Genomic DNA, 69223 nt, shown 5'->3' with positions numbered 1-69223 from the left:
CCCCACAAACTTGGACACACACTCCATCTCACCATCTCTAGTCACCACCCAATCTCTACCCTCACCAACCATAAAATCCCTCTATCTGACCCAAATTCCTCACCCTGCCACACACTTTTCCCCACAAATCTGTGATGTTGCTCCACAGAGACCTCTGATCTTTTGACCTCATCCAATTTTCTCAACCCCTCATGCCTCATTTAGCCTCCATCCCCAAACTACCTTCCCTTGATGACCAAATTGATTCCCTCAACACCTCCCTCTCTACTGAACTCAACTCACCTTCTCTAATCCCTTTGTCAAACTTGTACCTCTAACCCACAGCCCTGGATCACCTCCATAGTCTGCTTCCTTCACTCCACTGCACAAGCTGCAGAGCACTGCTAGAGGAAATCTAGATAACAGGCTGATCTCATCCACTTTAAGTTCATCTTCGCAAGTTTTAACTCTGCCCTCTCCTCTGCCTGGCAAAATTATTTCTCCAGTTTTACTGATACCCATGCCCATTGCTTTTGCTAGTTGTTCCAGGTGTTTAACTCTCTCTTCAAACCGCCTACCTCCCTGACTCCCCCATATATTGCCCCTAATGACCTGGGCACCTATTTTATTAAGAAAATTGAAACTATCAGGTATGATCTTCTTAAAATCTCTCCAGCTCCTCTCCAATCCCTCCCTCCACCTGCCCCTTCTTCAACTCTCCCATCTTTCCCAGCAGTATCTCAAGAAGAGATCTCCTGCCTTCTATCAAAATTTATTCATTCTTTCAATCATATTTATTAAACACTTACTATGTGCGGATCACTGTACTAAGCCCTTGGGAGAGGACAAGAGAGCAATATAACAGGCACATTCCCTGCCCACAATGAGGTCACAGGCTGGAGTGGGGGAGACAGACATCAATACAAATAAATAAAATTACAGATATATTCGTAAGGGCTGTGGGGCTGGGGGGAAGGGCAATGCAGAAGGGAGAAGGAGATGAGGAATATTCATTCATTCATTCAATAGTATTTATTGAGCGCTTACTATGTGCAGAGCACTGTACTAAGCGCTTGGAATGAACAAGTCGGCAACAGATAGAGACAGTCCCTGCCGTTTGACGGGCTTACGGTCTAATCGGGGGAGACGGACAGACAAGAACAATGGCTATAAATAGAGTCAAGGGGAAGAACATCTCATAAAAACAATGACAACTAAATGATAAAATAATAATAATGATAATGATAATGATAATAATAATGATAAAAACAATGGCAACTAAATAGAATCAAGGCAATGTACATTTCATTAACAAAATAAATAGGGTAATGAAAATATATACAGTTGAGCAGATGAGTACAGTGCTGAGGGGATGGCAAGGGAGAGGGGGAGGAGCAGAGGGAAATGGGGGGAAAAGAGAGGTGCGGAGAGGTGAAGGGGGGGTGGTAGAGGGAGTAGAGGGAGAAGGGGAGCTCAGTCTGGGAAGGCCTCTTGGAGGAGGTGAGCTTAGACTGGGAAGGCCTCTTGGAGGAGATGTGACTTCAGTAAGGCTTTGAAAAGGGGTAGAGTAGTTGTCTGTCAGAATTGAAGAGGGAGGGCATTCCAGGCCAGAGGCAGGACATGGGTCAGGGATCAGTGGTGAGACAGGTGAGATCGGGGCACAGTGAAAAGGTTAGCACCAGAGGAGCGAAGAATGGGAGCTGGGTTGTAGAAGGAGAGACGTGAGGTGAGGTAGGAGGGGGCAAGGTGATGGAGTGCTTTAAAGCCAATGGTGAGTTTTAGTTTGATATGGCGGTGGATGGGCAACCAATGGAGATTTGGGGGGAGGGGAGTGACATGTCCTGAACATTTCTGTAGAATGATGATCGAGGCAGCGGCATGAAGTATAGACTGGAATGGGGAGAGACTGGAGGTTGAGAGGTCAGCAAGGTGGCTGATGCTGTAATCTAGGCAGGGTAAGATGCGTTATTGTATTAACGTGGTGGCAGTTTGGATGGAGAGGACAGGGCAGATTTTAGTGATGTTGTGAAGGTGGGCCTGGCAGGAATTGGTGGCAGATTGAATATGTGGGTTGAACGAGAGAGAGGAGTCAAGGATAATACTAAGATTATGGGCTTGTGAGATAGGAAGCATAGTGATGCTCCCTACAGTGATGGGAAAGTCATGGAGACGACAGGGTTTGGTGGGAAGGGAAGATAAGGAGCTCTGTTTTGGACATGTTAAATTTGAGGTGCCAGAAAGACCACCTCCTCCACCCGTGCTTCTGACTCCATACCTTGGCACATTACCAAAGCATTCACCCTTCTCACTTCTTCCCTCCCTGACCGCCATCTTCAACTATTCGCTCTCCAGTGGCTTCTTCCCCACTGCTTTAAAACATACACGTCTCCCCTATCCTAAAGAAACCCTCTCTTGACTCCAGGGCTCCCTCTAGTTATCGCCTCATTTCCCTCTTACTATTTCTCTCCAAACTCCATGAGCGAGTTTTCTACACTGACTGCCTCAAGTTCTTCTTCTCCAATTCTCTCCTTGACCCCCTCCAATCTGGTTTCCATCCCCCTCACTCCACAGAAGCCACCCTTTCAGAGGTCACAAATGATCTCCTTGCCAAATCAAGTGGTCTCTACTCCATTCTAATCCTTAAACATTCAGCTGCCTTAGATATTGTCGACCATCCCCTTCTCCTGAAAACATTATTCAACTTTGGCTTTACTTTGTCACAGTCCTCTCCTGGTTCTCCTCCTATCTCTCTGGCCACTCATTCTCAGTCTCTTTCGTGGTCTTCTCCTCCGTTTCCCATCCTCTAACCATGGGAGACCCTCAAGGCTCAGTTCTGGGTCTCCTTCTATTCTTTATTTACACCCACTCCTTTGTAGAATTCATTTACTCTCATGGCTTCAACTACCTCCTCTATGGGGATGACTCCCAAATCTACATCTCCAGCCCTGTTCTCACTCCTTCTCTGCAGTTTCACATTTCCTCCTGCCTTCAAGACATCTCTACTTGGATGTCCCGCCAACATCTCACATTTAACATGTCCAAAACAGAACTCCTTATCTTCCCAGAAGCCAGAAGCAGCGTGGCTTAGCGGAAAGAGCACGGGCTTGGGTCAGAGGATATAGGTTCTAATCCCAGCTCCACCGCTTGTCTGCTGTTTGACTTTGGGCAAGTCACTTAACTTCTCTGTGCTTAAGTTACCTCATCTGGAAAATGGGGATTAAGACTCTGAGTCCCACGTGGCACCTCTTCATTACTTCATTACCTCTTCATTACTTCATTACTTCATTACCTCTTCATTACTTCATTACTCCAGCACTTGCTCGGCACATAGTAAACATTTAACAAGCACCATTATTATTATTATTATTATTCCCACCCAAACCCTATCCTTTCCATGATTTTCCCATCACTATAGAGAGCATCACCATCCTTCCTTTCTCACAAGCCCATAAATTTGGGGTTATCCTTGACTTTTCTCTTTAACTCAACCTACCTATTCAATTGATCACTCTTCAATCGATCACTAAATCCTGTTGGTTCAACCTTCACAACATTGCTAAAATCTGCCCTTTCCTCTCTATCCAAACTGCTGCAACATTAATCCAAGCACTTATTAATATCCTAGTCCACCTTGATTATGGTATCAGTCTCCTTGCTGATCTCCCTGCCTCCTGTCTCTCCCCACTCCAGTCCATATTTCACTCTGCTGCCCAGATCATTTTTCTACAAAAACATTCAGTCCATGTTTCCCCACTCCTAAGGAACCTCCAGTGGTTGCCAAACCATCTCCACATCAAAAAAAAACTCCTTACCATTGGCTTTAAAGCACTCAATCACCTTGCACCCTCCTACCTCACCTCAATGCTCTCCTATTACAACTCAGCCCACACACTTTGCTCCTCGAACTCCATCTACTCACTGAACCTCAATCTCATCTATCTTGCCACCAATCTCTTGCCCACAACCTGCCTCTGGCCTGAAACTTTCCTCTTCATATCTAATAAGCGCTTAACAAATACCAACATTGTTATTATTATTAATGGAAAATTACTCTCTCCTCCTTCAAAACGTTATTGCGTGCACATCTCCTCCAAAAGGCCCTCCTGATTAAGCCCTCATTTCCTCTTTTCCCACTCCCTTCTGTGTCACCCTGATTTGCTCCCTTTATTCACCCCTCCCTTGCCCCCAGAGCACTTATGTACATGCCCATAATTTATTTATATTAATGTCTCTCTCCCCCTCTAGACTGTGAGCTCTCTATGGTCAGGGACTGTGTCTACCAACACTATTGTATTGTACTCTCCCAAGTTCTTAGCACAGTGCTCTGCACACAATAATTGCTCAATAAATATGATTTATTGATTCTCCCTTCCACTTAGACTATAAGGCCAGGGTAAGACAGGAAACATGGACTGAATGTTTTTGTAGAAAAATGATCTGGGCAGCAGAGTGAAGTATGGACTGGAGTGGGGAGAGACAGGAGGCAGGGAGATCAGCAAGGAGACTGATACAGTAATCAAGGTGGACTAGGATATTAATAAATGCTTGGATTAATGCTGTAGCAGTTTGGATAGAGAGGAAAGGGCAGATTTCAGAACTGGGTCATCGGTATCTTTCTCAGCACAGGGCTTGGCACATAATAAGTTTGGAAAGCAGCATGACCTATTGGATAGAGCCTAGGTCTAGGAGTCAGAAGGACCTGGTCTCCACCACTTGTCTTCTGTGTGGCTTTGGACAAATCACTTAACTTCTCTGTGCCTCAGTTATCTCATCTGTAAATTGGGGATTAAGACCATATCTCCTCCTCTAGGCTGTTAGCTCATCATGGATAGGGAATGTATCCACCAACTTTGTTCATTCATTTATTCAACCATATTTACTGAGCGCTTACTCTGTGCAGAGCACTGTACTAAGTGCTTGGGAGAGTACAATAAAACAATAAACAGACACATCCTCTGCCCACAATGCGTTCACCGTCTAGAGGCTGGGGAGACAGACATCAATACAAATAAATAAATTATAGATATGTACATGAGTGCTGTGGGGCTGGGAGGGGGGAAAAAGGGAGCAAATCAGGGCGCTTCAGAAGAGAGTGGGAGAAGGGGAAAGAAGGGGTTTAGTCTGGGAAGGCCTCTTGGAGCAGACGTGCCTTCAAGAAGGCTTTGAGGAGGGGGGGAGAAGGGAAACCCTATCCTCCCCCTGATTTTCCCATCACTGTAGACAGCACCACCATCTTTCCTGTCTCACAAGCCATAACCTTGGTGTTGTCCTTGACACATCTCTCTCATGCAACCCACATATTCAATCCATGACTAAATCCTGTCAGTTCCAAGTTCACATCATTGCTAAAATCTGCCCTTTCCTCTCCATTCAATTAGCTATAACATTAATCCAAGCACTTATCCTATCCCAACACAGTAAGTACTTAATAAGTATAATTGATTGATTGATTGTGAGATCCATGTGGGACTTGGGCTGTGTCCATTGGATTAGATTGCATCGACCCAGCACTTAGTACAGTGCCTGGCACATAGACAGCGCTTAAATACCATAAAAACGTGCTTAATCAATACCATCATTGAGCACTGACCTGTCTCTCTCAGTCTCTCTCCAGGACTGTCTCTCTCTGCATCTCGAGGCTGTTTCCCCTGTTGGATAGCTGTTCCTAGGTATATCCCACAGTTTGTTTGCTTTCACTAAGTGTCAAGTTCAAATCGAAGCCAAAGTACACATGTCCTAGTACTAGGGAAGAGGGCTGGGGAGGGGAGAGGATGTACAGTGTGGGGTGAGAGAGGGCAACTGGATGTGTTTATGTGCACTGGAAGACATGTGGACAAGTTGTGTGTGTGTGTGTGAGAGAGAGAGAGTGTATGATCGCAGTATGCAGGCCATTGTGTTTGAATGCACAGTGGGAGCTTGTGTGCGTGTGTGGGAATAATGTGGGTTGTGTGTATGTAAGAGGGAGCTTTCTGGGGAAAGAGGGGATGAGTGTGGATGTGAGGGGGATGGGAGCCAGCAGGAAGAAATCCTGGTTGTTTAGCTCTGATGAAGGGCCGTATTGCCCAGAGGCCGGGGGAGAAATGGATTGACCTTTAGAGGCATAGGAGAAGGGGGAGATGGGCGGAGCTTTGCTATCTGCTTTCAGAGTGTTACCCTCTTCCTTGGGACTCGGGGGTCTCCCCCTCCTTTCTCCTCCCTCTGTCTTGCTCCTTGCCCCCTCTGACCAGGATGCCCAGGGAGGCCGGAGCCGGGAAGCAGTTCCTCGGTGCAGCCTCCACCGCTTCCACAGGGAGGGGCCAGTGAGAAGGGCCAGCGGCAGGAGCTGGGGAGGGGGAGGAGAGGAAAAGTGGAGGGGGGGATGGGATGGGAGGGTCTCACCCTTACCCTCTCCCCCGCCGCCCTCCCAGAGAGTGAATTCCTGAGTCTGGCCTGGCTTCAATAAGAGCAGTTTGGAGAGGATTTGGGGAGGCATTTGGGAAAGCAGGCACATACACATGCACACCCCGCCATGGGGGTGAGGGTTGTCCCCTTGGGTCATGTTCTGCGGGATGGAGGGCACAGGATGGAGACTGGTACTGTTCTCTTCAGCTGCTGCACTGATTCCCCAAGGTAGCTGCATTGCAATGCTGAGCGCTGGGCTGAGTGGGGCCCGAGTAACGCTTTGTGGTGATCTCTCTCACCTACAACTGACCCTGAGGATCTAGAGAGATCATCTTGCCCAGGCCTCTCCCTCCAGATAGTTGCCCATTAACCCCCGTGGTTAAAGATCTCCTGAATCAGAGTTTTTCTCTCCTTCGCTCAATCACCTGGTCTCGTGTTTCATTTCCATGTTGGTGTTAAAGCCCATCCTCATATCAAACCTAAATTTCTCCTACTGCACTTTTGGTCCATTCCATCTGGTTCAGGACCCTGGTGACTCAGAGACCAGTTGTTTGGCAAGCGTTTACTACGGTTCTCTGTACACAGTAAGCATTCAGTAAATATCACTGTTATTATTATCATCATAATTATATTTGTTAAGCGCTTACAGTGTCGAGCAGTGTTCTGAGCACTGGGGTAGATACAAGTTAATCAGGCCAGAATAAGTCCCTGTTCCACAAGGGCTCACAGTCTAAATCAGAGGGAAGGGGATTTAATCCCCATTTTACAGATGAGATAACCAAGGTACAGAGTCTTTAAGTGACTTTCCCAAGGTCATTCAGCAGACAAGTGTCAGCTGGGATTAGAATCCAGTCCTTCTGACTCCCAGGCCTGAGCTCTCTGCACTAGGCAACACTGCTACTTTCTTCCTAGGAAACTCCTTCTCCCTCTTAGGAGCTCCCCCCCATTTTGTATCCTGTAGATCACCGCTCTCCCCAAAAAGCCCTTTTGAAATCTCACCTCCTTCAGGAGGTCTTCCCTGGTTGGTGTCGATTCTCTCTACCTCACATTCCCCAACTGCCAGTTCAGCTTTTCCACATCACCCAAGCACTGGGGCACTCACTCCTCTGTCCCCTCAAAATCCCCCAGCTCAGTTATGTATGTGTCTTTATAGTCTTTTACCTCCTACCTGTAGTTTCTTTTAACATCTGTTTCTCTCCTCACAGGCTGTAAGCTCCTTAAGAGCAGGGAACGTCTCTACCTGGAAGCAGCATGTCCATGGTGAACATGGGCCTGGGAGTCAGAAGGTCATGGATTCTAATCCTGACTCTGCCACTTGTCTGCTGTGTGATCCTGGGCAAGTGACTTCACTTCTCTGGGCCTCAATTAATTCATTTATAAAATGGGGATAAAGATTGTGAACCCCAAGTGGGACAGGAACTGTATCCAACCCGATTTGCTTATAACCATCCCAGCTCTTAGTACAGTGCCCGGCTTAACAAATACCACTATTATCATTACTCTCCCAGGAGCTCATTACTATGCTCTACACTAAATGGGCACTCAATAAGTGTTATGATTGATTGAAATTTCCTTCCCTTTACTCATTTCTATCTCTCTGGACTGGCCCTTCCCACTGAAGGGTCCTATGTTATAGTTACACTGCAATGGTCAGAACTGAACCCTAGACCTTGGGAAGGAGCTGACCAGTGCAGGGAGCAATGGAAATATCCTCAAGCCACACTCCTGCCCTGACCACCTCCCGTTTCTCATCTCCCACCTCCCTGGATTATTTTGGCCTATTAGAAAGTGACAGTTCCTGAGCATCAACCAATCCTCTGTAGCCTCAAGGTCAGCAAAGCAACTTCCAGCCCCGACGAATGACCCTAATCCACCCCTGACAGATCTCAGAGATCTCCCAGCAAGGTGTTTCACTAATGATAGTTTATTTATATTAATGTCCGTCTCCCCCTCTAGACTCTAGGCTCATTTCAGGCAGAGAATGTGTCTGTTTACTGTTACATTGTACTCTCCCAAGCGCTTAATAGAGTGCTCTATACACAGTAAGCTCTCAGTAAGTACACTCGAATGAATGAATGAATGAATGAATGAATGAATCTCTTCCGATAACCCGTGAAGCGTGATCAGAAAGAAAGCTCTTCCTGGAGTCTAACTCGCATCACTCCTGCTTTAACTCCTCTCTTTTCGGGCCCGTTCCTCGGTAGGGAGGGGCAGCCCATCTGGACCCCACTTCATTCGTTCATTCAATAAAACTTATTGAGCACCTACGGCATGCAGAGCACTGTACTAAGCGATTGGGGAGTACTATAAAACAATAAACAGACACATTCCCTGCCCACAAGGAGTTTACAGTCATGGGCGGAGACAGACATTAATATAAATAAATTATGGTTATGTACCGATTTGCTATGGGTCTGGGAGGGAGAAAGAACAAAGGGAGCGAGTCAGGGTGGAGCAGAACGCTTCTTCTCTCCCTGGGAATCCTCTCCTTCAGGCCCCTTACTTTGCCTGGAGCAGAAGAGTCGAGGAGAGGGAGAGCAGAGGAATCAGAAGTCATCTTGCCCGGCTCCTTGGTCCCAAGGCAGAGGGGAAACTGAGAGAGGGGAGGCTGAGAGAGGGGTGGAGGGGGGGAGATTACAGGCGGTGGGAGAGGGGAGGGCAGGGGAAGTGGGGAGGGGCGGGCGCCTGATCCCGGGATGGAATGGGCAGAGTTGAGCGCCGCGCCCCACCACTTCTCCCCGAGTGACGAGGCCGGCGCATGGGGGGAAGTGGGCAGTGGAAGGAGGTGCTGGAAGGAGGGGAGCGAGGAATGTTGGCGGACCCCGGCTCGTTTGGGGGGATGGCACAGAGGAGGAGGAGGGCGGGGGTCTTTCCTTGCCCGGGAGGCGGCCCAGAGAGTCCCCCGCCCTCCCTGCCAACGTGGAGGGCCCCGGCTCCGCCCCCCGCCCCCCTCCCCCGCCCTCACCCGGGGACGTGTCCCAAGCTCGGGCCGGGCCCAAATTTGGGAGGGAGTCCAGGAGGGGCGGAGGGGGGTTCCGCCAGAGAGCTAAGAGCCAGGACGCCTGGTTCCGACCTCGAGTTCTACCTCGGTTTACCCTCCCGGGGAATGGGGAGACCCCAGGAGGGAGTCCTTTGTGGGCAGGGATTGCCTGTCTTTATTGCTGTATTGTATTTTCCAAGCTCTTACTACAGTGCTCTGCACACAGTAAACGCTCAATAAATACGATTGAATGAATGAATGAATGAGTCAGGGAGCCGAAACATCCGAACTCAGATCTAGATGACTGATCCTTGCCTCAGTTTCTTCCGCTGGGACCCCTATTTCTATTAATGTCTGTCTCCCCCTCTAGACTGTCGGCTCGTGCGGGCAGGGAATGTGTCTGTTATGGTGCCTGTTTACTTGTTTTATTGTCTGTTGACTTGTTTTCTTATCTGTCTCCCCCCTTCTAGATTGTGAGCCCGTTGTTGGGTAGGGATTGTCTCTGTTGCTGAATTGTTCTTTCCAAGCGCTTAGCTCAGTGCTTTGCACACAGTAAACGCTCAATAAATAAAATTGAATGAATGGTGTTATATTATCCTCTCTCAAGCGCTTAGTAAGCGCTCAATAAATCCGATTGACTGGCCGACTAGCTCCAAGGACTGGTTTAGGAGTCCTGGGACCCCGCCCCACCTCGGGGGCTCCGTCCCTCCCTGGAGGCCCCTCCCCTCCCTGGAGGCTCCGCCCATCCCCTGGAGGCCCCGCCCCTGCGGCTGCGGCCGGGAACCAGACGGACATTCCCGGGATGAGTCAGAATCTGGGAACGTTGCAGCTGGAGCCCCGGTGAGGGTAACCCCGGGCCCCAGACCCCAGTGCCCCTGGAGATGCCGGGCCTCTGGACGGCGTGCCGGGGGAGAGGACGGGAGGAGAGGGAAACGGAGAGGCCAAGGAGAGCCAATCTTCCAATTCCTTCTTGGTTCCTCTTACCAGTTCCATATCAGCAGGATGGTTGGAAGTTAGACTTCAAGAAGGACTTCCCCCGCAACTGGGTGGAACAGTGAGGCCAAGATAGATGTCCCTTCCTTCTCACCACTATTTGCTTGGGCAAGTCACTTCTCTCCTCTGGGCCTCAGTTTCCTCATCTGTAAAGTGGGGATTGAGACTGTGAGCCCCACATGGGACAGAAACTGTGTCCAACCCGATTTGCTTGTGCCCTCCCCGGTGCTTAGTACGACGCCTGGCACATAGTAAGCGCTTAGCAAATGCCATCATCATCAACATCGCTGTCATGCTAGAGGCAGGGGGATGGCTGGAGTGTCCCATCAACGTGGAGAACTGAGATCTAATGTATTTCTTAATGACTGTCCCTCCCCCGACCCACCCCCATCCAGTATCCAATAACAAGCCCTCCTCTCGTCTCCTCTCCTCCACTCTGGGCGAGCTTGTAGGCCCATTTCCCAGAGGATGAGACTGAGACCCCGTGGGGACCCCCAGGATGGAGGCAGCCTTGATTAGGAGGATGGGAGGAGGGGCAAGGGTCTCCAAGCACTATCTGCCCAGGCCACTCTGGCAAAGTCAGGAAAACCAGTTTGGATGGCGGGACTCCCAGATTGCCTGGGTTCCCCCGAGCTGCCTCCCTCCTCCTCCCTGTCCCCTCCCCCCTTTCCTGTCCCCTCTTCCCTCCGCCTTTCTCCCGTCTTCTCCCCCGCTTCCAACACGTGGCAGCCACAGCCACTTCCAGGGGGAGAGGATAGAGAGGTGCTGGGGGTGAAGTCTGCTGACTGGACTGAACCAGGCTGAGCTGAACTGGAGCAGATCAGGCTGGAATAGACAGGCCTGGGCCGGAGTAGACAGGACTGGGTTGGGATGGAGTGGACTGGAATGGATTGGGTCGGGCCGGACTGGACTGGGATGGACTGGATTGGATTGGATCGGACTGGAGTGGACTGGGATGGACTGGAGTGGATTGGGTTAGGATGGACCAGGCTGGGTTGCGTATCAGACTGAGTGGGCTGGAGCAGACCAGGCTGGACCAGGCTGATGCGGACTGGATTTTGCTGGGCCAGGCCGGGCTAGACTGGAGAGGACCAGGCCAGCCTGGGCTGGACCAGGCTGGACCGGTCCGATAAAGCATTCCAACCCGGGTTCCGTCTGGCCGGTGGCTTCCGCACCTCCAGCTCATTCTGCTCTCCCTCTCCTGGTGTTGCCGCCCGATTCCAGCCCCAAACCAGCTGCTTCCAATCAAGGCCCGACTCCTGCCAAAAGCCGTCTGATGTGGCCACTTCCCCCGCCCCGGCCCCCAGACCTCCTTCTCCCCCTTCCGACCCGTGGGCGGGGGCGGCGCAGTGTTGGGGAGGGGAGGGAGATTCCCCAAGGCGAGAGTTTGGGGCTCGCTGAGGGGTCTGAGCCCACGTGTCATGCCTCTGCTTAGCTGCCTGTCCACCCGCTCCTTACAATACGTTCCCCTTCCCACCACCTCCCACCTCCATCGCCACTGGGAGGAGGAACCCAAGGGAGCCGAGATCCAGCTCTGCCACCGCACCAGGAAAGCTGAACCGGGCCGCGTGGCTTCTAGTTCCCCCTTTCTGCCCCACTCACCCCTGCCCCTCTGTCCGGCTCCTTGAGGGCAAGCCCAGACTCCTGAGCTGGGTCCACTCTGGCCTCAGTTTTCCCAGCTGCTCCCCTCCTCATGTAAAGAACTCCAAAGCTGAGCCTTCCAAAAAAGTAAACCGGGAGACATGCTGGGTATTTTTTCCCAGTGCTTAGTACAGTGTAAACATATGGTAAATTCTTAATATTACTACTATAACTGTTACTACTTCTACTAATACTAAATGCCCAACCAAAAGGCTCCCTAACCCCAATCAATCAATGGTATTGATTGCCTACTGAATAGTTCATCCAAGCATGTGTTTCCCCCTGCCCATCCTGCCCTTAGAGACCCCCTAGGCCCCTCCTCCACTGCCTAACCCCTCTGACTGCCAGGAAGCCCTTTTTTGAGTCAAATCCTAATCCTTCCTGTTGTAACCTCAACCCAGCTCCTCCTGGTTCCATCTTGGGCTGGCCAATCATGCCCGCCCTGCCTCTTCTCCACCCTAGTAATGATCTTAGCTCGGATGGAACTGCCAGCTCAGTCTGTCAACTGTATTTATTGTTTACTGTGTTCAGAGTACTGAACTAAGCACTGGGGAGAGTATGGTATAACAATATAACAGACACATTCCCTGCCCACAATGAATTTACAGTCTGGGGTGTGGCGGGGGAACAGATGTTAATATAGATAAATAAAATTACAGATATGTACATAAGTGCTACGAGGCTGGGTCGGGGAATGAATAAAGGGAGCAAGTCAAGGCTGCACTGATGGGAGAGGGAGAAGAGGAAACGAGGGTTTAGTTGGGGAAGACCTCTTGGAGATGTGCCTGCAAAAGGGTTTTGAAGATAGGGAGAGTAACTGTCTGTCAGATATGAAGAGGGACAGTGGTTCCAAGTTATAGGCGGGATGGGGGTGAGAGATTGGTGGTGAGATAGATGAGATTGAGGTACAGTGAGAAGGTAGGCATTAGAGGAGCAAAGCGTGTGGGCTGTGTTGTAGCTCCCCTATGATCTGCAAACTCTTGCATCTAGGATGAATCTCTCCGAGACACTGGGTGGCAGAGTCCTGGGCTGGGAATCTGGGGTCTGGGGCTGAGAGCACACCCTGGCCTCAATCTCATCTTATCTCTGACACCTCGGCCACATCCTGCCTCTGGCCCAGAACTCCCTCCCGCTTCGTATCCAACAGTTCACCACTCTCTGAACCTTTAAAGGCTTATTAAAATCACATCTCTTCCAAGAGGCCTTCCCTGATAAAGCTTTCTTTTCCCTGACCTTCCTTCTGCATCGCCCTTGTACATGGATTTGTACCTTTTGTTCTAGACTGTAAGCTCGCTGTGGGCAGGAAACATGTCTACCAGCTCTGTTACATTATACTCTCCTAAGAGCTTACTTAATACATTGCTCTGCACACAGTAAGCACTCAGTAAATACAATTAATTGACTGAAACCACTGCGAGCCTCCAGTTTGATGGGGGCAGTCATGACGGATGGCTGCCACACAGACAGGACAGGAGAGTCAGGAGGACACCCATGGGAAGAGCCCAGAGTAGGATATCAGGAGACCCAGTTTGCAATCCTGGCTCAACCACTGGCCGGCTGTGTGACCTTTGAAGGGGCCCCTAAACTTCACGGGGGCTCAGTTTCCTAATCTGTAAAATGGTTGGGTGCTTTCCCTCCTTTTTAAATTGTGAGTTCCAGGAGGGCCACAGACTAAGTCCTATCAGATTAACTGTACTTACCCCCATTTTTAGCACAGTGCTTCATACATAGAATGCACTTTGTCCCCAGTAAATGCTTAACGGTTCCCAGAGTAGTAGTCATAGTAGTAATAGTATTTATTAAATAATTTGGTATTTGTTAAGCACTTATTATGTGCCAAGCACTGTTCTAAGCACTGAGTAGATACAAGGTAATCAGATTGTCCCATGTGGGACTTACAGTTTTAACCTCCATTTTCCAGATGAGGTAACTGAGGCACAGAAAAGTTAAGTGACTTGCCCAAAGTCGCACAGCTGATAAGTGACAGAGTCAGGATTAGAACCCACCACCTCTGTCTCCCAAGCCCATGCTGTTTCCACTGACGTGGCAGAGCACTGTACTAAGCACTGGCAAAGATGATTGGAGTAGTGGGCCTTGACCCAGGCAGGGCTGGAGGGGAGGGAGGCTTGGTGGCAGGAGCATTCATTCATTAATAATAATGAATAATTATGGTACTTGCTGAGCATTTACTATGTACCAAGCACTATTCTAAGTGCTGGGGTAGATATAAATTGATCCAGTTGGATGCAGTCCCTGTCATTCATTCATTTATTCATTCAATTGTATTTACTGAGCACTTACTGTGTGCAGAGCACTGTACTAAGTACTTGGAAGGTATAATACAGCAATAAAGAGCGACCATCCGTTCCCACAATGGGCTCGTAGTCTAGAGGGGACCAGACAGACATCAATTCAAGTAAACAGGCATCAGTATAAACATGGGGCTCAGACTCTTAACCCCCATTTTACAGATGAGGGAACTGAGGCCCAGAGAAGTGAGTTGCCCAAGACCTCACAGCAGACAAGTGGTACAGTCAGGATTGGAACCCCGGTCCTTCTGACTCCCAGGTCCCCTCTATCCACTAAGCCATGCTGCTTCTCTAGTAGTCATAGTAGTAATAGTATTTATTAAAACGTTTACTCTGGGCAGAGCACTGTACTAAGCACTGGCAAAGACTATTGGAGGAGGGGGCCTTGAGCCAGGCAGTGCTGGAGGGGAGGGAGGCTTGGTGGCAGGAACATTCATTCAGTCAGTTGTATTCATTGAGCACTTACTCTGTGCAAAGCACTGTACTATGCACTTGGGAGAGTACAATATAACAATAAATAGGCACATTCCATGCCCACAGTGAGCTTACAGACTAGAGCAGGGAAAACTAAAATGGGCCAGGTGGAGCCTGGGACTCTGACACAGTGGGCTGAGCTAGGGGGCAGACATGCCGAGGGAGCTGAGGACCAAGAGGTCAGGAACTGATTGGGGAGTGATGTAATAATGATACTAATAATGATGGTATTTCTTAAGCACTTACTATGTGCCAAGCCTTGTTCTAAGTACTGGGGTCGATACGAAGTCATCAGGTCAGATACGGTCCAGGTCCCACATGGGGCTCACGGTCTTAATCCTCCTTTTACAAATGAAGAAATTGAGGCCCAGAGAAGTGAAGAGACTTGCCCAAGCTCACACAGAAGACAGATGGCAGAGCCAGGGTGAGGATCTGACTTCCAAACCCAGTCTTTTGCCATTAGGCCATGCTGTTTCTTGTTGTGACAGGGGAGGGGAGAGGATCTGAAGGGGGGAAGGGAGGAGTTGGGGAGAGGGGTAAAGGGGCAGGGAAGCGGCCACTCTGAGTGGAAGGTACAGGGAGGAGAAGGCCTGGGCAGTAGGCCATGAGTAGCCACTGGGGAGAACCTGCTATAAGACAAGCAGGTACCTAAATGGGGACCAGTGGAGGGAATCAAAGTCTCTGTCCAGAGAAGGGAAGACTGAGTGGGGCAGGCTGAATATCTGTCTTTGGGGAGCTAAAGGTTTGGTTGGGAAGGGCCAATAGACTGCCCTTATATCCACAATCAATCACTCAATCAGTGGAGCTTATTGAGTCTGTACCGTGTGCAGAGCACTGTACTAAGCATTTGGGAGAGTACAACTGAGTTGGTAGGCACATTACTTGCCCAACATGGAGCTTATAAATTAGAAGGGGAGACAGACATTATAACACATTACAGATGGATATGTACATATGCCGTGGGGCTGGGGAGGGGTGAAATCAAAGTGCTTAAGGGCTATAGGTGATAAAGGAGGGAGGGCAACAAGAGGAAGAGATTAAAACTGCAGCAAGAGAGAGTAAGGTCTGACTTAAGGAGGACTTCCTGCCCTGTCCACACTGGAATGGGGTCAAGGTGGTGAGTATGATCCCTTGAGCACCTGTTACAATAATAATAATAATAATAGTGGTATTTGTTAAGTGCTTACTATGTGCCAGACACTATACTAAGCATGGTGGATACAAGCAAATCGGGTTGGACACAGTCCTTGTCCTATGTGAGGCTCACAGTCTCAATCCCCATTTTACAGATGAGGTAACTGAAGCACAGAGAAGTCAAGTGACTTGTCCAAGGTCACCCAGCAGACAAGCAGCGGAGCTGGGATTAGAACCCAGGTCCTCCTGACTCCCAGCCCCATGTTCTATCCACTATGCCACACTGCTTCTCAAAAACAGCACTGCATAGTGGATATACACCCCCCGCCGAAATTTATTTATTTATATTAATGTGTTTCCCCACCGCCTAGAGTGCAAGCTGGTTGTGGACAAGGAACATGTCTACCAACTCTGTTGTATTGTACTTTCTCAGGTGCTTAGTACAGTGCTCAGTACACAGTAAGTGCTCAATACAGTTGATTGATTGATTGATTCGATGCCTCTCTGAGGAAGACTGACCAGACAAGGCACACTCAACCAGACCCGTAGATTTCCCTGTTAGCCTCCAACACCCTTCTGGCTCCAAATCTCTTAGCCCACCGAGAAAGCTGGTGGGGGTTATGTTTCTAGCCATGCTGACCAGATCACAGAGGAGAGGATGGTCCCTGGACAGGAGCTGTGGGTCCCAATTGGTCACCTCTGCTGCCCTCAGCCCACTCCAACATACCTGGGGCCAACCCCACCTCCAACGACTTTAACTTTCAATACCATAGACAAATTATTAGACACTCCCTTGCCAGGAGACAGGGGGCTGGACCAGATGACCTCTTGACTCCCCTCTCCACTCCTCCAGCTCCAGACCTGTGTCTTGGAAACTCTCCAAGGGAGGGAAGCTGTGGGGTTGGAGCTGGAAGAGGAGCCAGGAGTCCTGGATCCTGGCAGCCAGAGGAGGGGATGGCTGATTCTTTGTCCAGGAAGCCAAGTCTAAATGCTGTCCTTGTGGCCAGCCAGTTGACCCCAAGGGCTTCACTTGTTTGCATTTCCTAAACTCGGGCAATCCTTAGAGGGACCAAAGAAGCTTCCCACTGTTCCGGGGAGACTGGCCAGGGACTCCTGCTCCTACGGGATTGGACTGTGAGTGACCCTGGGCTGAGCCACTGCGGGCAGAGAGGGTGGCAGAGGGAGTGGGAGAAGGACGAAAGGGACAGGAGAGAATGAGGGAGGGCAGGAGGCCAGATGGGGAGACAAGGGGAGGGAAGAGTGCTCTGCACACAGTAAGTGCTCTAGAAATACGCATTGAATGAATGAAAGGGCAAAAGAAGAACAAGAAGGACTAAAAAGACAGAGACCAAGGGGCAGAGACACAGAGATAAAAGTACAAAGATGAAGATGTAGGGAAATAGTGGCAGAGACAGAGAGGCAGAGACATAGAGACAGCAAGCCAGAGAGGCAGGGGAAGAGATAAAGGGAGGACAGAGACCCAGAGACAGATACTAAAACAGGGTTCCAGAGACACTGAGACAGAGATCCAGGGAAAGAGAGATGAGGACAGAGATATAGGGACAGAGAAGCTACAGAGAAGCAGTGTTGCCTTTTGGACACAACATGGACCTGGGAGTCAGAAGGACTTGTGTTCTAATGTACTCACATTAGCACTGTACTCCGCCACTTGTCTGCTGTGTGAACTTCATTTCTCTGTGCCTCAGTTACCTCATCTGGAAAATGGGGATTAAGATTGTGAACCCAGCTTGGCTCAGAGGAAAGAGCACGGGCCTGGGAGTCAGAGGTCATAGGTTCTAATTCCGGCTCTGCCACTTGTCAGCTGTGTGAGCCTCAGTTCCCTCATCTGTAAAATGGGAATTAAAACTGTGGGACAACCTGATCACCTTGTATCCCCCCAGCACTTAGAACAGTGCTTTGCACATAGTAAGTGCTTAACAAATACCATCATCATCAACCCCATGTGGAACACGGACTTTGTCCAACCTTATTATAATATATCTGCCCCAGGGCTTAGAACAGTGCCTGACATATAGTAAGTGCTTAACAAATACCATAAAAAAATACAGAGCATCAGAGATAAGAGATGACAGAAGAGAGAAGACATTGCTGAGGAACTTATAGATGGAAGTCCTGGGACCAGGTCGGGTGTGGGAGCTAACTTCTCTAAATCTGACAATCAGTGGTATTTATTGAGGGTTTACTGTATGCAGAGCACTGTCCTAAGCGTGTGGGAGAGTACAATATAACCGAGTTGGAGACACATTCCCTGTCCACAAGGAGCTTACAGTTTAGAGTTTCCTGGGTTTGCTCCCCCAGCTTCTTGGGGCTGAAGTGCAGGTCAGGACCAAACCTGGACTTGGTTTCCTTTTCCATGGCTTTTTTCCCTCACTGCAGAAGGAGGTAATGAAGAGGGAGGGAAGAAGGGAGGAACTGGAGAGGAAAGCAGAATAATGGCTTTCAGGGGGTTTGAGGAAGAAGGGCAGGACTCTAACTAAACTGTAGGCTCCTTTGCTCCTTGTGGGCAGGGATGGTTATTACCAAATTTATTGTACCCTAATAATAATAATTGTGGTATTTGTTAAGCATTTACTATGTGCCAAGCACTGTTCTAAACACTGGGGTAGATACCAGGTAATTAGGTCAGATACAGTCCCATCTCAGGTGGCGCTCACAGTCTTAATCCTCATTTTACAGATGAGGTAACTGAAGCACAGAGAAGTGAAGTGACTTGCATCAGGTCACACAGCAAACTTGTGGCAGAACCAGAATTAGAACCCCATCCTCTGTCTTCCAGGCCTGAACTCTTTCCATTAGTCCACTTTGTATTCTCCTAAGTGCTTAGTACAGTGCTCCGCCTGCAGCAAGCGTGCAATAAATACCATCGATTCATTAACTGAATGTGCACACATGTGCACTCACACACATCGCATTGGATGCTGGAGAAGGGCCAGAAGAATGAGGACAAACAGTCCTTGCCCTTGAGGAGTTGCCAGTCTGATAGGGGAGTCAGGAGACTCACACACTTGCACACGCACACACACACACACACACACACACACACACACTCATTGCATTAGGGGCTGGGGGAGGGATAGAGAGAGGAGGAGACACAGCCTTATCCCCAGGCGCTGTCCGTCTGAAGGGAGCAGATGGGGAAGACCCAGACCCACTCGGGAAGTCGAGAGAACAGCGGCACAGCACGTACTGGAGAGCTTCGAAAGCAGACAGCAGAGACTCACCAGAGTCCGATGGGCTACTGAACTTGAAGGAGTGGCCCGAGGCCGTTGGGGTGAATCTGGGAAGGCTTCCTGGAGAAGGTGGGCTTTTGAGGAGGCATGAAAAAGCCCAGTCACCTTCTCAGTCGTGAGTTGGATCCCCACAGCCAGTGCAGAAACGGGGAGGCTTCAGCTGTAGTTAGGGAACCAGAAAGACTTTCTAATTTGGGGGGGCAGGGGTGGGGCTGGCCCAGACTGGGACCTCGAGGAAGGGTCTTTTTCCCTCCCTGATAAGTTACACCCTGGAGTGGAACTTCTCCTCCGAGGGGGTCCAGAGGCAAGGGATGGATGAGTTGACCTCTTGCAGACCCTCTTCAAATCTCCCTTAGCCTCCAAGGGTATGTGTCCTGGGGATCACCTGGAGAATGGAGAGGGTGAGCCAGGGGCTGGGGGTCGGGTGTGGGGCTGTCAGTTCGTGAAGACAGAGATATGTAGGTGGAGAGAGGCAGAGATTCAGATTGGGGGTAAGGGTCAGAGAGACTGAGACAGGCAGAGACAGACAGGCAGATGGAACAAAGCTAGCCGGGGGCAGGGTGGGCATGGTTACCCAGGGGTCAGATCAGGGCATCTGAGGGTTCGGGGGGGCACCCCTGCCACCCTACACCTCTGACTTCCCCCAGCTCAGCAATATCTGAAGTGCCTCCCTCTCCTTCCCCCCTTTCCCCTTCCCCCAGCCTCCGTCCCTTGGTTGTGTAGGCCCAGGAGTGGTAGAGAGAAGAAGGAGTTAGGGATCCCCACGACCTGTCTTCCTCCTACTCCGTCTCCAAGCTGCCTCCGCTTTCATTACCTGATGGACCCTGGGGAGGGGGCGTGGGGTGGAGAAATCAGGATGAAATGGGAGGTGGTTTTGGTGGGCAGGCTGCACAGCTGGAAAAGGGAGGGGTCCAGATGTGCCCGGAGAGAGGGCCATCTCACCCTGCCAGATGGGCCAGCCTCCCCCCATCCTTTATGCCTCAGGTATCTCTATCCAGCTGTGTTCCCTCTCCCTCAGCCACAGCTGGCCCTTCTCCCACCCCCTGGGCCAACCACGGTTTGGGGGTTGCCAGGGACCCCTGCTTGTGAGGGTGGAGGAGAAATGGACTATTTTCCTTGCTTCTCTGGGTAGCACTCCCTTCCCTGATGACTTTACCAGTTCTGGGGGCCGGGGGGCAGGAGGGGGGGGGTCTCGGCTCCAGCTCTCCGGACAAAGCCTCACATTCCTGCAGTGGCTCTGCTTCACAGTTTCCAAAGGCGAGATGGCGTGGCCCCCTCCAGCCCCCCCGCCCCACGTCCCTCCCCTTTCTCTGTACATTGAGGGAGGAGAGGGAAGGAAAGGGGCGGGAGACAGAGAGAGAAATCCCGACGCAGGCTCTAAGCATTCTTGTCTCCTCTGTCATGCTGCAAAAATTAAAGACACATCTTCAGCCTGGCCCAACGCCAGCCATTTCAAGTTTGAAAATGAGGAGGTGCCTGCCCTGGGCCTTGGACATGCCACGTGTCGTGGGGCACAGACCGGTCCTGCCATCCACCCAGATGAGCGGGCAGGCCGGGGGTGGGGGGCGGAAGATGGGGGAGAGATTCCAGTCCAGTTTGGCGACAGTGGGGGTGAAGGGTGCTGTACCCTGCTCCTGGTGGTAGTGACCGCCGACTCCAGCCAGGTGGCAACAGGACTGAGCTCCTTGCCCCGTTGTGCCCCCCTAAAACCCGATTGCCCCTTTGCTCCCCACCAATCCCACCATCCACTCCCGGTGATGAAGTCAGGAGCTGGTGTGCCTAGGTTGTTTTGACCGAGGGCATGGACTGGCATTAGGGAGACGACCCCAAGCATCTTCCACATGACTGAGGACCCTCGGGGAACTGGGGTGGAGCCCCGTATGGGCCCATCCCCAAAGACAGCGGTGCCACATGGTAGAAAACACGGAAAGAGGGTCGGTCACTCTCTCTGTCCCCTCACCGGCTGTCTGGGGCGCTGCTAACTATATATTTTTGCCTTTAATTAGAGGGTCTAAAAATGCTCTCCTCCGGAGTGTGTTTGGCTGCCGAAACTCCACGTTTCCAACGTGGCTTTTTGGGTCTTTTTTTTTTTATTGAATGTGTGTGTGTTGCACAAAACCAGCTGGAAAGGGGAGAGAGACAGAGGGAGGGGAGGAGAGGAGGGAGGGGGAAGCGGGTGGGGGCGGGGAAGAGTGTGGAGATGCTGGAACCGGGCTGGATGCCGGGTTTAGGTGGCTGCCACGGGGATGGGGTGGGGGGAGGTGTGAGAAGGGCGCGTGGCACCCCCATCTCCTCCCACAGCAATGGCCTGAAATGTCACGATGTTGGGGTGTGTGTGTGATGGGGAGTGTTGCGGGGAGACTGACACCCTAATTGGGACCCCTACTCCCAGAAAGCCCCCCCCTCCCCCGGAGACCTCAGTCTCCTCAAGGATGAGCTCAAAAGATTGAGGGTCATTGGCATGCAGACCCCAATGCTGTCTTCCTTTTCCCCAGTCTCTTTGCCCCTCTCCCCCGGCTCAAAGAGTGGCAGACCCTAGAGCAAGAGTAGGAGGAGGGAGGGAATCTCGATTTCCTGGGAAGGGGCAACCGCTCCATGGGGAATACTTCTCTGGGGAACCACCCATTGCACCCCACATATTCTGACCCGACTCGTCCAAGAAAAAGGAAAGGGGGAAACTCCGTGACCAGGGTCCAGGGGCCTAGCCCCCTTTGCTCCAAACTAATGTGTGCCCCAGCGCTAGTCGAGAAGACCAGTTGACCCCCCACGGTCCCCAAGTCCCTAGAGCAAAGACAGCATCCAGCCACCCCCACCCCAGACACGTCAGCAGAAGGACCCCCTCCCCCCAAAAGGAACCCTGAAGCCAAGCCCTAGTCCCTGTTCCCCTAACCAACAACCCGCTGGATGCTCCCCATCTGCCCCTCCAAGCTTCCCCCTCTTCTGGGGTTCAGGGGGCCCTACGGGACCCTCCGCCCCCAACCCCTTACTCAGAACCCCGCCTGTCAGACAGCTGGCCCTACCTCAAGCCCATCAGGGGCTGGACTTGTCTGTTTTTTTTCCCTTTCTTTCTCTCTCCTCCTCCTCTGCCTCCCAACTTTGGGGCTGGGACAGGGCTCCTGATTGGCTGAGGGGAGATCTTCCCGCTCCCCCTCTCTGAGGGGGGTGCTGCCAGCCCCAGCCCCCTCCTCTCCCAGGCCCCGGGACGGTATAAAAGGGGAGTCTGGAGCAGGGAGAAGGCAGTAGGGAGTTTCTCCTGGGGCTGAACAAGTTGGTGTACGGATCCGAAGGGCCCTGTATGAGCGGACTCCAAGCCAGGACCCAGTCCCCAAAGAGTCTACATGTCTAGGAACTAGTCATGTTCAGCTTTGTGGATACCCGGTTACTGCTCCTGCTAGCAGCAACTGCCCTGCTCACACACGGCCAAGATGAAGAAGACAGTGAGTAGAAACGATTTCCTCTGCCAGGGTCGGTGACCTCCCGTTCCTCGGTCCCCCAGGGCCGGACGGGGGTGACGACTGCGTGTGGGGAAGGGGGAAGACGAGGGCTGGGGGTCCAGGTTCAGACGGGACTCGGGAGAGGGTGGTGGGTAAGGAGTCTCGGGGGCTTCTGGGAACAGGAGACCAGAGGGTCAGCAGAAGTTTCCCGGGACGCTGAGAGGCAGTGAGGGCGTGGAAGCCCAGGGGAGAGGGGCGAGGAGGGAGAGCTGCCCTGGAGGGCAAGACAGGGACCTAGGCGTCCTGGGTACACAGTGTTACACGGCAGGCGATTTGAGGAGGGTGGAATCCTCTGGGTTGGGGACCCAAGGAAGGGATGGAGGGAGTTGGGGGTGTGAGTTTGGGAGCCAGGGCTGCAAAAGCCATCAGGAAATGATTAGGGATGATTCATTCGGAAAGCGTTTTTGCAGGCGATGCAGCCGGGGCCGACACAGAGCCCTCGGCCGCAGGATTTGCTGCTGGGAGGCTGAATGGGGAGACCCGAGTGGGTGTGGGTAGGGCGGGGCGATCCCGCCCCCTAGCGGCCAGCAGAGGTACCGCACCGCCCTGCACACCCTCAGCAGCCTTGGGGAGGGTCAGGCAGGGGTCTGCCCAGCGGACGACAGGAGAGAGGGTCCCCGGGGTGGGGGGTAGGGGCAGCTGAGAGACCCTCGCTCTCTTCGGCGACCCCTCCCCTCCAGGCCGGCTCCCTCCCAATCTCAGCTGGGCCTAAGGGCCGGGATTTGCCTGGCGTGGTCTGCCCCCTGGTGGCCTGTCGCGGCCGAGGACAGTGGGCGTGGTCGGGAAGGAGGGAGGGAGTTTGGCTCGGTCGCCGTCGATTATCCTTCCCGGGTGAATGCTGTGGCCCCGCAAGGGGGCAGACTGGAGCGGGGGGCGGGACGGGGAGGGGCAGGGTGTCCCCCAGCATCTTATTCTGGGGCTGTCGGCCCGTGGAGTGTCTATTTGGTGTCTTTGGGGTGTAAGGAGGGACAGGGGTCGCTGGGGTGGGGTGGACGAGAGCTATTCAGGATTTTCTAGTATGTGGGGGGTTGTCTCCCTCGCGTGAAACCCGGGCTCACGCTCCTTTAACCCATTCTGGGCTGGCAGCGCCCAATCCGGACCAGCCCCCCTCGATCCGGGCCAGACGCCCTATCCGGATCAAACCCCATCCCTAAGGGATAGCTCCTCTCAATCTCTTCATTGCCCCCCTTTTCGTTCCTGGTGGTACAAGGACCCGAGGCCCTTCCCTCTTCCCTCCATGGGGGCGTCTTCGCCTTCGCCGTCCCGGCCACTTTCTCCGCTCCAGGGAGAGGAGGTCGGAGTTGGAAGCGACAGTTGGCTCGAGGTTGTGTTTAAATTCCACTGTAGAGAGTTATAGCTCCAGCCTCCGACTTCCACCTCCCCCCGGCTTCGGTCGCTTCTCTCTCTCTCCTCCCCCCAAGCCCTTCTCCCCAACTCTGATGAGAAGCAGATGAGACTTTGAGAGTCCGGAAAAGAGGGAGCGAGAGGTGGGGCGGGGAGAAGGCTAAACCAGATTTTCCTGGCCGGTGGGGAGGGAGAGGTGCCTGGCCCGCAGCCCCAGAGCCCCCCGCCCGGGCCCGTCGCCCCCAGTTTCGCAGCTCCGGCCCCCGGCTCCCAGCCCCACCCCCAACCCCATCCTCTCGCTGTCCCCACAGTCCCATCCGGCACCTGCATCCAGGATGGCCGCAAATACAACGACAAAGACGTGTGGAAACCCGAACCCTGCCAGATCTGTGTCTGTGACAGCGGCAACATCCTGTGTGACGAAGTGATCTGCGAAGATACATCCGACTGCCCCAACGCCGAGATTCCCTTAGGGGAATGCTGCCCCGTCTGCCCCGACAGCGACGGTGGGCACTGGGCCCAACTCCTGCCCTGGCTTTCCCTCTCACTTCCCCACCTTGCCTCCCACCCTCACCCCACCCCGGCTCCCGGTCCAGCCCCGGGCCTAGTCCCCGCACCAGTTTCTTCCTACTTCCCTACCCAGTTCCTGCCCAGCTCTGCCAGCGGGTCAGGGGAGGCAAGACTGGGGTTTTAGCCAGTGGGAAGGAAGTGAGGCTAGGGATGAGGAGTTACCCACCTTCTGATCATTTCTCTTTCTTCTCCCATCAGCTTCACCATCCTACCCGGAAACGGCTGGAGTTGAGGTAATGTCCCCTCTCCTCTTCATGCCCTTCCTCGCTCTCACCTACCCCTGTGCCCCCCGCGGCTCCCCTGACCCTTGTCCTCTTCTTCCTCCTCTCCTTGCAGGGTCCCCGAGGGGAGACTGGGCCCCGTGGCGAGAGGGTAAGCATCTCCCCATTCCCTTCCTCGGCTCTCTCTTTTGGGTTCTTGAGTGGGTGGTGGGTCCCAGGTCCATGTGTGACCCGCTGACGGTGCCCTTCTTCCTTCCCAGGGACTTCCTGGCCCACCTGGTAGAGATGGCATCCCCGGACAGCCTGGCCTTCCTGGACCCCCTGGGCCTCCAGGCCCTCCCGGCCTGGGCGGGGTAAGTAGCCTCTGGGCTGGGGGCGTGGGGGTGGTCCCCTCAAACCCCAGCTCGGCAGCTCTGACCCTCCCCCTACTCCTGTTCCCACAGAACTTCGCCCCTCAGATGGCTTACGGTTATGATGAGAAAGCCGGCGGTGGTATGTCCGTGCCCGGCCCGATGGTGAGTTCCTGGGGTCTTCTGCCAGGGGAACACTGAGAAGGAGGAGAGGGAGAAGAAGGAGGAGGAGTCCAAGCAGTAGTCATAGTAGTAGCACTAGTACTAGGTAGGAGTAACAGAAGAAATAGTAGTAGAAGTATCCAATGAGAGTACCTGTAGTAATAGTAGATTCATTCATTCAATAGTATTTATTGAGCGCTTACTATGTGCAGAGCACTGTACTAAGCGCTTGGAATGTACAATTCGGCAACAGATAGAGACAGTCCCTGCCCAATGATGGGCTCATAGTCTAAACGGGAGAGACAGCAAAGCAAAACAGAACAAAACAAAAACAAGACATCATCAAGATAAATAGAATCAAGGGGATGTACACCTCATTAACAAAATAAATAGGGTAATAAGTAATAAATACTAATGAGCATAGTGCTGAGAGAAGGGTAAGGGGGTAGCAGTAACATCAGTAGTAGCAGTAATAATATAAGTAATAATTGTGAGAAGCAGCGTGACTCAGAGGAAAGAGCCCGGGCTTGGGAGTCAGAGGTCATGGGTTCTAATTTCGGCTCCACCGCTTGTCCGCTGTGTGACCTTGGGCAAATCACTTCACTGGGCCTCAGTTACCTCATCTGTAAAATGGGGATGAAGACTGTGAGCCCTACGTGGGACCACCTGATTACCTTGTATCTTCCCCCAGCACTTAGAACAGTGCTTGGCCCATAGTAAGCGCTTAATGAATACCAACATTATTATGAATAATTCAGATTTCTGTTGAGTGCTTACTATATGCCAGGCCCTGTACTACTAGAAATAGTAGTAGCAGAAGCATTAGTAATAGTAGTTCCTGTAATAATAATAACAACATCATCAGAAATAGGAGTTGCAGTGGAAATAGCATTTATTAAGCACCCTCTTGGGGCCGTGCTTAAGCGTTTCGGAAGTACAGAGCAAAGAAGTGACCTGTTTTCCCCACCCACAAGGGCCTAACACTCTAACTGGGATGGCGGTGTGGGGAGGTCAGGCCAGATTAGTCTCTCCCGTGGGGGGGAAGGGGCTGTGACTCCATCTAAGGAGGGTGGGAGGGGGTTTTGGAGGGGAAGGGGGAAGCTCCTGTGGATTTCCTGAGGACTCAAGCCTTTTCTCTCCCCTCTCCACAGGGTCCTTCCGGTCCCCGCGGTCTCCCCGGCCCTCCCGGCTCCCCTGTAAGTATTCGTGGCCTCGTCCTTCCCCACAGAGTTCTTCCTTTGTCCCCTGCTTGGAGATGAGAGTTTCTGGGGAGGGGGGCTCCTCCAGGAGGGTGTTCTGAGAAGGGAGAGCTGCTTCAACGTCTCCTGGGCTAGGGGGCAAAGGCAGTGTCAGGTGTGTGGGGGCAGGTGCATGGGGCCATCAACAGGTGCCACGAATGGGCCTCGCCTGTCCTTTGCTGGGGGTCGGCTGTGGGGGTTGGGGTGTGTGTGAAAAGAGTCCTCTCCATGTCTTTCTTTAAGTCTCTCCATTGCTTTCCTCTCTCTTCCAGGGTCCCCAGGGTTTCCAAGGCCCTCCAGGAGAACCAGGAGAGCCCGGCAGTTCAGTAAGTACTTTCTTGGACTCAGTTTACCTTTTCTCTATCCTCGTGGTTCCTATCCTTTGCTAGTAACTCCCTGCCTCCCCTCTCTCCCTCCCTCCCTATCTCTCTCTTTCTCCCTCACTACAGCCTCTCTCCCCCTCTAAAGCTAACCCCTTTCCTTCCTTGTGGTGATTGACTCTTTCTTCTGTTGTATCTCATAGGGCCCCATGGGACCCCGTGGCCCTGCAGGACCTCCTGGCAAGAACGGAGATGATGTAAGTCACCTTGGAGACCGTTGTCCTGGAAACTGTTGCCCCGGAAATCACAGCCACCTCCTCTCCCCCAGAGAACAGCCCCCTCGGTGGTGTGCTCAGGGGGTGGCGGGGTTGGGGACCTTGGAGGCTGAGCTTCCAGTCAGAAACAGGCCCGAACCCAACAAGGGTTGAGGGGATCTGGGGTGACAAGCTGGCCTCGATCCCCACAGCCTGTCGGAGAGCCAGGGATGGATGGACCTGGGCTGAGGCAGGGGGGATAGATGCGATGACCCCGGGAGGATTATGGTACCCTCCCCTTGACATCTCCTCTCCTCCCAGGGTGAAGCTGGCAAGCCTGGACGCCCCGGTGAGCGTGGACCCCCTGGACCTCAGGTAAAGGGTCGTTCTGCTGGACCTGGGTTTGGGAGAGCCGGGACATCCGGGCCGCCTGACCCTCCGACCCTCGAATCCCGGCTCTGCCACTTGTCAGCTGTGTGACTGTGGGCAAGTCACTTCTCTGTGCCTCAGTGACCTCATCTGTCAAATGAGCCTCACGTGGGACAACCTGATGACCCCGTATCTCCCCCAGCGCTTAGAACAGTGCTCTGCACATAGTAAGCGCTTAACAAATACCAATATTATTATTAAACTTTGACCCGCAGAAGGACGTGGTCAGAAGGGAGGCAGATCCCGGGCCTCCAGCATGGTGGGAGGGGACTATGCCCTGGGCGGAGCGAAGGGTGAAGTCGACCTGGGCCCGGAGCTGTCCAGTGGAACGAAGCCCCTCGCGGAAAACTCGGCCTTCTCAATGCCAACTGTCTGTATGTCTGTCTCCTCTCCAGGGTGCCCGCGGATTGCCCGGAACTGCTGGCCTCCCTGGCATGAAGGGACACAGGGTGAGTCAAACTTCGCTCTGGACCTTGGGCCCTATGAACCCCTAACCCAGTCAACGCCGCCAAGCCTCTGGAGGGTTTTGATTCCCTCCCAAAGATCCATGTCTTTCCCCTATTGACTGTTTCCAAGCATCCGCAACAGCGCTTTTTACCCAGGAGGCGCCCAGTTCGGGTGGCCACTACAGCGTTCTGCCTGGAGCAGGCACTTATCACGATGCTCTGAACACTGTTGCCGACTTGTTCATTCCAAGCGCTCAGTACAGTGCTCTGCACATAGTAAGCGCTCAATAAATACTATTGAATGAATGAATGAACACAGTTTGTCCCCAGAACAGCACTCGAATACAACATTCTGCACACAGTTGGCATTCGATACAGTTCTCTGCCTACAGTCGGGGCCCAGTACAGTGCTCTATATACAGTGCTCTATACAGTGATCTGCATACATTAAGCACCCAGTGTAGCGCCCTGCACACAGTAGGCACCCAGTTCAGCATTCTGCAAACAGTCAGTGCCCAAAATAGGGCCCTGCACACAGTAAGTGCTCAGAAAACTGTTCTGCACACAGTAGGCGCTCAGCACAGTGCTCTGTACACAGTAGCCATCCAGCACAGCGCTCTTCATACAGCAGGTGCAGGGTGAGTAGGTGCAGCGGTTCTTTGGACTTGTGGAAGGCAGGAAAAGGAAGCAAATCTGCCACTGCAGCATGAGGCATTTAAGAAAGACACGAGTAAGAGCTTTCCAAATGTCAGAGTTACAGAGAGGCTGGCAGAGGAACCTCGATTCTGGAGATATCTAGGGAAGAGGGAGTACGAAGGTCATGGGTTCTAATTCTGGCTTCACCATTTGTCTGCTCTATGACCTTAGGCAAGTCACTTCACTTCTCTGGCCTCAGTTCCCTCATCTCCAACATGGGGATAAAGGACTGTCAGCATGATGTGGAACAGGGACTCTGTCCAACATGATCTGCCTGTATTCCCTCCCAGCGCTTAGTACAGTGTCTGGCACATAGTAAGCGCTTAACAAATACCCCAGTGATTATTATTAGTACAGTCCCAGGGGCAGTGGGGTGGCTGAGATGGACTCTGGAAGCCCATCCCAGTTCCAGAAACCATACTCTCCTGCTCAGAGAGAATCAATCTTTGGCCCTCGAGATGAGAAAAGTTGTGGGTGGACTTCCTGGCCCTCGGGCCCGAATTTCACTTTGGCAAGTGGTTCTCTCTCCTCTAGGGCTTCAGTGGTCTGGATGGTGCAAAGGGAGACAGTGGCCCCGCCGGCCCCAAGGTAAGATCCGCCTTTTGCGTATGGACTGTGACCAACCCGATTTTCCTGTACCCACCCCAGCGCTTAGTACAGTGCTTGGTTCATAGTAAGCACTTAAATACCGTTATTATTATTATTATTTTGTGGAAAGCCCACCTGGACCGCCCCTACCCTCAACCCTCACCCTTCAAAAACCCTCTCTTTCTCCCTGGCAGGGAGAACCTGGCAGCGCTGGAGAGAATGGTGCCCCAGGACAGATGGTGAGTGAGGAGGGGGTGCTGTTGGGGGGACCCCCACTCGGACCACCTTGTGGGATATTCGCCGTTGTGGGAGGTTAATCGGAGCGGAGAGGGTCTCGCCCCCCATTGTAATTCAGCTTCTTCGGCTCTCTTTTCCAGGGACCCCGTGGTCTTCCCGGTGAGAGAGGCCGCCCCGGTCCTTCCGGCCCAGCTGTAAGTACCCTCCCCCGGGGTGGAGGGGCGGGACTCAGGGGTTCGGGACTGCTCTCGGGCGCTAACGGAGAGCCTCCTCCGCTCTCTCCCACAGGGAGCTCGTGGCAACGACGGTGCGCCTGGTGCTGCAGGACCCCCAGTAAGTGTGTTCCCGGAACCCGAGACAGGCTGGACAGTGGTCCTGGGATGGGGATGGATCCTGGGCCTCCCCTCGCCTTGGGAAACATCGTACCCCCATCCTGTCCCCCCGCCCCCCACAGGCTGATCCTGTTGCTTTACTGCCCCCCACCCTCATAACTTCTCCCCTTCCTTTCTAGGGTCCAACTGGCCCCGCCGGTCCCCCTGGCTTCCCTGGCGCTGTTGGTGCTAAGGTAGGAACACTCCAGGCCTCACATTGATTTGGGACCCCCATCCAAAAAAAAAACCTCCCCCCAACACCCCCAGCCCCTCACGGACTCTGAGTCAAAGTCTCCAGGAGGAGATGATGTCCAGCCAATCAATCGATGGTACTTACTGAGCGCTTACCGTGTGCAGAGCACTGTACTAAGCACTTGGGAAAGTACAGTACAACAGAGTTGGTTAGACGCGATCCTTGCTTACAAGGAGCTTACAGTTTAGCGGGGAGCTTACAAACTATAGGTCCACCTTTCAAAGGGTAAAATCTCCGACCATCACTGCGGATCTTTTGTTCCTGGCTCCTGGACATTGATCTTTGATTTCTCAAATATCTTCGAACACTCCTTGCCCTGTCCCTATTTATTAGCCCCCATCCCATCCCCCGCCTCCCTAGAGTGGAGAGCCAAGTAGATTTCTAATGATGGTTTTTAAGTGCTTATTGTGTGTCAAGCACTGTGCTCTGAGCTGCGTTAGATACAAGCTAGTCAGGATGGACACAGTCCCTGTCCCACATGGGGCTCACAGCCTTAATCCCCATTTTACAGATGAGGGAACTGAGTCCCAGAGAAGTGAAGTGACTTGCCCAAGGTCACACAGCAGACAAGTGGCGGAGCCGGGATTAGAATCCAGGTCCTTCTGACTCCCTGGCCCTTGCGCTATTCACTTGGCTAAGCCGCTTCAGTGTCTGGGCCTTGGTTAGCAAGACCCCTGCTGGGGTTGGTGGGAAGAGGGGGTGTGGGGCTGGGGGTTGGCCCCCTCAGGACTCCTCCAAGTGCCCTGGTGCCCCTGAGGAAGATGGAATTCTGGGTCAGAGGGACCTCGGGACTGACCCGAGGGAGGGGGAGTCTCAGTTCTGGCGATGACATCTTCTCTCTCTTCCTGCCTCAGGGTGAAGCTGGTGCCCAAGGATCCCGCGGCTCTGAAGGTCCCCAGGGCGCCCGTGGGGAGCCTGGTCCCCCTGGTCCCGCTGGCGCTGCCGGCCCCTCTGTAAGTGCTCCATCGCCCACTGTCTCTCCGTGCCACCTGGCTGCCCTCTGTCCTCCTCCACTCACTCTGCCTCTCTTCCGTTGTAGGGTAACCCCGGCTCTGATGGTCAACCCGGTGCCAAAGGTGCCAATGTAAGTATCTAAACAATGCCTGCGCCCGGCCGTGACCCTCGGCTCTCCTCCGCCAGGGCCTGAGCCTTCTCCCGTGTCTCCCACAGGGCGCTCCTGGCATTGCTGGTGCTCCCGGCTTCCCCGGTGCCCGCGGCCCCTCTGGACCCCAGGGCCCCAGCGGCGGTCCCGGCCCCAAGGGAAACAGCGTAAGTACCAGCTTATCCTCTCATGACTCCATACCTTGCCCCTTCTGGAGGGCGCTGGGCCCACCTGCCCTGGAAGTGCTCGGCCCCAGGCCTTAGGCAACAGAGTGGACCGTGGATGAGGGAATGACATGTGCCCGTATGATCCCCGTGTACCCTCTGTCCCTTGCTTCCTCACCTTACCTCTGCCATTTTTTCCCGTTCTAGGGTGAACCTGGTGCTCCCGGTAACAAGGGCGATCCCGGTGCTAAAGGAGAACCTGTAAGTATTCCCTACGCTGCTCTAGGCCTCCAACTCACTCTCCTTCTCTCTCTTTCTCTCTCTGGTGAGGGTCCTGGCTGGTCCATCCTGCTCCTCTCACTCTCTCCCCTTCTCCCTTCTCAGGGCCCCGTCGGTGTGCAGGGACCCCCCGGCCCCTCTGGAGAAGAAGGCAAGAGAGGTTCTCGTGGTGAGCCCGGACCCACTGGTCTGCCCGGCCCAGCTGGCGAGCGTGTGAGTACCCCCAAGTCCTCCGATCCCTCTCACTGGTCCCCTCTGCCCTTATCTTCTGGGTTGTTCCACGGGACTCAACACCGTGCCCTCTGGGCACAGGTCTGGGGACTCCTAGCTCCTTGGAAAAGACCCCCAGCCCCGCTTGGGGTGGGGGGAGGCGAGGCCGTGGCAGGCCCAGAAACTAGCCCAGGATGGCTCCCCACTTCCTCTCTGGCTCACAGCCTCGTTTTTCCCCACACAGGGTGGCCCCGGAAGCCGTGGATTTCCTGGCGCTGATGGTGTTGCTGGTCCTAAGGTAGGTTCTGTTCTGTTCCTCTGTATCTACACTTGGCTAGGAAGACCCCGGGGAAGGGTGATGGGCTGGAGGTGCAGGAGAACTCATTAAAATTCTTCCTGTTTGGAGCTTACGGGCATCACTGCTCTGGGCACTTGTCTCGGGCACAAGTCAGAGACCACCATGCATTAATTCAATCGTGTTTACTGAGTGCTTACTGTGTGCAGGGTACTGTACTAAGCATTTGGGAGAGTATAATACAACAATAAACAGATACATTCCCTGCCCACAAGGAGTTTACAGTGTAGAGGCATTGCCCCTGGGACCAGATTTAGGACATCACCACTGTGGATTAGACAGTGGGGACCCCAGTTCAGGCCCATGGTCGCACAGTCTAGGACTCTGTCTCCCTCAGCGGCCCCAGGACCCTTGGAGAAACCGGGTTCTGGTTACCCTCCTGGGCACCCACCTTCACGACTGTAGAAAATCTTTGTAATCTGTCTCAGAATGGACCATTCATATCCACAAACTCTAGCCAAGGGTGCCCAAGTGCCCTGGATCCGGCCTAGCTGGGCCTGCAACTCTCTGCCAGCTGTGCCCACCCACCCGAAAGAGACCGGAAATGGGTCTCGGCTTTGGACTCTGAGGTCTGACTCCTCTCCACGTTCCACAGGGCCCTGCTGGTGAACGAGGCTCTCCCGGCCCCGCTGGCCCCAAAGGATCTCCCGGAGAAGCTGGACGCCCTGGCGAGGCTGGTCTGCCTGGTGCCAAGGTGAGTCACGGGACTTGCCGCTGAGTCGTGCACCCGGAATCAACCGGAGTGCCCTGCGGGTGCCCGCGGGAGGGAGAAGTCCAGAGAAGTCGTGGGTCGGAAGGGAAAACGGTAGGTTAGAGGAACCCAGCCTTATCTGCCCCTCCCCATTTACCTGCTCTGGAGGGGTACCTGAGGAGGCATCCCCCGAGTTGTTTTTGCCCTACCCTCAGGAGGGTCTCAGAGTGGATGGCTCTCCCGTTCCCAAGTCATTTCCTCTTGGCAGTGCCCCTCTCTACCGCCCTCGGATTTTTCTGCCTCAGCCTCTCCCCTGTCTGGTCCTCTCGGGGGTGCAGTGGGAAGAGGTGCAGCGAGAAGGGGCTTTGATTGCTCTTCTTCGTCTTTCCTCCCTGGCAGGGTCTGACTGGAAGCCCTGGTAGCCCTGGTCCTGATGGCAAGACCGGTCCTACTGTGAGTAGTCCTCTTCCCTCCCCCTCCCCCCCCATCTCCCCACCGCCCCCTTTCCTCTTCTCCCCCCTTCCCGGACCTCATCCCCCTCCTGACTTTTCTTCACTTGCCCTTCACCGACAGGGTCCCGCTGGTCAAGATGGTCGCCCCGGGCCCCCCGGCCCCCCCGGTTCTCGTGGTCAAGCTGGTGTGATGGGTTTCCCTGGCCCCAAAGGAGCTGCTGTGAGTACTTTTCTCCTCTTCCCCCTCCCCTCCCGCCCCTCACGCTTCCAACCTCCTCATTTGCCCCCGACTCCCACTTCCCTCCCTGCTCTCCTCCCAACACCAACTGGGATTTTCCCACAGGGTGAGCCTGGAAAACCCGGAGAGAGAGGTGTTCCCGGGCCCCCTGGTGCTGTGGTGAGTAATTCCCCCTTCTACCGTTTTCTTTCATTCATTCATTCAATCGTATTTTTTAAGCACTTACTGTGTGCAGAGCACTGAACTAAGCGCCTGGGAAAGTACAATACAGCAATAAAGAGAGACAACCCCGCCCAAAACGGGCTCATAGTCCAGAGGTGGGGAGACAGACAACAATACAAATAAACAGACATCAGTACAAATAAATAAAATGACAGATATATACATAAGTGCTCTAGGGCTGGTGGGGTAGGGGGGAAGAGCAGAGGGAGCAGGTCAGGCAACGACTTCTCATTCCTGGAATCGTATTTATTGAGCGCCTACTGTGTGTAGAGCACTGTACTAAACGCTTGGAAAGTATAATAGAGCAATAAAGAGAGAGGTCCCTCCGAACCTGACCCTTCCCAAGTCCTGATTAGTTGCTCCCCTGGGCTGCCCCCTTCCCCCATCTCCACCGCCAGGGAGAACCAGGCCGGCTCGGCTGTGGTTTCCATGGTGACGGATCGGCATCCTCTCTGTGTTGATACTTCGATGGCTCTAGCCTGTCCTCGAAGCTGTGGTGGGGGGAGGGGGGAGGCCCGAGGGACGTGTGTCATGCTCTACGCCCCCCACAATAGCACTCAGAAACGCGTTCTGGGGTCTCAGACCCCAAATAGCCCCTCTCCCTCTCAGCCTTGCTGTCGGGACTCCCTCTCTTACTCTCTCTCTTCCTCCTCAGGGAGCTGCTGGAAAAGATGGTGAAGCTGGTGCTCAAGGTCCCCCCGGCCCCGCTGTGAGTATCCCTTGTCCTCTCTCTAACCCATCTCCACAGGGCGGACCGGGCTGCTGGGCTGGGGCGAGGTGGGAAAGGATCACCTCTTGACCCTCTCTCTCTCTCTCTCTCTCTCCCCCTTGCATGTCAGGGTCCCGCTGGTGAAAGAGGTGAACAAGGCCCTTCCGGTTCTCCTGGATTCCAGGTGAGGAAGCCTCTCGGGTACCGGGATCTAGAGGACGTCGGGTCAATTCTAGGGGTCCCTAGGTTCCTCTCCCAGAACCTCACCTCTCGCTGTTCCCTCCCGCGCTCTCTCCACAGGGTCTCCCCGGCCCCTCTGGTCCAGCTGGCGAATCTGGCAAACCTGGTGAACAGGTGAGTGAATTTGGAACAGGTAAGGGGGATGGCGAACCAGCCCAGCCCCCACAGCAGCACCTGGTCCTGCCTTCGTGCCCTTAAAAGAGGCAGGTGCTCTGGGAAGTTGGAGTTAATGGGGCTAGACAACAGAAAGAACTTACAAACTGTGGGAGAAGCCAGATACAAAAGCAAGCATCATAAAGGAATAGCAGAGGGAAAATGGGTTTGGGATAGACCTGCTGAGTCTGAGATGACTTTTTGTGATTCTCCTTCCTCTGGCCTCTGGCCACTGGTTCAGTCCTCTGAACCCTGACTATAGGGGTAACAAGAGTCCTGGGCCCACCCCGCCTCATTCCTCCATTTTCTTTTCGTGTAGGGGAGAGGGGAAGGGTCCTTTGAGAAACTGGGCTGGGACAAGGGCGGGAGGCAGGGAGGATCTAAATACCGTAGGAGAGAACCCAAGGCTGGTGGGGAGGGGAGGGCTGGGTCTCAGAAGAGAGACTGAAATTATCTCCCTGGCACTCCACAGCAGGGCGTAGCTGAGGGCACAGGCTAGATTGGGGGCTTGGGGGGAGAGATCAGAAGATAGGAGTAGGGGTCTTGGGAAGGATGAGAGTGTCACGTGGAGAGCAAGAACATACCCTTTGGTTTCTAATGCCAGCTCTGCCACTTGGCTGCTGCGGGATCATGGACAAGTCACTTCACCTCTCTGAACTTCAGTTTCCTCACCTGTAAAATGTGAATTCAATACCCGTTTTCCCTCTTCCTTTGATTGTGAGCCTCGAAAGGAGTCAGGGAACCTGGTAATAATAGCAATCCATCAGTGGTATTTTTCAAGTGCTTACTGTGTGCAGAGCACTGTACTAAGCGCTTGGGAGAGTGCAATACTACGAAATTGATACGTGGCACATAGAAAGTGCTTAACTTTGCAGTTACAACCTAGTCTCGGGTCGACCTCACGATAGTTTCAGGAGAGCCAGAGACAGATGTTAGTAGGTTCGGATGCTGAGTTTTGTCATAAGGATTTCTCTGCCCTAGGAAGTCACTGCTCCTGAGTACTATGTGACTTTTTTTTCTTGTCCTCCACAGGGCGTCCCCGGAGATGCTGGTGCCCCTGGTCCTTCTGGTGCAAGAGTGAGTCCTGCCTTTCTCCCCATCAATCAGTCAATAATATTTATTGAACGCTTACTGTGTGCGGAGCACTGTACTAAGTGACTGTGAGAGTTCAATGTAACAGAGTTGGTAGACACGTTCCCTGCTCCCCGTTTCTCCTCCTCCCCCTTCCCCTCCCATCAGTCAATCACATTTCTTAAGCACTTACTGTGTGCAGAGCACTGTACTAAGCGTTCCCTCTCCTTTCCCCTTTTCCTTCCTACTTCCCTCCCGGCTCCCTCCCCTTCCTCCGCCTCCCCACTGTCCCCCTTCGTCCCCCCAATTCTTACCCTACCCGAGACTGGATGTAACCCACTGTGTCTCTTCCCCAGGGCGAGAGAGGTTTCCCCGGAGAACGTGGTGTCCAGGGTCCCGCCGGCCCCCAGGGTCCCCGTGGCTCTAATGGAGCTCCTGGCAATGATGGTGCTAAGGTAGGGGTTGTGGCCTGGGCTGGGGCCGGGTGGGAGTGGGGAAAGAAGCACCAACGCGAAGTAGTGTGGCCTAGTGGATAGAGCACAGGCCTGGGAGACAGAAGGGCCTGGGTTCTAATGTCAGCTCCACCACTTCTCTGCTGTGAGACCTTGGACAAGTCACTTCACTTCTCTGTGCCTCAGTGACCTCATCGGTAAAAAGAACAATAAGACTTTGAGTCACATGTGGGACATGGACTGTGTCCAACCTGATTAGTTTGTATCTATCCCAGCTCTTAGTACAGTACTTGGCACAGAGTAAGTACTTAGCAAATATTATTAAAAAATAGGCCAGCCAGGAGCGGGGCTGTTCCTGGTGCGGTGTTGGCAGGTGCAGAGTGTTTCCTGCATCTTGGGGGCTGCCGGGGCTCGGAGGGGATGGGGCGGGGCCGGGCGTCCACCTGAAGGACTAGAGTGGACGGTGCGAACGTGGGCAGCGGGCTCGGGGCCTGACCCTCTTCTTCCTTCTTGGCAAACAGGGTGATGCTGGTGCCCCCGGTGCTCCCGGCGGCCAAGGCCCCCCTGGTCTGCAGGGAATGCCCGGCGAGCGTGGTGCTGCTGGTCTGCCTGGTGCTAAGGGTGACAGAGTAAGTACCTGCCCGGCCCCCGGCCTCTCCTAGCCCCAAACCCACCCCCAAGAGGTCTTGCCTCCGTGCAGTGGGGCCTAGTAGAAAGCTCCTGAGACTGGGGGTTTCGATTCCCAGTTCTGCCACTTGCCTGCTCTGTAACCTGGAAGAAGTCGTTTAGCCTTTCTGCGCCTCATTTTGCCCATCTGTAAAATGGGGATTAAATCCCTCCACCTGCCCCCCCCCACCCCGAAACTGTAAGCCCCATTTGGGACAAGTTCTGTGCCCGACCTACCCATCTACCCCAGTACAGAATGCGTGGCACACAGTAAGAGCTTAACAACTATTAAGCTGCTCCTTCTTCTGTATCTGTCGGACACAAACCCCTCCAGTGGGACAGCCGTCTTCCCCCCCTCCACCCCACTCCCCTCTCTATGACCGGATGCTCGCCCCCATTGGTCCCATCCGACTTTTTCTCTAGGACTTGGTAGGGTGTGCGTAGGGGGGTCCTGAGGGAGATGTGGTGTCGGTGTCTCCCCGGATAGCTGTGCCAGGGGTTGGCAGTCACATGGTCCATTTCTGTGCCCAGGGCGATGCCGGTCCCAAAGGTGGCGATGGAGCTCCCGGCAAAGATGGTATCCGTGGTCTGACCGGCCCTATTGGGCCCCCTGGCCCCGCTGGCAACCCTGGAGACAAGGTAAGAAGGGGCCACAGCTGCTCTGGCATGCCACTGCTCCCGGGTACTCGAGCACGAGGTTGGGGGTGGGCTCTGGCTTCTCTCGGGGATTTCTCTATTTTCTCAGGACCAAGCGGGAATTGAGGGCTGAGCAAGTGGCATTATGATGGGGACGACTGGGGGCGGCGAGTTGGGGCCTGCTGACAGAATGCCAGGGGCCAAGGGGGTGGGGACTGTTCCAGAGGAAGGAGCTTAGCTGTCTGTTCTTATGGGGAAGAGGTGAGCAGAGGAGGGGAGAGGGGGAAGACCCAAGAAACAGAACAGAGGGCACAGGTGAGAAGAGCTGGGGAGACTCAGAGGCCCTAGAGATGGCTTTTCTGACCTTCAGAGCCTCACTTCCCTGCCTCCCTCTGCTCTGTCCACCGTGCTCATGCCATATTCTGTCCTTTACAGGGTGAGTCCGGCCCCAGCGGCCCTGCTGGTCCCACTGGAGCCCGTGGAGCCCCCGTAAGTCACTACCCCTCTGATTCTCCCCCACTTCAAAGCTTTACTGAAGGCACATATCCTTCAAGAGGCCTTCTCTGACTAAACCCTCCTTTTCTCTTCCACCACTCCCTTCTGCATTGCCCTGACTTGCTCCCTTAATTCATCCCCCCTTCCAGCCCCATAGGACTTATGTTGATATCTGTACTTTATATTAATGTCCGGGGTCTCCTGTAAACTGTAAACTCGTTGTGGGCAGGTAATGTGGCTGTTTATTGTTCTATTGTACTCTCCCAAGTGCCTAGTACAGTGCTTTGCACACAGTAAGGTCTCAATAGATACGATTGAGTGAATGAATGAATTAGTGAATGAATTCCTCACCCCCTGCTTCCTTTTACCCCTCTCCACTTTCCCCTTTGCCTTGCCCCAAGCCCAGCCTCCCCTTTACCCCTCTGACTGTGCTCCCTTTTTCTCTTTCAGGGAGACCGAGGTGAACCTGGCCCCCCTGGCCCCGCCGGCTTTGCTGGCCCCCCTGTAAGTACCACTCCCTTCTCATAGGGGGCTGGAGGGGGACAGGGAGATTGAACCACGACTCTTGGGGAGCAGCTGAGAATCATCTGCCTGAAGGCAGGGGACTGGATCAGATGGTCTCTTGCGGTCCACCCAGATCTGAGGGGTCCTGGGGAGCATGTAGACTAGCTGGGTGGAGAAGAGAGAAAGAGAGAGAAAAGGGTACCCTTGGGCCTGTTTCAGTGTTTAACTTTTCTCCCTCCCTTTGCCCCTTTCTTTTCCGGCATCCCCTTCTCCCTCCCCTCCTGCTTTCCTCCTCTCTTTCTCCCTCCCTCTCTCCCTGTTTTCCCCTCCCTTTCTCTTTCCCTCTTCCTCTTTCCCTCCCTTCCTTCTCTCTCCCTCCCCCCACTTTTTCCTTCTGCCTCTCCCCTCCCTTCTCTTTCCCTCTCTCCCTTCCCTTTCCCTCCGTTTCTCCTCGTCCTCCCCTCCTTCCCTCCTTCCCGCTCTTCTTCCCTCTCTCCAGGGTGCTGATGGCCAACCTGGTGCTAAAGGTGAAACTGGTGATTCTGGTGCCAAAGGTGACGCTGGTCCTCCCGGCCCTGCTGGCCCCACTGGCGCCCCCGGACCTGCTGTGAGTGTTCGCCCCCCGCCATTGTTCCCCTCGCTGTGCCCCCACGCCCCGCCCCCGCCCTGAGGCTCACATCTCTTTCTTCTCCTGCAGGGAAATGTTGGTGCTCCTGGTCCTAAAGGTGCCCGTGGCAGTGCTGGCCCCCCTGTAAGTAAATCCGCCCTCCTGCCTCTCCCGGCAGGGGCGATCCCCATCGGCTCCTTTCCCACCCACCTCAATCCATCCCACACCCCTAGGGGAAAGAGAAATCACTAGAAGCAGCTTGGCTCAGTGGAAAGAGCCTGGGCTTCGGAGTCAGAGGTCATGAGTTCGACTCCCAGCTCTGCCACTTGTCAGCTGTGTGACTGTGGGCAAGTCACTTAACTTCTCTGTGCCTCAGTTACCTCATCTGTCAAATGGGGATTAACTCTGAGCCTCACGTGGGACAACCTGATGACCCTGTATCTCCCCCAGCGCTTAGAACAGTGCTCTGCACATAGTAAACGCTTAACAAATACCAACATTATTAGAGGGTCTCTCCTCATGGTAGTCGGCCCTGCTGTATGGATGGATAGGGGTTGTTTGCCCCTGGACAGGGCCTGGGCCAGTCCACTGGCCTCTGGGGACTGCCCTTGGACGTATCCAGATGAGAGAGGAGCCACGCTTCGGAGGCTAGGCTTGGCAGCTTGGGCTGGGCCACCGGTAAGGCTGTGCCAGCCCCCTGACATTTGCTTTTCCCCCCACAAAGGGTGCTACTGGTTTCCCTGGTGCTGCTGGCAGAGTCGGACCCCCTGGCCCCTCCGTAAGTACCTGCCTCCGCTCTGCCTCTGTGGGTTAGGGAGGAGATGGAAAAGGGGGAGGTGTAGAGAGGCTGTGGGAGGGACTGGGAGACTGTGGGAGAGTGGTAGAAGGGACTGGGAGGTTGTGGAAAGGAAGAGGAAAGGGGTGGGAGGGACTGGGAGGCTGTGGGAGGGACTGGGAGGCTGTGGGAGGGACTGGGAAGCGGTGGGAGGGACTGGAAGAGTTGTGGGAGGGATTGGGAGGCCTCCCTGGGTCTCTCCCTGCCCTGCCCCCTCACCTGGGGTCAGGGCCATAGGCCTGGGAGGGAGGCCCAGCGAGAAGCAAGGAGTCCTGATCTCTCGGCTTCTTCCTCCAGGGCAATGTCGGCCCCCCTGGTCCCCCCGGCCCATCTGGCAAAGAAGGCGGCAAAGGCCCTCGTGGAGAGACTGGTCCTGCTGGACGTCCCGGTGAAGTTGGCCCTGCTGGTCCCCCTGGCCCTACTGGCGAGAAGGGTTCTCCCGGCTCTGACGGTCCCGCTGTGAGTCCCACCTCCCCCAGCCTTAGGGGCTCCTCTTTCCCAGGCTACACCCCCTCCACCCCCTCAACCACCCCCTTCAGGGATTCAGAGACAGTGACTCCGCAAACCCGGGCCTCGGGGGTCTCATGGTATTAAGACTTGGGGTTGCTCCTTTTTCCCTTCCTTCCGCCCACCCCCCCCCCCCCCCGATTCCCTATTTCCCAGTCATCCCCCTTTGTCTCGTCCCTCTCCTTCTCCCGGGTCCAGACTCTTCACACGCCTCTCTCTTCCCCTTGCGCAGGGCGCCCCTGGTACCCCTGGACCTCAAGGTATTGTTGGACAGCGCGGTGTGGTCGGTCTGCCTGGACAGAGAGGAGAGAGAGGCTTCCCTGGCCTGCCCGGTCCTTCTGTGAGTGTCTTGGGGTCAACCCTCCCTGACCCCACGCCTTGGCCTCTGGGGCCAGTGCAGCGTGGGGAGGGGTTGGGGGTGGAGGGTGAAACAGTCCCCAGGGGGTGGGGGAGGGTTTGGGGAAAGGTCCCTGGACGTCCCCCTCCCCTGCCCGGCCCTACTTTGACCTGCCTCTTCCCCCATAGGGTGAACCCGGAAAACAAGGTCCATCCGGTGTGAGCGGTGAACGTGGTCCTCCCGGCCCTGCGGGTCCCCCCGGACTGGCTGGACCTCCTGGTGAATCCGGACGCGAGGTGAGACCTCCTCCGCTGCCCCGTGGCTCAATAGGCGCCCCTCTGCCCAACCTTCCCCATGCCCGGCTTGACCGCCTGTCTCTCTGACCCTAGGGCGCCCCTGGCTCTGAAGGCGCTCCCGGACGCGACGGCTCTGCAGGCCCCAAGGTAAGACCCCCATCCACCTGCCCATCCTCCCGCCCAGCCTTCGCCCCCCACCACTCCCCTCCCCCAATTCTTCCTCTCCCTCGCCCCCGGCCTGGCCCTGACCCTGCCCTTCTCCCCTACACAGGGTGACCGTGGCGAGACCGGCCCAGCTGGGCCTCCTGGCGCCCCCGGTGCTCCCGGCGCTCCCGGCCCCGTCGGCCCCGCAGGCAAGAACGGAGATCGCGGCGAGACTGTAAGTGACGCCTCCTCCCGGAAGGCTGTGGTTGGACAATGACCGCGCTGCAGGGTAGGGGCGGGAGCCTGCTCTCCACGGGGCAGGGCGGGCTGATGGGGGCGGGACCTGGGCGGGGCAGGGCCGGAGCGTCGAGTCTCTTGGCCAAGTGAATTTTGGTCTCGGTGGGACGTGTGCAAACACGCAGTTTAACCCACCCTGATCAATTCGGGCGCCCCGGAGGCCTGCTGCGGCCCCCTGGGGTGGGGGTCCCGATGAGACAGGGACTAGGAAAGGACGTCGAGGTTCTACTCGGCAAGGCTCCTGTTGCTTGAACTCTTATTGGGTGCCTATGCTGTACTCAGCGCCGTGGGGAGTATCACAGAGATAGTAAACATGATCCCTGCCTTCGAGGAGCTTACTACCCAGTTCAGCCACGAGCTTGCTCTGTGATTTCAGGGCCATCATGTAACTTCTCCAGGCCTCAGTTTCCCTATCTGGAAATTGTGGGGAGGGTGGAATTCCAGCTGCCCACTCCTTGCCTCCCACGGAAGTGGTAAAGATAACGGCAGATCACTGAGGTCGAAGTGAGTTGGGGAAGTGGAAGATGCACTCCCCAAATTCAGGCCGTGGAGGGTTTTGTGACTACCCGGCTTTGGCACTTTTCTGCTGTGTGACCTTGGGCAAGTCGCTTAACTTCTTTTTGCCCCGGTTACCTAATCTGTAAAATGGGGATTAAGTCTGTGAGCCGCATGTGGAACAGGCACTGTGTCCACTGATTATCTTCCAGCTCTTAATAAAGTGCCTGGCACATAGTTTCGCATGTGGAACAGGCACTGTGTCCGCTGATTATCTTTCAGCTCTTAGTAGAGTGCCAGGCACATAGGCGCTTAACAAAAACCATTTAAAAAAATCAGTATTTCATTAATTCACTCAATCGTACTTATTGAGTGCTTATGGTGCGCAGAATACTGTACTAAGCCTTTGGGAGAGTACAGTATAACAATAAACAGACACTTTTCTATCCTGGCAGCAAGGACTGGGGCACAGGATAGAACCTTGGCATCCTAGTGCCCATCAAGCCCCCAAAGAGGGGTGCAGCAGACTCACTAACCAAGGGCTCTTTTTTTCTCTTCTCCTCCAGGGTCCCTCTGGCCCCGCTGGCCCCGCTGGCCCTGCCGGTGCCCGTGGTCCCTCTGTAAGTATCCGTCCCCACACCTTCCCTCATAGCCACAGCATGACAGCCTTCCTGTCACTGACCGGCTGCCTCTCTCCTCTTCCAGGGTCCCCAAGGCCCCCGCGGTGACAAGGGTGAGACTGGCGAACAGGGTGACCGAGGCATGAAGGGTCACAGAGGTTTCTCTGGACTGCAAGGTCCTCCCGGCCCTCCTGTGAGTATCCCCATGGCTCTTCTCTGACCCGGGAGGACTTGGGGTGTGTGTGTGGGGGAGTCCAAGCCCCCTTCCCCAGCTGTTGGGAATCTCCACTTAAGAATTTGTCTCTCTGGGATGCTGTGTGGCCTTGAACAAGCTGCTTAACTTCTCCAAACCTCATCGTTTGATGAAGGTGACCACTTCTCAGGGCGTGGAGGGGAGAGTAAGAATCTGGGAAAAGGGCAGGATGCTGTAATTTGGGTGTCAACACTGCAAAAAGCCAGTTTGAGGGTATCCTGTTCTGCTGGGAGTGAACCACGGCTGTATCTTCCGTGAGGGAGAAAGGAGGGACGGTTACCAGGGGTCTGATACCTGAAGGAATCCCAGACCCCAATTCAGAACCCTATGAGACTATTTCAGGCATCATCCCCGCCACACACACCCCTATCCCACCATCTCCCAGTTTCCTCTCTGGCTTCCAGCCTCTGCCTATTCTTGATCTGAGAAAATTTCTGTTCCCCACAGGGCTCCCCTGGTGAACAAGGTCCTTCTGGAGCTTCTGGTCCCGCTGGCCCAAGAGTAAGTCATCGCCTCATCCTCTTCTTACTGAAAACAGATGTGGGGCCTTCCTAGGGAAAGTTTGGGTTATGCCTGGGAGCTGGGGGGAGGTGACAAGGCTGGATTCTACCACTTCGTTGCTCCCACTTCTGATTTTCCATCTAGGAGGGGGAGCTGAGACTGGGGGTGGAGGGTGGATTGGGGGGCATCTGTTGGAGTTGGGTTTTAGGTCAGACATTGGAGAGATGCTTGGAATTATAGTCATTTGAGGTTGTGCTGTTGTGTTGTCCAGCCTGGGGTTGTGTTGTTGTTATTGTCCAGACTGGGGGCGCTGTATAACCTGACTCTCGATCATCTCCCCACAGGGTCCCCCCGGCTCTTCTGGATCTGCCGGCAAAGATGGTCTGAACGGCCTTCCCGGCCCCGTCGGTCCCCCCGGCCCCCGAGGTCGCACCGGAGATGTCGGCCCCGCTGTATGTAGTCTCTGGCCGCCGCCCCAGACCCATCGCCTGGCTTTCAGACCCCAGGAAAAACCCCGGATTTGACCACTGCTTTTCTCTCCCTCTGCCACAGGGTCCCCCCGGCCCTCCTGGTCCTCCCGGCCCCCCCGGACCTCCCAGTGGCGGCTTCGACTTCAGCTTCCTGCCCCAGCCCCCTCAGGAGAAGGCTCACGATGGTGGCCGCTTCTACCGGGCCGACGACGCCAACGTGGTCCGTGATCGCGACCTGGAGGTGGACACGACCCTCAAGAGCTTGAGCCAGCAGATCGAGAACATCCGCAGCCCCGAGGGCAGCCGCAAGAACCCCGCCCGCACCTGCCGCGACCTCAAGATGTGCCACTCTGACTGGAAGAGCGGTAGGTGCCGCCGCTCGTGTCACCATCTTCCACCCCATCCCCTCCCCCGGCTCTGGTCTACTCTCCATTTTTTATGATATTTGTTAAGCACTTACTAGGTGCTTGAATCCAACCAAGCGCTTGATACAGTGCCTGACATAGAGTAAGACACATAGTGCTTAACAAATGCCATCGCTATTTTTAACAAATACCATCATTAATATTACTAGGTGCCAGGCACTATATTAACTATGCCCTGGAGTAAATACAAGCTAAACAGGTTGGACACACTCCAGTCCTACATGGGGCTCATAGGCTTAATCCCCATTTTACAGATGAGGTAACAAGCACAGAGAAGTTAAACGACTTGCCCAAGGTCACGCAGCAGACGAGTGGCAGAGCCAGGATTAGTACCTAGGCCCTTCTGACTCTCAGGTCCAGGCTCTATCCATTAGGCCACGCTACTTCCCGCAGACCAATGACCGACCTGTGACTTGAATCCACACTCCTGGCCTCCTTCCGTTTCTGGGTCCTCACTCTCTTGCACTCTCCTCTGCCCCACCACAGGAGAATACTGGATTGACCCCAACCAAGGCTGCAATCTGGATGCCATCAAGGTCTACTGCAACATGGAGACTGGAGAGACCTGCGTCTATCCTACCCAGCCCTCCGTGGCCCAGAAGAACTGGTACATCAGCAAGAACCCCAAGGAGAAGAAGCACATCTGGTTCGGAGAGATGATGAGCGAGGGCTTCCAGGTAAGTGGGGAACAGGTGTGTACTTGGGGGAGGGAGGACAGGAGAGTCGTCCTGGACTAGACTGCCCCAACTCAGAACAAGAACGAGGGATGTGGGGAGAATAAACGGGGCCTGCACCAAAGTGGCAGGATGTTGGGAGGGTGTTTCTGGGACTGGCCTCCTCACTCACTCTTTACCACCTCACTACAGTTCGAGTATGGAGGCGAGGGCTCCGACGCAGCAGATGTGGGCATCCAGCTGACCTTCCTGCGCCTGATGTCCACCGAGGCCTCCCAGAACCTCACCTACCACTGCAAGAACAGCGTGGCCTACATGGACCAGGCTTCAGGGAACCTGAAAAAGGCCCTGCTGCTCCAGGGCTCCAACGAGATCGAGATCCGGGCCGAGGGCAACAGCCGCTTCACCTATGGTGTCACAGAGGACGGTTGCACGGTGAGCCGGGCCCTCCCCTCCACCAAGCAACCCCTCCCTCACCATTTCCACCACCAGTCCTGTCCCCGCATGGAGCTCCACGGCCTCGGCTTTGGCGTTGGGAGACCTACCTCCAGCCAGCCACTTAATGGCGGTAGTCATTAGGCGTTTCCTAGGTGCCAAGCACTGTGCTAAGCGCTGGGGTAATCAGATAGGAAACAGACTTTGACCCGGGGTCTTGGGTCAAAAGACATAGGGAGGATGAGTGTATGAAGCAGCATGATCTAGTGGACAGAGCACAAACTTGGGAGTCAGAGGACGTGGGTTCTAGTTCCCGCTCTGCCACCTGTCTGCTGTGTGGCCTTAGGCAAATCACTTAATTTATATGTGCTTCAGTTACCTTATCCGTAAAATGGGGATTAAACCTGCAAACCCCATGCGAGACACGGACTGTGTCCAACCTGGTTTGCTTGTATCCACCACGCGTTTAGTACACTGCCTGGCATTTAGTATGTGCTTAACGAATGCTACAATCATTACTATTATTCTTGGCTGCATTTTGCAGAAAGGGGAAAACGAGGGTCCGAGAGGTGGCTTGAGTTGTCCAAGGTCACAAAGCAGGCCAGGGGCAGATCCGGACCTCGAACTCGGATTTCCGAGTTCCACCAGGTTGCGCTCCTCCCCTTTAATCCCCTCCAGGTCTCAGTTTCTCCTTTGGGAGAGTGGAGGGAAAAAATATTTTGTTCCCCCCCCCCCCGCCCCCCGCACCTGCTGTCCCTAGAGGATAGTCGAGGTCGGGTCATCATCCCGGCAGCTCTCTCATCTACCTCCTCCCCCTCCACTCGCCCCCATTAATCGCCCCCCTCCCCTCCTCTTGCAGAGTCACACCGGAGCCTGGGGCAAGACGGTCATCGAATACAAGACCACCAAGACCTCCCGCCTGCCGGTCATCGACTTGGCCCCCATGGACATTGGCTCTCCCGACCAGGAATTCGGCGTCGACATCGGGCCCGTTTGCTTCCTGTGAACGCCCCTCCGCCCGGCTTCCTTCGACACCCCCGGCTCCCTTCCCCGGAAAGAAAACCCACCCCCACCGGCCGGAAAACAAGACAAAGCAAAGGAACCGTTTCACATGGACTTGAATTCGTGGTTTTTATTTTCCTCTCCATTCAGTTCTCCAACTTAGTTCTCGTCTCCGTCAAACCCGACCGAAAAAAAAAAAAAGCATTAAACCAAAAAAAAAAGCGAATAAATAAATAACTTTTTAAAAAAAGGAAATTGGGTCCACTTGCTTGAAGACAGATGTGGGGCCGCCGAGAAGGCCAATCTCCCCTCCCCTCTCGTCTGCACCTCGACCTCCCCGCCCCCCATCCAGGGGCAGAGGCCGAAGAGAGAAAACGGGGCGACAAGTGATCAGAGCGGGTCCCTCCGGACCCCGCGGAGGCTATTCTTTGCTGGCCTTCGGGAGCCCTGGACAGGACGTCGCTAGCCTCGAGGGCCGAAGGGTCTCCAGAGGGGGGGACACCCCTCCCCCCCTTGTTTCTCTGGGGTGGGAGGTGGGGGGAGGGGGCAGATGGCAGGAGGGAGCTGCGAAGGGTCAATTGTATATGTTTGTTGTCAGAAGACTACCTCTCGTCACCGCGGGCGCCGCCTAGAAGGGGCAGGGAGGGGGGTCTTCCCGGCCCCTCTCCCGAGGCCGCCCCACTCTGACCACTGGTGCTAATTCTTCGTTGTCCAGCTCTCCGCCCGCCCCTGTCCGGCCGAGGGATGCCAGCCACCTGGGTCCGGCGGGGGGAGGGGGGTCACCATGTGGTGCTCTAACAGTTGCAAAGTGCAGTGTCCACCGATGTCTGGCTTTGCTCCCTTCCCGCTTTGGGACTTTTGTGAATTTTCTAAGGTGCTATTTTTCACCCCAACCGGATCAACAGCTCGCCGGCCTCAGCCCTCACCTCGCATCTCGGGGTATGGATTCCCCCGCCACCCCCATCTGGGCGGGTAGACTCGCCCACCACCCCCATCTCGGCGGGTGGGCTCATCCTTCCTTTTTTTGATCTCCCCCCCCCCCACATCCATCTGTCTCTGTCCCACCTCTGTCTGGTCCTCCTCCTCCCCTCCGCCCCCCACCCCCATCCCCCAGGGCCCCGGACCCCCTCTCTCTCGATGGGGATCTTGCTCTCGGTGGGTCTTATTCCGAGGCGGGAGGCTGATGGGCATGGGAGCGACCGTCGACGTCTGTACCTATGTTGTATGTGTATAATAATTTGAGATGTTTTTAATTATTTTGACTGCTGGAATAAAGCATGTGGAAATGATCCAAACAGATTTACGTGCCCGAGCATATTATATGCGTCCCGGCCCCGCCCAAAGAAGGGGGTGGGGGATGGGGGATGGGGGCTGGGGAAGGGGCAGGGGGTGAGGTCTGAGAGGCTCCTTTCCCTCTTTCTTCCTCTAATCTGCTCAGGTCGTTCCAGCTGGCGTCAGTTTGTGTCTCTCTGGGTCTCTACAACTCCCTCTTTATGTCTCTACTTTTCCCTCTCCTCTCTGTCTCTGTCCCTCTCTGTCTCTCCCTCTCTGTGTCTCTCACTATGTCTTCTGTTTCTCCATTTGTTTGTGACTCCCTCTCCCTGTCCCTCTCTCTCCCTTTCTTCTTTCTCTTCTTCTTTGTCTTTTTTCTCTCCATTCAATCAATAGTATTTATTTAACGTTTACTGTGAGTAGAGCGCTGTACTAAGCACTGGAGAGAGTACAATACATCTGCACCTAACTCCCTCTCACTTGCCCCATGTTTCTGCCTTTCTCTTCCTCTCTCTTTCTCTGCCTCTCTCTGCGTTTATCTCTGTGTTTTAATCTGTGCCTCGTCCTCTTCCTGTCTCGCTGTATCCTCTGTCTCTCTCTGTGTCTCTTTTTCTCTCTGTGCCTGATTCTCCCTCCTTCTGTGACTGTTGCTTCTTCACTCTTTAATAGTCCCTCTCCTTGCTACTGTTTCTTCCTCTATATATCTCTGTCTCTCCCCTCCTCTTACATTTTCCGATCTCTGCCACCCTCTCAGCTCAACTTCTCTCAACTATTCTACCTCTCCATCCCTGTTCTCTCCTCTCCCTTGTCTCCCGTCTTCCCACATCCCTCTTACCATCTTCTCTCTCCTCCCACACCCCCTTTCCATTCCTTTCCAGGCCACCCTCTCCTTCCTCCAAAGATGGCCAGTTTCACCATTCCCCAGTCCCTTGCAGGTCCCGGGGAGGGGGTCCAAAGATGGGGGGATTTCTTCAGGCAGCAGATGGGGGGCCGAGAGGTTCAGCTTTGAGCTAAAACCACCGACTCAAAAGCCCCTCATCTCCAGTCACCTCATGGACCATCAGCTTCTCGAATCTCTTTCTGCCTCTGCCTCTGCCCATCTCTCCAAATGATCAGACTCTTCAGGCTGAGAGGGGCCTCCAGAAATCAGATAGTCTAATCCCCTGCCTCCAAGCATGAAGACATCCACATTTTTTAATCCCCGGCTCTGGTCTTTTTTTTCTCCCCATCCTTCCCAGTCATCCTCTCTACCTTCCCCTTTTCTCTCTCCTTTCTTTGACTTAGTGTTAGCCTCTGTGGTTTCTCCCTGACCTCTCTCCTTGGCTTTAAGACATTCAATCAACATTCTTCCCTCTACTTATCCTCTCTCCTCCCTCACTATACTCCAGTTCACACACTTTGCTCCTACTCACGTGCCTCACCCTCACCTCCTTGTCATCGACCTCACCCTCCCTCTTACCTGGAACTCCCTCCCCCTCCGCATCTGGTAGACCACCACTTTCCCATTTCTAAAACTTTACTAAAATCACATCTCTTTCAGGAAGACTTCTTTGACTAATCTTTCATCTCCTCGTTCTATTTCTTTCCCTACTGCATCACCTATGCACTAGAGTCCTCACCCATTAAGCACTTAGGCATTCACCCCTGTGGATTGTAAACTCTTTGTGGGCAGGGATTGCGTCTTCCAATTCTATTATATTGTACTTTCCCAAGCACTTAGTACAATGTGCTGCACATAGCAACCACTGATTGATTGGGTGATTGATTACTATCTCCATTACTTAAGTACATATCCTTAAAGTCTGCTGCTTTCCCCTGCCTGATTTATTTTAGCGTCTGTCTCATCTGCTATACTGTAAACCTCTTGGGGGCAAAGGTCCTGACTACTAACTCTACTATATTCTCCTAAATTTTTAGTATAGTGCTCAATAGTGAGTGCTCAATTAACATGATTGACTGACTGACTCTTGTTCCCTCTTGCCCTGCAACTGGTTCCTGGATCAGCTGTTCCCTCATTTTTTTATGGTATTTGTTAAGTGTTTACTATGTGCCAGTCACTGTACTAAGCACTGGGGTAGATACAAGCTAGTCAGGTTGAACTATCCAGGTCATGTTCCACCTGGGGCTCAGAATCTTAATCCCAATTTTACAGATGAGATAATTGAAGCACAGAGAAATTCAATTACCTTCTAGACTGTAAACTCGTTTTGGGCAGGGAAAGTGTCTGTTTACTATTAAATTGTAAAATGATAATTATGGCATTTGTTTAAGTGCTTATTATGTGCCAAGCACTGTTCTAAGCACTGGAGTAGATACAAGGTAATCAGGTTGGCCCACGTGGGGCTCACAGTCTTAATCCCCATTTTACAGATGAGATAACTGAAGCACAGAGAAGCAGAATGACCCTCTCGGCTGTAAACTCGTTTTGGGTAGGGAAAGCGTCTGTTTATTGTTATATTGAACTCTCCCAAGTGCTTAATGCAGTGCTCTGCACACAGTAAGCCACCGATAAATACGATTAACTGCCTGTCTTGATCCGGGATTAGAACCCCACGCTGCTTCTCCTCCCTCCTACAGACCCTCCTCAAAGGCCCTGGGAGTCCCAACTTTAGGGTACCTGGAACTGGAGGAGACACCTGGAAAACTAGGGCTGGATTTCGGCCCTCGGGCACTTGCCTAGAGGCAGCAGCTGCCCATGTAAAGCCTTTGGCGGTGGGGAATTGGAAGAGTCCATCTCAGGTTTTCCAAACCGGAGACTGAGTTCCAGGGAGAGCTGGTTTAGCAGTTGAGTGATCGGTCTATCGGGAATATTGACTAGGGCCTATTTGGAGCAGAGCCGGGGACAGTGCAATATGGGTCAAATAACTAGTCCACAAGGAGGTTTATAATCTAAAACACGAAAGGGGTGGGGAGGGGAGATACTGCAACAAGGGAAGAATGACAAGGTAATTTACTTTAATTTTCATGGTGTTTTAGCCCTTACTATGTGCCAGGCACTGTACTAAGCGCCGGAAATTCAGTCCAGCAATGTGTGTGCATGTGATTAACAGTGAGACTGAATAAGCTGTATCTGTAGGTGAACCCGTGTATCATTTTGTATCTGAGATTCTATGTGTGTTTGAATCTATGTCAATCTGGGAGTCTGTGCTGTGTGTCCGAGTCCGTTTGTGTCTGTGACTCCGTGTGTGAATCTGGGAGTCCGAATCTGTGACATTGTGTGTGTATGGGTTAGTGTTTGAGTCTGTGTCTGTGGGTCCATTAGTGTGTGCGAATCAGTCTGTGAGGCTGTGTATACATTATCACCATTACGGTATTTAAGCGCTTACTATATACCAGGCTCTGTACTAAGCGCTGAATAATATAAAATCCCCACCCCATAAAGGGTCCCGGGGGCGGAGGGGAGGGGGAGGGAAGAGTCTGACCCCTTCCAGGGAATGGCATAATAATAATAATCATTACATCATTAATACATGTGTCTGGGAGTTGTGTGACTTGACTCTGTGTGTAACTACATTTTGGGGGCAGGGGTCGCCGCTTTCCGCTTCCCGTTGCTGCTGAGCAATCGGACTCCGGCCCCTCCCCCCGTCGCCCCGGCCGGCCCTCAATGGGGCCATTGTAGCCTCGACCCCGGCCGGGCCAGCCCTTTTCCTCCTCCTCCTCCTCCTGACATCACCGCGGCCCTAAATAGAGCGGCTCGATCCCTCTCCTCCAAATCTCCTTCCGCCGTCCCTGGCTTCGAGCCCGGCCGGAGGCTCCGGTCCTTCGGCCAGGGGTGAGATCCGGGCGGCCAGCGCGGAGGAGAGGGGTCGGAGAGGCCGCGCGGGGAGAGAGTCCGTCGGGCCGGGGGCCGCCGAGCTGCAGAGGATGCCCTCACTGGATTATCGGGACTGGATTCCCGGAGATTGGGGATTGGGGTCGGCTACGGGGTCCGGACTGGATTCCCCCAAATCAGCTGGATATCCGGGGCCTTGATGACCAAGGCTACAGCAGCGGTGCTCCTTTATCTCGGGATCCCGTTGGGAGTCTCCAATTTGTGCTGGCTGGAGTTCCACCTTTCCCCCAATCCTAGGTGTCTTCTTCACCCCCATTCCCACCAGGCTCCCTGTGGCTATTCCTCTTTAAACTCTCCTCCTTGGACTGCAGGGGGTTGAGTCACTGGCCACTGACTTTGGGTCGTCACCGTGGCTGTGTGGCTGGGTGTAAGGGAAAGGTAACGGATGACTGTGTGCAGGTGGGTTATGTTAGGTTGGAAGAACCTGTGTTTGGTCACTGGGAAATGTGTGTGTGAGTTTGTGTGTGTGTGCATCAAAGGTAGCATGAAAGAGACAGTGGGTGTGTAAGTCAGGCTGGGTGGGAATGTTTGTATGTATGGCGGGGAGGGGGTGGAGAGGAGAGGAGGAATCTCCGATTGTGCCTGAATGAGTGTGAGTCTCCGAAGAGGCTTCAGTTTGTGTTTACAGAGTCTGTAGGCACAGGTGAGTGAATGTGTCTTTGTATGTGTGTGTCTGTTTGAAAAGACCGTGAGGGTGTGTTGCTTTGCCAAGTTATGAATGTGTCATGCTGAATCTGAGGATGAGAATGAATAATATTGAGGCTGTCTGTCTGTGTGTGAGTGTGAAAGCACATGCCCAGGCTGTGTTGTGCTGACTGGGAAGGAAGAACTAGATTTGCCTGGGTGCATCTGTGTATTCTTCTGGGTGTGAAGCTGTGCCGACTTGTGTTTGTGGTTGGTAGTGCTGTTGTGTGTGTTCATGATGCAGTGGGAGTATGTGTTGCTACGCACTAGTTGTATTTCAGGGGGGCTCCCTTCTAGACTGTAAACTCGTTATGGGCAGGGAATGTGACTATTCATTCTGTTGTACTCTCCTGATCACTTAGTACAGTGCTCTGCACATAGTAAGCGCTCAATAAATACAGTTTCACCCAGCAGCAATTGTGAGGCTGGGTCTGTGGTTGAATTGCTCTAGTATGTGGTTGTGTAGGAGGCTTGGGGGTTGTGTGGAGGTTGTGTTGGGGGGTTATGCTGCACTCTAAGAGGGTGATTGTGAGGTACTGTGTGGGGTGGGGGTTTGATAGCGTATGTGTGTTTGAAACTGTGTGATTGTGTTTGAGAGTGTATGTCAGTGTGTGTGTTTAAGAGAGTGTGACTGTGTTTGAGATTGTATGTATTTGAAACTATATAACTGTGAGAGTGTATGTTGGTATGTGTTTAAAAGTGCTACTGCGTGTGTTTGCGAGTGAATGACTGTGTCTATTTGAAACCATATGACTGTACTTGAGAATGTATATCAGTGTGTTTTAAAAGTTTGACTGGATGTTTGAAAGTATTTGTGTGTGTTTGAAACTGTATGATTGGGTTTGGGAGTGTATGCCTATATATGTGTCTGTTTTTGAGAATGTATGGCTGTGTGAGTGTGTGTTTGAGAGCAAGAAGGAGAGAAATGCAGATCTGTTGGACTAAGCCCTTCATCTCCTCCAATTCCTGCCTCTACACCCTCCATGTTGGACCAGAGGAGGACACAGACTTTGTGTTTCTCTGTGGGACAAGAGCTGAGGGCTGGAGTTGAGAGGCCCAGCAGGTCCCTTAGGACAGGCAGGGAGGAACTTCAGGCTGGTATCGGACCCCTCCTGAGAGCAAGGGAAATGGCCAAAGGACAGGGCAGGGGGCCACAGGATGAGGAGGGAGAAAAAAGAACTCCTGTTCCACCCCCGTGGCAGGCTCATGTGGGACCTGCCAATCTCCATCTCCCTTGATGTTGAAATAAGAGGAAATGCAATAGGAGGGATTTTGATTAGGGAGCAGAAAGAACATTTTCACAGTGACCTGAAATTGAGAAGCTAGGGGAGGCTGTAGATTTTCCTTCTTGGAGGGATGGGGTGAGGCTGGGAGTGAAGGTCTCCTTTAGGAAGGCCCAGCCAGGATACTCTGTGCTCCCAATTTTGAAGCCACCAGCCCCCTGTGCCTTCAAGGTTCAGAGGGGGCAAGCAGCCAGCCTCAAGTCACACAGCAATTTAGAGACAGTGCAGGAAGAGCTTTTGTGCATGGGGAACCTTAGCCTTCTGCCCTTCCCTCCCTCAGGGATTGGGCTCTCTTGACGCCCCATGACCCAAGCTTTCTTGCCCACTCTCAAGGCCAACTTGGAGCTATGGATTGGAGGAGAAATATATATTATATATATATATATATGTCTATATAGAGGCCTCTGGGATCTCTTTGGGGCAAGGGTGGGCAACTGGGGAAGTTGGCCTAGTGGATAGAACATGGGCTTAGGAGCCAGAAGGACCTGGGTTCTAATACCGGGTCTGCCACTTGTCTGCTGTGTGACCTTAAGCAAGTCACTTCACTTCTGTGTAAAATGGGGATTAAGACTGTGAGCCCAGTGTGGGAAAGGGACTGTGTCCAACCCAATTACCTTGTATCTACCCCAGCACTTAGTACAATGCCTGGCAGATAGTAAGTGCGTAACAAATACTACAATTATTATATTATTATTAAATCTAAATATTGGAGCCCTGAGGTCAGTCTCCAGTAGGTTCAATATTATGAAACCTAAATATTGAGCCCTGGGGAGGGGATTTCTGGACCTTTTGGATTTGTTGTATTCCTCTGTAGCCTTCCAGCTGGGAGTCCCGATGCTCCAGCCCAGAAGCAGCTGCACTAGGGTGTAGGGAGACCATGCTCCAGAGAGAAGGGTGGTCTACCTGCTGCTACCATTGAGGACTCATGACCCTGGGGAATAAACCCTGGGGACGGGTTGTGCATCAGAGCTTGGAAAATACCAGGCAGAGCTGGCCTGGCACAGAAGACAAGGGAGATATTTGGGGGTTGGGAGAGCCTCCATGAGAGGAGGGACATAAAGGGTCAGGACCCTGCAGGCTGAACAGACAGATACAGGATGAATGTAAAAGGGGTTGGTTGAGGAATGGGGTGGGGAGAGAACACAGGGAATCTGTTCCCACGGAAAGTTGAGTAGCCAGAAACACCAGCAGGGTCCGGGGGAGGGTGGAGGGAATAGGAGATGGAGAGATTCATGGGTGAACATCCATGCTGAGTCACCGGAGGATGAGTCACGGATGGAGAGGGGAGCCTCGGGGGTATTGGGTGACCCGCGTTGTGTCACAGGGACAGAGTGAGGAATGGAGAGGGGAGACTTAGGAGTGGGGGGAGGTCCAGACTGTGTCACAGGGGGAGAATCAGAGATGTAGAGGGGAGAGTCAGAGGTATTAGTTGGTCCAGGCTGGGTCACTTGGGGAGAGTCAAGGATGTCGGATGGTTTATGCTGGGTCACTGGGGAGAGTCTGGGATGGAGAGGGAAGAGTCAGAGGTGTGGGATGGTCCAGACTGGGTCACAGGGGGAGTCAGAGATGGGAAGGGGAGACTCAGGGGTGTTGGATGGGCTGTGTTGAGTCTCAGAGACAGAGTTAGGGATGGAGAGGGGAGAGTCAGGGGTGTTGGATGGTCTGTTCTGGGACGGACATGGGGGAGAGTCAGGGATGGAAAGAGTAGAATCAGAGATGTTGGAGGCCCCTGGTGGGTCACAGGGACAAAGTCAGGGATGGAGAAGGGAGAGACAGAATCTGCTCCATCCGTAACCATGAGGTTGGTGTCCGATGAGGGAACCAATGCATGGTTCCTCCAAGCACCCTGGTACCCCTGTCAAAGACCAGTTCTGGTCTGGATGACCTACAAGACTGACCAGAGAGCACTTTCTCTGTCTTGGCCCAAGGCGGGAGAGGGAGGATCTGCCTTTTTTGGACTGGGCAGAATCCCCTCTCCAGACAGATCTCACTTAGGAGCCCTGAAGTTCCTCCTTTTCCAGGGAGTTGGGAAGAGAGAATTCCCAGAAAGGGGAGGGGCAGAGCTGAACAATTCCAGGCCGAGTACCCCCCACCCCCCACACAACCATCCCAGGACCTCAGACCGAGGACAGAGATTCCAAGGAGAGCAGCCAGGAGTTCTGGGAGAGGAGAGACACCGCGAGGAGAGAGGCACTGACTCCCAGATCCATTATATTTATTTCTTCCTTAGGCATGTCTAGATCATCTCTCCTCACCCTCCCCAGGCCCTGGGGCCCTAGCTGGTCAGTGACAAGGGCATGGGTGGGTAAGCAGAAGTTTTCGGGCTGGAAGAAAGGAGGGTACTGCTGGCTGGGGGTGGGGGAGGGTGCCCAAACCTGCCAGAGGTGAAGGCTGCCCTGAACCCAGGGCCAAGAAGAGGGACTACCCAGAGGGTGCCTGCCATGGGCATGATGCCCACAGCTAGATCCTCCTGCCCTTCATTACCCCCGCCTCTCCCCGCATCAATGCTGTGCCTGGATGAGGGGCACCCGGGCACCATCATACATAGGGGGCATCCTCTCTCCTGTCCGCACGTTGAACATGGGCAGTGTGGACAGGGGGCGAGGCACCACACGACTGGCCGCCATCTGCCGTAGCTCCTCCGTGTTGCCGAGGATGGAGCTGTGATGGACCATCTGGATGCTGAGTGGCAGGAGGGAGAGGGTCAGCGGGGCCGCCAGAATGCACATGGGAAGCGATGCCCACAGGCCCCAGGGAGGGTGGGCTGAGATGCCCAGGGAGTCTCCTCAGCCTCAGAAGCCGTGTCCCCCTGTCTTTGAGCAGGTCAGCCCTGACCTTGCCTGTACACGGTTGGAGTAGGGAGGGGTGAGGTGGTAGGGAGGGCGTAGGATGGGGATGAGATGGGGGAAGATGGGAGATAGGGTAGGGGTGAAGGCAGGAGGGGGGTTGAGGTGGAGGAGGGTGGATGTAGGGTAGGGTGGGCTCTCGTCCACATCGTGCCTCGGCCTGGAATGCCTTCCATCCTCAAATCCAACGGGCAATTCCTCTCTCCAACTTCAAAGCCTCATTGAAGGCCCATCTCCTCTAAGAGGGCTTCCCTGACTAAGCTCCCCTTTCGTCTTCTCCCTCTCCCTTCTGTGTCACCCTGACTTGCTTCCTTTTTCATCCCCCTTCCAGCCCCTTAGCACTTATAGCCATAGCTGTCATTTATTTATTTATATTAATGTTCATCTTCCTCTCTAATAATAATAATGGTATTTAAGTGCTTACTATATGTCAGGCACTGTACGAAGCAGTGGGATGGATATAAGAAAATCGGATTGGACACTGTCCAAGACTGTAAGCTCTTTTTGGGCAGGGAATGTATCTGTTGTTGTGTTCTCCCAACCACCTGGTATAGTGCTCTGCACACAGTAAGCACTCACAAAATACGATTGAATGAATGAATGAATGAAGCGGAGAAGGGTGGAGGTAGAGTAGGTTGGGGTGGAGGTAGAGGAGGGTAGAGGTAGGATAGGGTGGAGGTAATGGTGGGGACCTCGTGGTGATGTCATGATGGGGGGCGTCAGGCAGACTCCCATCTCTGTGGGCTTAAATCTGGGGTAAGCAGACCCCCTCCTCTGACGCCCCCTTCCCAACTCTTTCTCCCTATACCCCTCTCCACCCTCTCCATCTTTAGTGTCAACACTTACTCTGAGGTGGCCAGGTCTCTCTTGATCCTACAAGACAAAGGGCAAAGATGTGATTTAGTCCAATTCTTGGGCACCCTTAGTCACCGACAGGGCGAGGGTACGTGCTCGGGTGAGGGCGGGAGGCATGAAGTGAGCTGGAAGCCAAGGGGGTTGAATGGGAGCTGGTGGTGCTCCCCAGGGAATGCTGGCAGTGTAGACTCATGACCCGAAAGAAGGGTCCTGAGTCTCTTGGACCCGGGAGGGAGGGAGTCTTGGACCTCCGTTGTCGGCTCCCCAGCCCCAGATACTTACACTCCCTCTCGTCGGCAGCACATGATATAGGCCAGGAGCAATGTGAGCAGCAGGGCGAGAAGCAGGGGAAGCAGGAGAGTGAGCAGGGCCTCGGCCAGAAAGGAGCGGCTGGGGGCTTCGGTGGGAGGGTTGAAGTGGGGGTCCTGTTCCAGGATCCCGTCGCCCCATGTGGGTCCTGCGGTTGGTGGCGGGAGCACGGATTTATCCACCTGTGGGGGTTGAAGGGCGGGACAATTACTCTCTCACCCTTCAAAGTCTTAGTCAAGGCATATCTCCTCCAAGAGGCCTTCCCAGACTAAGCCCACTTTCCTTTTCTCCCTCTTCCTTCTGCATCATCATGACTTGCTCCCTTCATTCATTCCCTCTTCCCAGCCTCTCAGGATTTATGTCTGTATCTGCCATTTATAGTAATGTCTGTCTCCCTCTCTAGCCTGTAAACTCATTGTGTCTGTTTACTGTTGTACTCTCCCAATTGCTTAGTACAGTCCTCTGAACACAGTAAACGCTAAATGAATACGATTGAATGAATGATATTTTTTAAAAACAATGATGGTATTTAAGTGCTTACTATGTGCCAGGCACTGTACTAGCATGGCTTAGTGGCAAGAGCACTGGCTTGGGAGTCAGAGGATGTGGGTTCCGAGCCCGGTTCTGCCACTTGTCGGCGGTGTGACCTTGAGCAAACCGCTAAACTTCTCTGTGCCTCAGTTACCTCATCTGTAAAATGGTGATTAAGACTGAGTCCCAGGTGGGACAACCTGATTACCTTGTACCTATCCTAGTGCTTGGCACCTAGTAAGCGCTTAACAAATACCATAATAATAATTACAATAGTTATCATTATTACTAATAACTGGGGTGGATACAAGCAAATCCCTGTGCCATGTGGGGCTCACAGTCTCAATCCCCATTTTACAGAAGAGGTCATTGAGGCCCAGGGAGGGGAAGCGACTTACCCAAGGTCACCCAGCAGACAAGTGGGTGACAACCGAGAAGCAGTGTGGCTCAGTGGAAAGAGCCCGGGCTGGGGAGTAAGAGGTCATGGGTTCGAATCCCAGATCTGCCACTTGCTAGCTGTGTGACTGTGGGCAAGTCACTTAAATTCTCTGTGCCTCAGTTACCTCATCTGCAAAATGGAGATTAACTGTGAGACTCATGTGGGACAACCTGATTACCCTGTATCTACCCCAGTGCTCAGAACAGTGCTCTGCACATAGTAAACGCTTAACGAATACCAATATTAAGATGAGAAGCAGCGTGGCTCAGTGGAAAGAGCCCGGGCTTGGGAGTCAGAGGTCATGGGTTCGAATCCCGGCTCTGCCACTTGCCAGCTGTGTGACTGTGGGCAAGTCACTTCACTTCTCTGTGCCTCAGTTACCTCATCTGCAAAATGGGGATTAACTGTGAGCCTCATGGGGAACAACCTGATTACCCTGTATCTACAGAACAGTGCTCTGCACATAGTAAGCGCTTAACAAATACCAACATTATTATTATTAAGTGGCGAAGCCGGGATTAGAACCCATCGAAAAAATGATCGATGCTCACAGCTGGGCCCGCTTTGTGGTTCCCCCGTCCCGGCCGCCTCATCCGGCCAGATGCAGCGGGGTCCCACCCACCCCCTCCCCCCTGGGCACATCTGGCCCCAAACCACATCTGGGCCCGGGCTCCGCCGAGAACCCCGGTGGTCGCCCCAGTGGGCTGGCGGTGAGCCGCGCCCCCCGGTGGTGGGATGGAGAAGCTGCATGCCTGGATGGGCAGGGGGGTGGAGGGATAAAAATAATAATAATAATGTTGGTACTTGTTAAGCGCTTACTATGTGCAAAGCACTGTTCTAAGCGCAGGGGGATACAAGGTGATCAGGTTGTCCTACGTGGGGCTCACAGTTTTAATCCCCTTTTTCCAGATGAGGTCACTGAGGCGCAGAGAAGTTGCCCAAAGTCACACAGCAGACAAGTGGTGGAGGCGGGATAATAATAATAATGTGGGTATTTGTTAAGCGCTTACTATGTGCGGAACACTGTTCTAAACGCTGGGGTAGTTACAGGGTAATCAGGTTGTCCCATGAGAGGCTCACAGTTAATCCCCGTTTTACAGATGAGGTAACAGGCACAGAGAAGTGAAGTGACTTGCCCACAGTCACACAGCTGCCAAGTGGCAGAGCTGGGATTCAAACCCATGACCTCTGACTCCCAAGCCCGGGCTCTTTCCACTGAGCCACGCTGCTTGGGATAAAGGGGGCTGGGGCAGGGGTGAAGGGGTTGGGGGGAAGGGGTCCCGGGCCTCACCAGGGAGATGTTGCACCAGTCGATCCGGAACTGAGGCCCGAAGCTGTCGTAGCACGACAGGACGGGTTGCTGCCCCTGTTGACAGCGCTGCAGGTTGCTGGGGGTCCTGGCCTCCTTCAGGCAGTCGGAGAAAGGGCTCGCGGAGCCCACCTTGATGTAGACCCTAAGGGGGAGGGCAGACAAGTACAGTGCTCCGCACACAGTAAACGTTCAATACATAGGATTGAACGAATGACATGGGCTGCGGTACCGGTGGGGTCCGGAAGGGGGCGCCACTATGAGCGGGGGCAGAGGGCGGGGAGCCTGAACGGCGGCTAGGAGTCTTTAATAATAATAATAATGTTGGTATTTGTTAAGCGCTCACTATGTGCAGAGCACTGTTCTAAGCGCTAGGTAGATACAGGGTAATCAGGTTGTCCCACAGGGGGCTCACAGTCCTCATCCCCATTTTACAGATGAGGGAACTGAGGCCCAGAGAAGTTAAGTGACTTGCCCACAGTCACACAGCTGACAAGTGGCAGAGCCGGGATTCGAACTCGTGACCTCCGACTCCCAAGTCCGGGCTCTTTCCACTGAGCCACGCTGTTTCCCATAAAGGTTATCTGCGGTGGGGAGGAGCAAGGATTTCCCTCCTCCACCCCCCAATCTGTAAACTCGCGGTGGGCAGGGAATGTGTACTGTCCTCTCCCAAGCGCTTAGTACAGTCCTCTGCACACCGTAAACGCTTAATAAATACGATTGAATGAATGATGGAATGAAGACAGAGGTAAGGTAGTTGCATTGTGCTTCTCCAAGCGCTTAGTACAGTGTTCTGCACACAGTAAGCGCTTCATAAATACGATTGAATGGCTGATGGAATGAAGATAGAGGTTAAGGCAGTTGCACTGTATACACCCAAGCACTTAGTACAGTGCTCTGCACACAGTAAGCACTCAGTAAATAAGGTTGAATGAATGATGGAATGAAGTCAGAGGTTGACAGTTGTATTGTACTCCTCCAAGCGCTTAGTACAGTGCATTGCACACAGTAAGCGCTCAATAAATCCGATTTAATAAATGAATGAGGGAGGGATGGGGTCTCGGTGTTGGGAGTGGGGGCCTCTCCATTGCCCCATTGGTCCATCCTGCCTCCCTCCCCATTCAGAGTTCCCGCCGCCCTCCTCCAGGCAGCCTGCCCTGATTGCGAGACCCGGGGGCGCGGGGTGGGGAAGGGGGATCCTACCCCTCCTTCCTGCCCTCGATGGGCAGGGGCACGCGGCCACCACGGTCCAGGGCGGAGGTGACATTGAGGAGCTGCAGATCCCCGGGGGCCCAGAGACCCTGCAAGGCCTCGAGGAAGCGTCGGGTGGTGGGTGGTGCTAGGGCCTCCTCCACGTCGTGGCTGCAAAGAAGGAACTCAGCCTCCAGTGGGAGCCGGGGACCTGGGGGTGATGAGGTAGGGCGTGGATTGTGGTTTTTCAGTCCCCAGCTTCCATTACCGCCCCCTGTCTCACATCCCCCAGTACCCCCGCACCCCAGATACCCTCGGCCTTCTTCCACCTGTAAATCTAATATCAATAACTGTGGTATTTGTTCAGTGGCTCAGTGGAAAGAGCACGGGCTTTGGAGTCAGAGGTCATGGGTTCAAATCCCGGCTCGGCCATTTGTCAGCTGTGTGACTTGGGGCAAGTCACTTCACTTCTCGGTGCCTCAGTTACCTCATCTGTAAAATGGGATGAAGACCGTGAGCCCCACGTGGGACCACCTGATTCCCTTGTGTCTACCCCAGCGCTTAGAACAGTGCTCGGCACATAGTAAGTGCTTAACAAATACCAACATTATGGGCCAGACATTGTACTAAGCCCTGGGGTGGATTTGAGCAAATCGGGTTGGAAACGGTCCCTGTCTCACAGTCTCAATCTCCATTTTACGGATGAGGTGACTGAGGCCCAGAAAAGTGAAATGGCTTGCCCAAAGTCAAACAGCAGAGAAGTGGCAGAGTCAGGATTAGAACCCATGTCCTTCTGACTCCTAGGCCTGTGCTCTCTCCACTCCATCATACTACTCTAGTGTTTGTCTCCCCTGTTAGATTGAAGGCAGGGATCTTGTCTACTATACTGTACCCTACCAAGCACTTAATACAGTAATAATAATTATTGTAATGATAGTAATAATAATAGTACTTGTTAAGCACTTAGTATATGCCAAACACTGTACTGGTTTAGAGTGCTTATTACAGTGCTCTGCTAATAATAGTTGTAATATTAGTAATAATGACAGTAATAATAATAATAGTACTTGTTAAGAGCTTACTATGTGCCAAGCACTGTACTTAGGGCTGGTGTTGATACAAGATAATCAGATTGAATATAGTTCTTGTCCCATGTGGGGCTGGGAGTTTTAAAATATGAAACCATAAGATTTAATACCCATTGTACAGATGAGGAAATTGAGGGTCAGAGAAGTAAGTGATCAATAAATACTATTTGTTGATTGGTTATGTCTGTCTCCTGCTGGGTTTGAGGGCAGGGATCGTGTTACATATTAATTTGTACTCTCCCAAGTTCTTAATGCAAAGCTCTGCCTACAGTAAGCGCTCAATAAATAGTATTGATTGATGATTGACTCTGAATCCCCTTGGGTGGGGTGTCAGGCCCTGCTTCTCCTAGGATCTCTGGGGAGACTGTTTCAGAGAGGGGGGATAAAAGAGTCTGGGACTGAGGTAGGGAGAGGCCAGTGGAGATTGTGTGATTATTATTAATAATTAATAGAAGTATTATTAAGCACTTATTATGTGTCAAGCTCTGTTCTAAGCACTGGAGTAGATAAAAGCTAACCAGATTGGACACAATCCCTGTCCCACATGGGGCTCACAGTCTTAAACACCATTTTCCAGATAAGGTAACTGAGGCCCAGAGAAGTGAGGTGACTTGTCCAAGGTCACACAGCAGGGGATGATTGGGGGGGGTCTCGGCATGGTAAGCGTTCAGTAAATATGATTGAATGAATACCTGTGGGGTCTCCGATGTCCAGCACCAGTCTCTGCCGTGCCGTCTCGAAGCTGCGTCTGTTATAGGCTGTGACCTGTGGGAAGCGATGGGAGGACCTGAGGACTATGTGCAGGGGACAAGGAGCCTGTTGTGGGCAGGGAATATGTTGTTATATTGTACTCTCCCAAGCGCTTAATACAGTGCCCTGAACACAATAAGCGCTGGATAAATACAATCGAATGAATGAATAAATGAAGCTCAGCAGACCCCTACTTTTGGGAAGGGGCTGGGGCTTGGGTCCTCCAAAGTAGATTTAATCTGGGCTTTTATTCAGATTGGGTGGTCCAGAAGGGCACAGGAGGCGTCAGGGCGAGGGAGGCAGCAAGGAGGACTCTTGGAGGAGGGGATGGCAAAGAATCTGAAAAGCCATGCAAATCAATATGCAAATAAGCATCTGTTTCCTTTGGGGGCTGCTGGCAGCTCCGGCTCGGGAAGTTGGGGGTGGGGGAGATGGGGTACCTCGATCACCAGGCGGCCGCGGTCAGTCTGGGTGGGAGAGCCGTAGAGGAAGCCCGACTGGTGGGGCGTGCGCTGGGTGTAGCGCAGCCACTGGGGCAAGTCCGGGTGGTCCAACAGGTGGGGGTGGAAGGTCATGGGCTCGTGGGGCACCGGTCCTGGCAGAGAGGTGAGATGGTGATAGGAGGATAGAAAGGAGGTAATAATAATCATTATGGTACTCCTTAAGCACTTACTTTGTGCCAGGCGCTATACTAAGCGCTGGGTTGGGTACAAGAAAGTTGGATTGGACACAGTCCCTGTCCCACGTGGGGCTCACAGTCTCACTCCCCAATTTACAGATGAGGTCACTGAGGCCCAGCGAAGGGAAGTGACTTGCCCAAGGTCATACAGCGGACGAGCGGCGGAGCCGGAATTAGAGCCCATGACTTCTTATCTCCCAGACCTAGGCTCTATCCACTAGACCATCCTGCTCCATGCTGCCCTCCCTGCCCCCTCCCTTCCTGGCCATTCTGCCCTGGCCCCTTCCCTCAAATCTGGTCTCTTCCTGCGGAAAGAGCACAGCTCTGGGAGTCAGAGGGTGTGGGTTCTAATCCTGGTTCCACCATGTCTGCGGTGTGACCTCGGGCAAGTCACTTCACTTCTCTGTGCCTTGGTTACCTCATCTGTAAAATGGGGATGTAAGCCCCATTTGGGACAGGGACTGTGTTCGATCCAGTTACCTTGTATCTACCCCAGTGCTTAGAACAGTGCTTGGCACATAGTGAACGCTTAACAAATACCACAATTATTATTATTATTATTGTTATCCAGCCTCGGGGTCTCAGAGTCACCTTGGGCTTTCCTCCCCTGCACTTCCTCCCTCCTTGCCCTTGTCCCCTCCATCACCTGCATGGTCCTCGACTCCAAGGAATGCCGCCGGTTCCAAGGAGTGGACGAAGAGCCGGCCAACCAGTAGGTTCAGGATCTGCTGACCCCGTGCCTCTGGGAGACCTCCTAGGAGTCCTGCAGTGAGATGGATACCGGGTTCAGCTACCTCCTCCCCATTCCCAACCATGGGCCTCAGTTTCCCCACCTGGAGAGGTGAAGACCGGGGAACTAAAGAAAGAGGGAGGGAGCCAGAGGGCGATTGATAACTGCCAAATGCCAATAGAATGGGGAATTGATTGCACTTCAAAATATTGGGGATTCCAGCCCCCAACTCTGACCCTTAGTGGGAACTTAGCAGGAACCCTGGGCAAGACAGGTGGGCTTTCCTCTTTTTCTTTCCTCTCCTTCTCCTTTCCTTTCTTCTCTTTCTTTTCCTCTCCTCCTTTCCTCCTTTCCTTTTCTCCCACTCCCTTCTGCGTCGCCCTGACTTGCTCCCTTTATTCATCCCCCCTCCCAGCCCCACAGCACTTATATGCAGATGTGTCAGTTATTTATTTCTATTAATAACTGTCTCCCCTTTAGACTGTAAGCTTGTTACGGACAGGGAATGTGTCTGCTTATTGTTGTTTGGTACTCTCCCAAGTGCTTAGTACAGTGCTCTGCACACAGTAAACACTCAATAAATACGATTGAATGACAGATTACCAGCCCCTGGGTCCAGGCACTTGGGGGGCCTGTGCCCAGGTAATTCCACCCAACCTGAGTTGGCATGGGCAGTGTCCCTGGCTCAACCCTCAGGAACAGGGTAGAGTTAGGTGCCAGGCCCTTCCCAGCTACCCCAAATCTTCCTGTCCACTTTCCTTTACATCTCAGCTTCCCTTGCAACTGTGTGCTGAGCCCCTGGGTTCCCCACTGGGGTCCCCTGTGGGGGCAGGGAGAAACTCTCCACCCCCAAAGGGCACCTCCACTGGGCAAGCTTCCCAGTGAGCCAATCGTCCCCCTTCCCTACCCCTCTCACCACGTACACAGACTCGGAACAAAATTTAGCCTAGGACTAGGCCTCCAATCTCTTTTTCGATCTCCCACCCTAGGCCCCAAATCTGACCCAGCCCTCCTCTTGCCCCAGCACTTAGAGGGCAAGGGGTTCGTCCCCTAGACCAAAGGCAGGGTGGGCACTGAGAACCTCCCTTTCCCACCCAAATGCCTTGAACTCCCCCACTCGCCTGCTAGGAAGAGAGTCCAGAACAGCAACGGTGTCTCTGCCATCTCTGCCCTGCTGCTCTGAGAAGCCCCTGTGCCGCCTTCTCTGATTGACAGAGTCAGGCGGGTGGGGGGAGTGAGTGAGGGGGCGGAGGCCTGAATGGGCAGCTGGGTCCTAGCTCCAGCCCCCTGGGGCCCTGCTGGTCAGTCAGTCATTCAGTCAATTGAGCACGAACTGTGCGCAAAGCATTGGACTAAGTGCTTGGAAGAGTACAATAGAATAATAGACACATTCCCTGCCCACAACGAGCTTACAGTCTAGAGGGGGAGACAGACATGAATAGAAATAAATAAATGACGGATATGGCTATTAGTGCTGTGGGGCTGGGAGGCGGAAAATGTATAGAGGAAGGAAGTCAGGGAGAGACAGAAGGGAATGGGAGAAGAGGAAAGAAGGGCTTAATCAGGGAAAGCCTCTTGGAGGAGATGGGCCTTCAATAAAGCTTTGAAGTGGGGAAGAATAATTGTCAGATATGAAGGGAAAGGGTGTTCCGGGCCAGAGGCAGGATATGAGCAAGAGGTCGGTGGTTGGAGAGCTCGGAGGGAGAGCAATCTTCAGGGTGCCATCCATCAGGGACCCAAAATTGGAAGGGATTTGGGTGGGGTACCAGAAGCGTGGGGTGACAGGGAAGTCAGGTTGGCATAGAGGCACAGGTAGGAGAGCTGATCATTCTGGGTCCCGAGTTCAAGCTTCTCCCAATCTGGGTCCATGAAACAGCCACTCCACAACTAGTCCAAGCCCTGGTGAGCGGTAGCCCCAATGAGCCGGATCTTCCATCAGGGGGATGAAGAGTCTGAGAGGTCTTGGCCCAGTACTGCCTGAACCTGGAGCGCCTCCCCAGAACTGGAAGTTGTGGGTTTGTATTTTAGCTCTCTGGAAGATGGAACTAGAGGAAGCAGGCTTTGACTGCAGCAGGAGGGATTGTGGTTAGACAGCAGGAAGGACTTCTTGAGGCTGATGGTGAACAAGGGGCCCCAGGGGAGGGTCCTGTCCCCCTGGACTACAGTATTTTATGTGTATCTTCCTCAACAGGTGCCCGGTGCTCTGCCCACTCCCATCCTGGTGGGCCTTCCTCCCCACCCAGATGTCTCTGCCCTCCAGTCCCATTAACAACACTCAAGCCTGGCCTGGAATGGGCCCTACTAGCCCAGGATAATAATAGTAACAATAATAGTATTTGTTAAGCACTTACTATGTGCCACGCACTGTACTGAGGGCTGGTGTGGATACGAGTAAATCAAGTGGGACACAGTCCCTGTCCTGCGCAGGGCTCACAGTCTTCATCCCCATTTTACAGATGAGGTAACTGAGGAAGAGAGAAGTGAAGTGGCTTGTCCAAGGCCACACAGCAGACAAGTGGCGGAGCTGGGATTACAACCCACAGCCTTCTGACTCCCAGGCCTGTGCTCTATCCACTTCTGTATACCCCCTCATCCTCTGGCTTCCAGGCCCTGGGTTGGAGGGGGAAAGGAGGGGAGAAGGAGGAAGGGCAATTTGAGGTCAAAGGCAGAAGAGGGAGGATCCCCCCACCACCTCCACTGAAATGGACTCCCCTGGGGCCAGGAACAGCAGTGTACCATGCTCCCACAAGCCTCCATTGCCCCCATTTTCTTGCACTCCGCCCCCGCTTGCCCCCTGCCTGCTCTGCCACTATTTTTAGAGCCTCCCTCTGGCTCGCCTCTCCCTCTCTTAAGGTGACGCTGCTGGGGCCCCCGTGGCACCGGGGCCCAGGGCATCTTTAAGGCCTAACTCTCCTTTAGTCTCCTGACTCAGGCACCTCTCAGTCTGCAGCATAGGGGTGGGGGTGGGGGGTCCCTTGGCAGTTGAGGAGAGGGAGGGGATGCCAGGAGCCAGGATGGAAGAGGAGTTGGCGCTGAGGGAGGTGGGGAGGTAGGAAGGAAGAAGCAGTGTGGTCTGGTGGAAGAGGCAGTGTGGTCTGGTCTGGAACGCAGGACTGGGAGTCAGGAGACCTGGGTTCTAGACCTGGCTCTGCCACTTGCCTGCTGTGTGACCTTGGGTGAGACACTTAACTTCTCTGTGCCTCAGGTTCCTCATCTGTAAAATGGGGATTAAATAGCTGTTCTTCCTTCTCTTTGGAGTCTTGGGTGGGACAGGGACTGTGTCCAATCTGATTATCTTCTGTCTATACCAGGGCTGGACATATAAGTGTTTAAATACTCTTACTATTATAAATATGGAGAAAGGAGAAGCAGCAGGGCCTAGTGGATAGAGCAAGGGCCTGGGAGTCAGAAGGACTAATCCTAATCCTGCCACTTATCTGCTGTATGACTTTGGGCAAGTCCCCTAACTTGTCTGTGCCTCAGTGACCTCATCAGTAAAATGGGGATTAAGACCATGAGCCCCAAGGGGGCCATGGACTGTGTCCAACCTGATTAGCTCGTATCTACCCCAGTGCACGATACAGTGCCTGGCACATAGTAAGCGCTTAACAAATGTTAAAAAAAAAAGGGATGGAGGCTTAGGATGGAGGAGGAGATGGGGCCGATGGCGGGGGTGGGGGGGAAGAGAGGGGGCGATGGCAGAAAGGTGAAAATGTCGAGACCGGGGAGAGGGTGGGGGAAGGGCTGAACCTTCCTCAATTTGCTTTCGTCTCTGCTACCTCCATCTCCCTGTGAGCCTTTCTCTGTTCCTCTATTTCCACGGCGCTGTCTCTCCAGTTCTCTATTCTCTTCTGTCTCTGGGCCTCATCTCTCCTCCCCTTTGCCTTTCTGCCTTCCCACCTCTCCTTAATCACTCCCAACCGCCTTCATCTCTCCATCTATCTGTCTACGTATCTCCACCCCCATCCCTCTCTCTTTGTCTCTCGTCTCTCCTTGCCTGAGCCAGCCGGCAGAGAGCGCAATGCTCCCTGGAGGCCACCAGGGGGAGTCGGTTCCTGGGTTGGTCTGGTCATGCGCCTGCGCAGTGGTTGTTTCCCAGGCCTCGGAGCTGATCTTGGGGGGGCTGGGCTGGGGAATGGAACTTAAGGGGGAACGAAGGGGCAGGAAAAAAATCAGGTTTAGGGGGCACGGGGGCAAGAGGTAAGAGGATGGAAATGGCGGGGCAGGCGGAGAAGTGAGAACCCCGGGAGATTCCCTCTCCCAGTGTCCCCCCTGGCCCCGGGGGACCTGGGAGGGGAATAGTTGGATGGGGGGGCAATAGTGGCAGCTGTCCCCCTTAGCCCCTACTTCCATGCACCTCCAGCTCCAGGACCCCTCTCCATCGGAGCCGGCGAGGCCTTTAAGAGAGTCTCTTCCTAAGGTGGACTAATTAGGGGAGCTATGTGGACAAGAGGGAGGTGGGTCAGATGTCCCCACTGCAAGTATTTTGTCTAGGAGGAGCCTGGGAAAAGAACCCTCAGTTCCCTCAGCGCTTCTTGTGTAAGTCAGGGAGTGATTTGGTTCTGGATTTCTGGGGCTCTGGACCCCCTTCCCTGCTGCCTCCCAGTTCCCTTTCCTACCCTCCCTTAACTGCTGGAAATCACCCACTGCTGGGGACCTCGCGGTGGGGAGAAAGCTGAGGCTCATATCCTCCAGCCCACTGGGACATTGTGCAAGATTCAGGTCAGATTGGAGGAAGAACTTCCTTCTAGGGAGAGGAGGGTTTGTCCCTAA

The 69223-nt window shown here is 53.7% G+C and overlaps 2 protein-coding genes across 2 annotated transcripts; one reads left to right on the top strand and one right to left on the bottom strand.

Annotated features, from left to right (window-relative positions):
• The first annotated feature begins 22358 nt into the window (after positions 1–22358).
• On the top strand, positions 22359–47529 carry COL1A1 (collagen type I alpha 1 chain). The gene is made up of 51 exons (XM_029074911.2): positions 22359–22579; positions 24292–24486; positions 24749–24783; positions 24887–24922; positions 25032–25124; positions 25215–25286; positions 26435–26479; positions 26794–26847; positions 27045–27098; positions 27417–27470; positions 27920–27973; positions 29201–29254; positions 29449–29493; positions 29632–29685; positions 29780–29824; positions 30003–30056; positions 30970–31068; positions 31155–31199; positions 31286–31384; positions 31589–31642; positions 31766–31873; positions 32115–32168; positions 32821–32919; positions 33316–33369; positions 33490–33588; positions 33712–33765; positions 34484–34537; positions 34668–34721; positions 34838–34891; positions 35963–36007; positions 36358–36456; positions 36975–37082; positions 37651–37758; positions 38191–38244; positions 38701–38754; positions 39254–39361; positions 39452–39505; positions 40086–40139; positions 40494–40655; positions 40936–41043; positions 41229–41336; positions 41430–41483; positions 41608–41715; positions 42839–42892; positions 42978–43085; positions 43593–43646; positions 43991–44098; positions 44199–44481; positions 45028–45218; positions 45408–45650; positions 46510–47529. The coding sequence occupies exons 1-51, from the start codon at positions 22498–22500 to the stop codon at positions 46654–46656; spliced, it is 4365 nt and encodes a 1454-aa protein (XP_028930744.1). The 5' UTR covers positions 22359–22497; the 3' UTR covers positions 46657–47529.
• Positions 47530–55914: 8385 nt separating this feature from the next.
• Positions 55915–65645, bottom strand: SGCA (sarcoglycan alpha). The gene is made up of 9 exons (XM_001517214.4): positions 65572–65645; positions 64367–64483; positions 63482–63636; positions 62984–63056; positions 61216–61414; positions 59995–60157; positions 57707–57915; positions 57416–57442; positions 55915–56405 (listed from the first exon to the last, which is right to left on the bottom strand). The coding sequence occupies exons 1-9, from the start codon at positions 65612–65614 to the stop codon at positions 56225–56227; spliced, it is 1167 nt and encodes a 388-aa protein (XP_001517264.2). The 5' UTR covers positions 65615–65645; the 3' UTR covers positions 55915–56224.
• Between the last annotated feature and the right edge of the window lie 3578 nt (positions 65646–69223).

The sequence above is a fragment of the Ornithorhynchus anatinus genome, chromosome 11 (assembly GCF_004115215.2).
Source record: "Ornithorhynchus anatinus isolate Pmale09 chromosome 11, mOrnAna1.pri.v4, whole genome shotgun sequence".
Classification (NCBI taxonomy): Eukaryota; Metazoa; Chordata; class Mammalia; order Monotremata; family Ornithorhynchidae; genus Ornithorhynchus; species Ornithorhynchus anatinus.
The sequence above is the reverse complement of the archived record's forward strand: the minus strand, read 5'-3'. Positions and strand labels throughout refer to the sequence as shown.

Coding starts and splice junctions, on each gene's coding strand:
- COL1A1 (XM_029074911.2), top strand. CDS start 22,498: ATGTTCAGCTTTGTGGATACCCGGTTACTGCTCCTGCTAGCAGCAACT. Junction 27,099..27,416: donor CTGGCAAGAACGGAGATGAT/GTAAGTCACCTT, acceptor CTCTCCTCCCAG/GGTGAAGCTGGCAAGCCTGG. Junction 44,099..44,198: donor CCGGAGATGTCGGCCCCGCT/GTATGTAGTCTC, acceptor CCTCTGCCACAG/GGTCCCCCCGGCCCTCCTGG.
- SGCA (XM_001517214.4), bottom strand. CDS start 65,614: ATGGCAGAGACACCGTTGCTGTTCTGGACTCTCTTCCTAGCAG. Junction 64,484..65,571: donor CTGGACTCTCTTCCTAGCAG/GCGAGTGGGGGA, acceptor ATCTCACTGCAG/GACTCCTAGGAGGTCTCCCA. Junction 61,415..62,983: donor GGACATCGGAGACCCCACAG/GTATTCATTCAA, acceptor CATCACCCCCAG/GTCCCCGGCTCCCACTGGAG.